This window comes from Triticum aestivum, chromosome 4A (genome assembly GCF_018294505.1).
Source record: "Triticum aestivum cultivar Chinese Spring chromosome 4A, IWGSC CS RefSeq v2.1, whole genome shotgun sequence".
Classification (NCBI taxonomy): domain Eukaryota; kingdom Viridiplantae; phylum Streptophyta; class Magnoliopsida; order Poales; family Poaceae; genus Triticum; species Triticum aestivum.
In genome coordinates, this window is record NC_057803.1 from 502,474,478 (window position 1) to 502,546,566 (window position 72,089).

Genomic DNA, 72,089 nt, shown 5'->3' on the forward strand with positions numbered 1-72,089 from the left:
GTGCCATGGGCATCCCCAAGCTTAGGCGCTTGCCACTCCTTGTTCCATAATCCATCAAAAGAATTCACCCAAAACTTGAAAACTTCACAACACAAAACTTAAAGTAGAAAACTCGTGAGCTCCGTTAGCGAAAGAAAACAAAAGACCACTTCAAAGTACTGTAATGAACTCATTCTTTATTTATATTGGTGTTAAAACTACTGTATTCCAACTTCTCTATGGATTATAAACTATTTTACTAACCATAGATTCATCAAAATAAGCAAACAACACACGAAAAACAGAATCTGTCAAAAACTGAACAGTCTGTAGTAATCTGTAGCTAGCGCAAGATCTGGAACCTCAAAAATTCTAAAATAAATTGGTGGACGTGAGGAATTTATCTATTAATCATCTGAAAAAAGAATTAACTAAATAGCACTCTTCAGATAAAAATGACAGCAGTTCTCGTGAGCGCTAAAGTTTCTGTTTTTTACAGCAAGTTCAACAAGACTTTCCCCAAGTCTTCCCAATGGTTCTACTTGGAACAAACACTAATTAAACACAAAAAACACAACAAAAACAGAGGCTAAATAATTTATTTATTACTAAACAGGAGCAAAAAGCAAGGAATAAAAATAAAATTGGGTTGCCTCCCAACAAGCGCTATCGTTTAACGCCCCTAGCTAGGCATAAAAGCGAGGATAGATCTAGGTATTGCCATATTTGGTAGGCAATCCTTCGATGAGGCATCTATTTACCTTAGGAATTTCTTTCTTTCTAGTGATTATCAAACTTTTAGGCACAAGATCGAAAAACTCATTTGTAACAATTGTTTCCTTAATGATAGCAAAAAGATTGGGATGAATACTTATAGATTTAAGATCCGCAGTTTCCTTACTAGATGATTCACCCTTATTTTTAGGAACATACATAAGCTTGGAAATTTTAGTAGGAGGACTTGGAGTGTTCTTTACGGAAGAAAAAGCGGTTCCCAAGTTTGTAATGATACCCTCAAGTTTATCAATTCTAGTAGAATCTAAGTTTATCCTCTCATTAACTATGGGTTCCTTTTCCTTAATATTTTTCAAAGTCATTCCTACCTTAGATCCATATTGAGTGATTTGATTGTGGATCTTTTATCTAGATTTTCAATTAATTCAATAGTAGCAACTTTATTTTCAATAATTTCAAGTCTTTGCATAACATGCTCCAAAGTTAACGTGGTTCCATTAACCAAAAGAGGTGGTTAGCCAAATAAATCTAACATAGCATTATAAGAATCAAAAGTATGGCTACCCAAGAAGTTCCCTCCGGTAATGGTATCGAGGATATATCTATACCAAGGATTAAGACCTACATAAAAATTGTGGAGAAGAACTAAGCTAGATTGCTTCCTGGTAGATCTATTTTGAGCATTGCAAATTCTATACCAAGCATCTTTTAGATTTTCTCCCTCCCTTTGTTTAAAATTTAGAACTTCTATCTCGGGAGACAACGGAGAAGATATGAGACTAGCCATGACGACAAGCAAACAAACTAGCACACGAGCAAACAAGAGCAAACGGGCAAAAAGAGGCAAATAGAGAGGGAGGATAGAGAGAGAGAGAGAGAGCGAATAAAACAGCAAGGGTGAAGTGGGGGAGACGGAAACGAGAGGCAAATGGCAAATAATGTAATGCGAGAGATAGGGATTGTGATGGGTACTTGGTATGTTGACTTTTTGCGTAGACTCCCCGGCAACGGCGCCAGAAATGGCTCGTTGTCGGGAGTCAAATCTGACTTGCGCGAACCTCCCCGGCAACGGCGCCAGAAATCCTTCTTGCTACCTCTTGAGCTTGCGTTGGATTTCCCCGAAGAGGAAGGGATGATGCAGCAGAGTAGCGTAAGTATTTCCCTCAGTTTTTGAGAACCAAGGTATCAATCCAGTAGGAGGCCATGCTCAAGTCCCTCGTACCTTCACAAAACGATAGCTACTCGCAACCAACGCGATTAGGGGTTGTCAATCCCTTCACGGTCACTTACGAGAGTGAGATCTGATAGATATAATATTTTTGGTATTTTTGGTATAGAGATGCAAAGTAAAAAGTAAAGGCAAAGTAAAAAAGCAAAGCAAGATTAAAGTGATGGAGATTAATATGATGAGAATAGACCCTGGGGCCATCGGTTTCACTAGTGGCTTCTCTCAAGAGCATAAGTATTCTACGGTGGGTGAACAAATTATTGTTGAGCAATTGACAGAATTGAGCATAGTTATGAGAATATCTAGGCATGATCATGTATATAGGCATCACGTCCGTGACAAGTAGACTGAAACGATTCTGCATCTACTACTATTACTCCACTCATCGACCGCTATCCAGCATGCATCTAGAGTATTAAGTTAAAACAGAGTAATGCTTTAAGCAAGATGACATGATGTAGAGAGATAAATTCATGCAATATGAAATAAACCCCATCTTGTTAACCTCGATGGCAACGGTGCAATACGTGCCTTGCTGCCCCTTCTGTCACTGGGAAAGGACACTGCAAGATCGAACACAAAGCTAGGCACTTCTCCCATGGCAAGAACTACCAATCTAGTTGGCCAAACCAAACGGATAATTCGAAGAGACTTGCAAAGATAACCAATCATACATAAAAGAATTCAGAGAAGATTCAAATATTATTCATAGATAGACTTGATCATAAACCCACAATTCATCGGTCTCAACAAACACACCGCAAAAAGAAGAAGGTTACATCGAATAGATCTCCACAAGAGAGGGGGAGAACTTTGTATTGAGATCCAAAAGGAGAGAAGAAGCCATATAGCTACTAACTATGGACCCGAAGGTCTGAGGTAAACTACTCACACTTCATCGGAGAGGCTATGGTGATGTAGAAGCCCTCCATGATGACGGCCCTCTCCGGCGGAGCTCCAGAACAGGCCCCAAGATGGGATCTCGTGGATACAGAAAGTTGCGGCGGTGGAATTAGGTTTTTGGCTCCTCTTCGGATCGTTTGGGGGTACGTAGGTATATATAGGAGGAAGGAGTACGTCGGTGGAGCACCGAGGGGCCCACGAGGCAGGGGGCGCGCCCGAGGGGGGTGCCCCCCACCCTCGTGACTGCCTCTCTGATGCCTTGGCATAGGGTCCAAGTCTCCTGGATCATGTTCGGTGAGAAAATCACGTTCCCGAAGGTTTCAATCTGTTTGGACTCTGTTTGATATTCTGTTTCTCCGGAATACTGAAATAGGCAAAAAACAGCAATTCTAGGTTGGGCCTCCGGTTAATAGGTTAGTCCCAAAAATAATATAAAAGTGGAAAATAAAGCCCAATATAGTCCAAAACAGTAGATAATATAGCATGGAGCAATCAAAAATTATAGATACGTTGGAGACGTATCAATATCCCGTTCCTCTCCTCTGACCAGGGTAACATCTAGAATATATGTTTTTGCAGCTCGGCACACAGTCTTTTTCAACAATCCTCTTCCTCGGGGGATCTCCTCCCGGAGATGATGGAAAGCTATACGCCTCCACCGGTCTCCTCGCCCAATAGGGCGGATGACTCCGAGGTGTCGTCCCAGAGTGTCTCTCCTGCTCAACAAGTGATGTGAGGGATGATGAAAACACTAACCGAAGGTGATACTTCGGTGGCCCAGGGTACGGGGGCCAACAATAAAGGCCCCACACTGTCCGGCTTACAGCCGGAGACAACTCTAGGGACGAATGAACGAATCCCTTCGAAGGGAGGCCATGCTGCTACAGCACCTTCCGGAGATCCAGAAGCACCGGATATATTGACAAACATGTTGCGACAGGCGTCCGTCTCCGAGGACCATCGTACCTTGATGGGTACGGTGGTTGAAAAGGTCCCGTCCGCCAAAAGCGGATTGAATTAGGCCTTCACGAGCCTGTTAAGAGGCTTCGAGGTTTGTACTGTAATGCTTTCAATTGTGTTTTATTCACAAAATACTCCTGTGTATAGATAGTAGCCCCTGAGACTCTGATTGGCTTCCCATGGGAGGCAATCAGAGGATCAAAAAGATATGTCCAGGAAATAATCTGACTACTTGGAACACAGGTTGTTACCTCCCCGGCTACTGCCCGATCCACAGAGGTTGCAGATCTGCAGCGGAAGATTATTGAGGTGGATGATGACATCATGCTTATCAACAGGCGGCTTGACGAGGTGCAAGGTATGTTTTTGGGGCAGTCAATATATGTATGTATGATAATATATGCATGAAGCTAGAATTGTATACTGAGACGCGCATAACTGTAGATGGTGCTGCCGCGGTGGAGGTCCTTCAGGCTGAACTTGCCCTTGCCAAGGAGCAAGCCCGGATGAGTAATTTGGCTGCCAATAAGGCAGTTGACGAGTTGAAAACCGAACAGTCTGCTCGGCGCCAGTGTGAGGAGAGAATTTCTATCATGGCGTGCGAGCTAGAGAAAACCACTGTCCAGTGTGAATTCCTCGAGAGGGATAACAAAGACAAAGCGGCCGATCTCGATAAGGCCTTACAAGAGGCGAGGGAAGCACGATCCGAGTCTAGAGCGGCTCGGGAAGAGATCCAGCAAGCCGGGGAGATAGCGGCTGGTAAGCATTTCTTGTTACAGACTAAATTCGGCGATCCAAATTATTCCCCGCTTAATCAGATGTGGAGCTCTCTAGACGCATTCTTGGACTTGCCGAAGAGCACCTCTGATGCGGCACAATTTTACCAAGCGTAGGAAGGGTGTGCCACGGAGAAGCTTTTTTGGTCACAATTCGGCGCGCCAAAGTGTCCGCTGTTATTGAACGAACAGATGGCCAGTGGGCTGAGCTCCACAGGATATCCGGTTCTGCCATGAAGGACATCATAGTCCAGCTGTGGCCTACTGAGCCAATTCCGAATTATTATTTCGGTTTGGTGCAGCGGCTTGTTGATGCGGTGCCGCGTATCGACACTGTTAAGCGTTCAACATGCATTGAAGGTGCACGGATGGCCTTTGCCCGTGTCAAGACATACTAGGCAAAGATAAAGGCCACCGACATTGCGGCGAGGAGTCCCCCCAAGGGCAAGGACCATCACGCACCAGAGCATTATTTTGAGGACGTCTTAGAGGGTGCCCGCTTGATAGAGGGTCGGTGCTTGAAAGACATGATATTCGAATGTAATGTATTGAAATTGTAAAAGACAATATTATGATATTTGCTTAAAAGCTTTGGTTCCTCCTGTGTGGCCATTTTTGTATAATCTGAAAGTTTTCCAGTCGTCGGCTTCAGCCCCCTCGTAGAAAATACAGGGGTGTTCAGAACAGCACTTGATCACTCTTAACCCAACGTCTTGGTCCATGAAGGAGGCGTCAATGCGGTGAACGAGGCAATCATACTATAGGGCGTTAACACTTTCACTTAGCCATACGAGTTTTATGGTGGGTCTACTACATAGACCCTGGTATGTACGCGGTTATCCCAATATGGTGCGTAACATGTATGACCTGAAGAAAGGTCCTTCATGTAATACGGAGGGAATCACGAAAGATTCTGATAAGTCATCTAGTGGTTGACCAGCTCTCGCCGCATCATGACAGTCAGTTTTCGGCTTTCTCTACTGAGGTGTTTGACCAGATGAACCGGAAACACAATCGCAGTAGTTCTCCCTTTACTACCTTAGTCGATAGAGCGGAAAGTAAGGTAACAAGCACATGAGCCAAGCAACCCAACTATTGACCCAAGACATGATTCGGAGCTGATGCATATAAGGCCAAACTCGCAACGCCGAAGTATGCTATAAAGCTGTTCGGACTTGTTGGCAATTTATTTTGTTCCCATATCGAGCCCCTGGCGAGTTTTGTCGTGGTGTGTGAAATAACACAAGGAGCAAAATTCAGTTCTTTAGAGAAAAGTGAATACTAGATATAGGTTATGTTCACTAGAACTTTGAGTGATATGCCAATCATTGTTTTGTATATAATAACGCCGTGACCCCAGCTATTTAACATGCCAGGGGTCGACGGCTGAGGAAGAAGGCACTTTACAGGCTCGCAAGATAGAGAGTGCGGTCTACAAAAAGTTGTTTCGGACCTCCTATCGCACGTATGCACCGCCTTTCCTCAGTGAAGCGGCTCCTTAACAGGAGTAGCCTTTGGGTGAATGTACAAACCTAAACTCTGATAGAGTCAATGAGATGATCAGCCGGCGAGTCACCTGTGGTAAAGGATAATGAAAAGGGAAAGAGTAGTTAGAAAAGAAAATAAGGAGGTTATGGAAGTACTTGTAGGCCCGTCTGTATTGTGCTTCCGCCGATGCCCATGGTATTTTGAGTGCATAGCTATGTATGCGCGGTACAGATTTTGCGGGTGTATGAGGTGGACGGCGGAAGCCGAACTGCTAGGCCTGCTCCAAAATTGGTCGGTCCTGCTGAATGGGGACCAGCGGCTTAATGGCTGACAAGGCATGCGGTTTAATAAGACCGCTTTGTTCTTCGGCTGGAGTAACCGTAGTATGATCCTCAGTCCGGAGGGAGTGCTTCTCATGCTCCCCTGTAGAGGTGTGTGTCACGTATACCATGTTCACTGTTTTTACTTTGGGGAGAAATTGCTTCTAACCTCCGGTATTTGGTTGGTGAGTCTCTTTGTCATCGCTATCATCGGGCGGCCTCTTCCCCTTGTGTTCGGCGTTGACCTTGCCGGCCTGCTTGAAGACCCAACAGCTTCTGTTGGTGTGATTGGCTGGTTTATCGGGGTTGCCATGAATCTGGCAGGGCTGGTCCAATATCTTGTCTAAATTGGATGGTTCGTCTCTGTTTGCCTTGAATGGCTTCTTCTGTTGACCGGGTTTGGGGCCGCTGAATCCGGCGTTAACCGCTGTGTCATGCGTTCTTTCATTATCGTTGTGACGTTTGTGTTTGCTGCGTCGTGGTTTGCCATTGCTGTCTCGGACTTCGGAAGTGCCCGGATCGCTGGCGCTATTGCTTCTACGAGCGAGCCAGCTGTCTTCTCCCGCGCAAAAGCAGGTCATCAGAGCGGTAAGGGCTGACATGGATTTTGGTTTTTCCTGACCGATGTGGCGGGCGAGCCACTCGCCCCGGACGCTGTGTTTGAAGGCCGCTAGGGCTTCCGCGTCCGGACAGTCGATGATTTGGTTCTTTTTAACTAAGAACCTAGTCCAGAGCTTCCGGGCTGACTCTCCGGGCTGCTGGACAATGTGACTCAAGTCATCGGCATCTGGTAGCCGGACATATGTACCTTGGAAGTTGTCGCGAAAGGCGTCTTCAAATCCTCCCAACTACCCATAGAGTTTTCAGGCAGACTGTTTAGCCAGTACCGAGCTGGCCCTTTTAGTTTTAGTGGGAGATATTTGATGGCATGAATGTCATCTCCGCGGGCAATGTGGATATGGAGAAGGAAATCCTCGATCCATACCGCGGGATCAGTTGTTCCATCATATGATTCAATATTCACGGGTTTAAACCCTTCTAGGAATTCGTGCTCCATTACTTCGTCTGTAAAGCAAAGAGGGTGTGTGGCGCCTCTATGTTGGGCCACATTGCGACATAGCTCCGATGGAGTCCGTCTGCGGTTTTCGGCTGATGTGTGACTAGGCTTGTTATGTCTGAATAGATAGTCGTCGTCATGTGTCGGGGCACGTCCTCGTGATCCGTAGATCGATCTGGTATGTCCTACTCTATTGTCCCGGTCCTGCCGAAGGTCATATGTGTGACCACAAGCTGTGTTGTCTCTGCCTTTATGGTGAGGTGGGGTGGGCTGGTGTTCAGCTTGAGTTGCCGCTTTGTCCCGACCGCGTGGTGGTCGGTTAGCCGCATTGTGCGGTGATGGTATGGGCTCCGGCGCCTTGTCATCGAACTGAGATAGCAATTTGTGCTTCGGGTAAATTTTGGCTGGGCGCTTGAGGCCGTATTCTTCGGCTACTAGGACATTAGTCCATCTATCGTTAACCAGATCTTGGTCAGCTTGAAGCTGCTGCTGCTTCTTTTTCAGGCTCCTTGCAGTGGCTATTAGCCGGCGCTTAAAGCGCTCCTGCTCCTGACGTTCCTCAGGCATGATAAAATCCTCGCTGCCGAGGCTCACCTCATCCTTGGAGAGTGGAAGATAATTACTGTCCTCCGAGTCATCGTTTATGGTCTGTTTGTCAGGGCTAACTTGTCCGTTTTCCCGATCGTCTTGTTTGGCAGTTCGTTCGTCGGGATCTTCTCTGTCTTTGGCACCGTCCGGAGTGTTATCATCTCCCGTGCCGGGGTTACTGTCTTTGTTGCGGCGTGATTTAGAGCGGCGCTGCTGCCAGCGCTTTGGTTGTATCTCGGGAGGTTTATCCCCAATCGGATCTTCGTTGTCATCGCCGCTATTCTCTTTTGGTGCATCCACCATGTATACGTCATGCGAGGAAGTGGCCATCCAGTGTCCGGTAAACGGAGGGTTTTGGGCCTCTTCTTCTCCGGCATCATCGTCCATACCGTCGATGTTGTCGGAGACGTAATCGATCCTGTAGGTTAAATCTTCGACAGTGGCTATGAAGTGGGCGGTGGGTGGGAAGAAAAATTCTCCGTCATCAGCCTCCAGTTCGAACCGGATATAATTCGGCTGTGAGCCCCCGCTAAGGATAGTGCTCTTAATGAGTTTAACACATCGCCCAAAGGCGAGTGCCGGAAGATGTCCGCAGAGCTGAATTCGACGATCGATGGTCGAGCTCGGCATATGTGGACGCACAAGGTTCGAAACCTGTAGTCGGGGACGAGTCCATGGTTCCAGTGACACAGATGTCACTTCAAGTTAGATTTGTGTGCGGATCCAACGCTGCTGAGTCTGCGGCTTCCGTAGCGGGGTTGAGCTTGTTGTCTTCGGATGGCGCGATCTGCTCCAGATCTAGGGCCAGAGCAGCTACAGGTACTATCTCCTGGGTATGGTTTGATGACAAATTTATGTCATGTTCATCGTGGTGGCAGGGAGCGGCTGCTGTGGTCTCAAATCCGTCGAAGATGAAGTTTCCATGGATATTCGCGACGTAGTTCAAGCTTCCAAATCTGACCTGATGGCCAGGGGCGTAGCTTTAGATCTGCTCCAGATGGCCAAGCGAGTTGGCTCGCAATGCGAAGCCGCCGAACACGAAGATCTGTCTGGGGAGGAAGACTTCCCCTTGGACAGCGTTGTTGTAGATGATTGAAAGAGCCATCAAACCTTTTGACGACGGCACAATGGAACTCTCAATGAAAGCACCAATGTCGGTGTCAAAACTGGCGGATCTCGGGTAGGGGGTCCCGAACTGTACGTCTAAGGTCGATGGTAACAGGAGACAAGGGACACAATGTTTACCCAGGTTCAGGCCCTCTCTATGGAGGTAATACCCTACTTCTTGCTTGATTGATCTTGATGAATATGAGTATTACAAGAGTTGATCTACCACGAGATCGTAATGGCTAAACCATAAAAGTCTAGCCTGTCTGACTATGATTATGAGGATATCTGTCTACGGACCTAGCCCTCCGGTTTATATAGATACCGGAGGGATCTAGGGTTACATAAGGTCGGTTATAGAGAAAGGAATCTTCATATTTGGATGCCAAGGAGAGTCCCATCCGGACACGGGTAAAGTCTTCGGTCCTCGTATCTTCACAGCCCATCAGCCCGACCCATGTCTAATAGGTTGGACGCCCGAGGACCCCTTAGTCCAGGACTCCCTCAGTAAGTACCAGTAGCTATGTGTTTGATCTCTCTCTCGTGTTCTCGATATGGAACGATCTTGATGTACCGTGAGCTTTGCTATTATAGTTGGATCTTATGATGTTTCTCCCCCTCTATCTCCTTGTGATGAATTGAGTTTTCCCTTTGAAGTTATCTTATCAGATCGAGTCTTTAAGGATTTGAGAACACTTGATGTATGTCTTGCATGTGCTTATCTGTGGTGACAATGGCATATTCACATGATCCACTTGATGTATGTTTTGGTGATCAACTTGCGAGTTCTGTGACCTTGTGAACTTATGCATAGGGGTTGGCACACGTTTTCGTCTTGACTCTCCGGTAGAAACTTTGGAGCACTCCTTGAAGTTCTTTGTGTTGGTTGAATAGATGAATCTGAGATTGTGTGATGCATATCATATAATCATACCCGCAGATACTTGAGGTGACATTGGAGTATCTAGGTGACATTAGGGTTTTGGTTGATTTGTGTCTTAAGGTGTTATTTTACTACAAACTCTAGGGCTGTTTGTGACACTTATAGGAATAACCCAATGGATTGATCGGAAGGAATAACTTTGAGGTGGTTTCGTACCCTACAATAATCTCTTCATTTGTTCTCCACTATTAGTGACTTTAGAGTGACTCTTTGTTGCATGTTGAGGGATTTTTATACGATCCAATTATGTTATTATTGTTGAGAGAACTTGCACTAGTGAAAGTATGAACCCTAGGCCTTGTTTCAACGCATGGCAATACCGTTCGTGCTCACTTTTATCATTAGTTACCTTGCTGTTTTTATATTTTCAGACTACAAAAACCTTTATCTACCATCCATATTGCACTTGTATCACCATCTCTTGGCCGAACTAGTGCACCTATACAATTTACCATTGTATTGGGTGTGTTGGGGACACAAGAGACTCTTTGTTATTTGGTTGCAGGGTTGTTTCAAAAAGACCATCGTCATCCTACACCTCCCACGGATTGGTAAACCTTAGGTTATCCACATGAGGGAAATTTGCTACTATCCTACAAACCACTGCACTTGGAGGCCCAACAACGTCTACAAGAAGGAGGTTGTGTAGTAGACATCATGTATTTCTATGGAGGGGGGCACCGCACACGGCTAAGAGAAACTTTGGTGTCCTTTGGGGTGCCCCCTCCCACATATATAAAGGGGGAGGGAGGAGGAGGCCGGCCAAGGGGAGGAGGCGCGCCAAGGGGGGGGGGCAATCCTACTCCAAGTAGGATTCGCCCCCCCCCCCTTCCTATTCCAACTAGGAGAAGGGGGAAGGAGAGGGAGGAGAGAAGGAAAGGGGGCTCGGCCCCCTAGTCCAATTCGGTTTAGGCTAGGGGGCGCCACCTCTTGGCCTTCCTCCTCTGTTCCACTACTAGGCCCATGAGGCCCAATAACCCCCCGGGGGGTTCCGGTAACCCCCCGGTACTCCGGTAAATACTCGATACACCTCGAAACCATTCCGGTGTCTGAATATAGTCATCCAATATATCAATCTTTATGTCTCAGCCATTTCGAGACTCCTTGTCATGTCCATGATCTCATCCAGGATTGTGAACTATCTTTGGTACATCAAAACACATAAACTCATAATACCGATCGTCATCGAACGTTAAGCGTGCGGACCCTATGGGTTCGAGAACTATGTAGACATGACCGAGACTCATCTCTAGTCGATAACCTATAGTGGAACCTGGATGCTCATATTGGTTCCTACATATTCTACGAAGATCTTTATCGGTCAAACTGCATAACAACATACGTTGTTCCCTTTGTCATCGGTATGTTACTTGCCCGAGATTCGATTGTCGGTATCATCATACGTAGTTCAATCTCGTTACCGGAAAGTCTCTTTACTCGTTCCGTAATTCATCATCCCGTGACTAACTCATTAGTCACATTGCTTGCAAGGCTTATAGTGATGTGCATTACCGAGAGAGCCCAGAGATACCTCTCTGACAATCAGAGTGACAAATACTAATCTCGATCTATGCCAATCAACAAACACCATCAGAGACACCTGTAGAGCATCTTTATAATCACCCAGTTATGTTGTGACGTTTGATAGCACACTAAGTGTCCCTCCGGTATTTGGGAGTTGCATAATCTCATAGTCATAGGAACATGTATAAGTTATGGAGAAAGCAATAGCAATAAACTAAACAATCATAGTGCTAAGCTAACGAATGGGTCACATGTCATTCACATCATTGTCTAATGATGTGATCCCGTTTATCAAATGACAAGTCATGTCTATGGTTAGGAAACTTAACCATCTTTGATTAATGAGCTAGTCAAGAAGAGGCATACTAGTGACACTGTTTGTTTATGTATTCACACATGTACTAAGTTTCCGGTTAATACAATTCTAGCATGAATAATAAACATTTATCATGATATAAGGAAATATAAATAACAACTTTATTATTTCCTCTAGGGCATATTTCCTTCATACTTCTCCTTCGGTCCCCTGCTACTTGTGAGATGCGTTGGGTTTTTGCCCCGAAAGGAAGGGGGAAGCAATATAGTAGCAGCTATTATTGACCTCACTAGAGAACCAAGGTTATCGAACCAATAGGAGATTCACACTGACAAAGGTTGACAGTACCTACACACAAACAAAATACTTGCTTCCAACGCGGGCAAGAGGGTTATCAATCCCTTTGTACTCGTTAATTGCAAGGATTAATTCTGATAGTGATAGATATATAAATTGCAAAAGGAAATAAATTGCAGCAAGCTTTTTAAGGTTTCAGTAAATATGGTGAATGGACACGGGGGGCATAGTTTTCGCTAGAGGCATCTCGCTCAAGAACATATCATACGGTGGGTAGACAAATTACTGTTGGAAAATTGATAGAAGAGTGCATATTATGATGTTATATATGGCATGATCAGTACATAGGCATTACGTCTGTGACAAGTAGACCTTAAACTTACTGCATCTATTACTATTACTCCACTTCGAGAGCGCTTCTATGCTTGCCTCTCTAGGTATTAAGTTCATGACAAACAGAGTAATGCATGAAGTATGATGATGTAATGTAGACAAAATGAGACCAATCAATACGATCGAACCCCTTCGTTTTATCCTTAGTAGCAACAATACAAATATGTGCCTCGCTGCCCCTTCTCAGGTGAGGACACCGCAAGATTGAACTTTACTATGCACCACTTCCATAGAAGATCTAATCATCAACTTGGCCAAAGAAAACTCATAGATCGGAAAGCATTACATAGCTATAACAATAAAAAATAATAAAGTTCAGAATATAACTCAATTACTTCCAATGAACAATCTAATCATAAACCCACAATTCATTGTATCCCAACAAACACACCACAAAAGAATATTACATCAGATAGAACTCTGAGGAGAATGTTGTATTGAAGACCAACAAGAGAGAGGGAGAGAGAGAGAGAGAGAAAGTCATCTAGCTAATCACTATGGACCCATAGGTCTGTGGGGAACTACTCACACATCATCAAAGGTGCAACAAGGTTGATGTAGAAGCCCTCTGTGATCAATTCCCCCTCCTACAGAGTACCGACGGAGGCCTCCAGATGGGATCGTGGAACAACAGAGGCTTGCGGCGGTGAAATAATTGTTTTGGGTCTCGCTCTGGTGGTTTCTAGATTTTAGGGAATTTATGGAGTTGGAATTAGGTCAATCGGAGCTACGAGGCCCCCACAAGCTCAGGTGGTACCCCCCTCGGGGCGCACCGTGTGAGCTTGTGGCCCACTCGTATATCTTCCGGCCTCCTCCTAAAGCTTCTAGGGTCCCTTCTGGTCCAAAAAATCACCATAAAGTTTCATTGTGTTTGGACTTCGTTTGGTATGGTTTTTCTGTGAAACAATAAAATAGGCAAAACAAAAACTAGCACTGGGCACTAGGTTAATAGGTTAGTTCTCAAAATGATATAAAATTGCATATGAAGCATACAAGATTGATAATATAATAGCATGAAACAATAAAAAATTGTAGATACATTGGAGGCATATTAGCATGCCCAAGCTTAATTCCTGCTCGTCCTCAAGTAGGTGAATGATAAAAACAAATTTTTTGATGTTGAATGCCACCTAGCATGTTTATCATGTAATCTTCTCACGGTATGAATATTAGGATACAAATGATTTAGGGCAATAGTCTATCATTTGAAATAAAGACAACAATACTCAGACATACTAGCAAACAATCATGCCCTTTTCAAAATAAAGAATGCTAAATAACACTATCCCTACAAAATCGTATAGCTTAGCAGGCTTAGTCTTCCTAACACAAATTATTGGTCATGAACTACCCCGATGACAAGCAGAGTAATCAAATCATACTTTTTCTCGCTTTAGCTTTATCAACTTTCACGCAATACTTGAGCATGAGTCGAGGACTTGGCACTTTGGATGGCAAAGAGAATGATGATGGGGGTTCATAAGGGAACACAAAAATAGAGAAAGTCTCACACCGACGCGGCTGTTCGTTAGGCAATGGATAGGCTTTACAATCAATGTCAGTGTGAGGAGTAGGGATTGCCATGCAATGGATGCACTAGATCTATAAGTGCATGAAAGCTTGCTACGGAAACTAAGTGGGTGTGCATCCAACTTGCTTGTTCATGAAGACCTCGGACATTTGAGGAAGCCCGTCATCGGCATATACAAGCCAAGTTATATAATGCAAAAGTTCCCACTAGTAAATGAAATTGATAAATCATGGAGACTCTCTATATGAAGAACGTGGTGCTACTTTGAAGCACAAGTGTGGTAAAAGGATAGTAGCATTGCCCCTTCTCTACTTTTCTCTCTTTTTTCTTTTTTCCCTTTTTTTCTTTTCTTTTTTAGAACAATATATTGAACCTCATCCCCACTTTTTTGAGGACTCATCAGTCTCCATCATTCTTTACCTCACTGGGACAATGATCTAATAATGATGATCATCACACTTTTATTTACTTACAACTCAATAAAACTGAAAAATAATATGAATCTATATGAATGCCTATGGTAGTGTACTAGGATGTCCAATGATCCAGTGTAACATGTATAACAATGATGAACGGTAGCTTTGCAAAAAATATCATGTCAGCTCTATGATCATGCCAAGCAATATGATCATGAACACACATGTTATGTGACTAGAAATGGTGGAAGTTGCATGGCAATATATCTCGGAATGAATATGGAAATGCCATGATAGGTGGGTATGATGGCTGTTTTGAGGAAGGATATATGAGGCTTATGTGTGATAGAGCGTCTCATATCACGAGATTTGGATACACCGGCGAAGTTTGGACCAACTCTCGAGGTGAGAAAGGGCAATGCACGGTACCGAAGAGGCTAGCAAAATATGGATAGGTGGAAGTGCTTCAGTCCAAGAACATCACATTAGTCGTAAAGAACTCAAGTACTTATTTGATCAACAAGCTAGTCTAGTAGAGGCTTACTATGGACACGGTGTTGTTTATGTATCCACACATATATTTAAGTTTCTAGTGAATACAATTCTAGCATGTATAATAAACATTTATCATGAACAAGGAAATACGACAATAAACAATTTATTATTGCCTCTAGGGCATATTTCCAATAGTCCCCCACTTGCACTAAAGTCGTGTAGCAACCAGACCTCAAACAGTCTGATCTCTGTGCTCCGGTGTCATCCCTGGATCAGTAATGCTGACACCACACAGTACTCGGAGGATTTATAGCAGAGTAGCAATCACACACTTATTACATCGAGTGTCTCATAAGAGAACTTATTACAATAAATATGGCTCAAGGCCATCTAATAACGATAACAACGGAAGGCTTGGAAGATAAGTGAGTCCATCAACTCCAATGGCATCACTGAGTATAGAACCACGACCTAAAAACTCCTTAATCGTCGTCTGAAAAGTCTGCAACATTAACGTTGCAGCCCGAAACGGGTCAGCACATGGAATATGCTGGCAATGTAACACATAGAGAGTAATGGAATGAAACAGCTATACTATATGCATATTTGGCTGGTGGAAAGCTCTATGGTTACAGTTTTGCGTAAAGCCAATTTTTCCCTACTTCAAAGGAATAATTTTATTTAACTATCATGGTAGTTGTTAAACATTGAGAATGGTTGACAGCATTCTCAATCCCAATTAATCATCATCATTAAACATAACCCAACAAAATTAATTTAGAATAACATGTTGAGATTCACATGAAAATCCAGATACTAGATACTCAAGATGTCCATAACCGGGGACACGGTTAACCATGATTAGTTTATTACACTCTACAGAGGTTTGCGCACTTTTCCCCAGAAGACTCGATCGCCTCCATTTGGTTTCTCGCACTACCGGGTGTTTGAGAAGACGGATGACCAAGACATAGTCTTTCAGAAGCGCTAGCACCTTACGATCGGGTAGACCGTACCACCTACATCCCCTACATCTGCTAGTCTACCACTGTAAGAGTTCGCACGACTTAGTCAACTATGCTAGAGCCCATAATAGCTTGTGGCTACACACGGAAGTTTCTAGTATGAATAGTCTCATGATCCTTTGAGCCTGGGTGGCCGTCCAAAAGAAAACAGGCTAGTCCTGGAATACCCAGGCGCCTCAATCCACCCAGATGTGTGTTTAAGTTGCCACCTTAGATAAACCATTAATTAACAATCTCACATCTGTCATGGATATCACTCACCCAATCCACGTCTACTAGCATAGCATGGCAAAATAAGCAAACGTAGAAGTAACTCCCAAAGGTTTGAAAATAACAGGTAATAGGTACTACTTCATCTACTTCCCATCCCACAATTTAATTAGATCCTAATCATGCAATGTGTGAGGATTGATCTAATGCAATAAAACTGGGTAGTAGAAAATGTATGATCAAAGTGTTACTTGCCTTGCTGATGATCCGCGTAACCTAACGATTCGAAGTAACAGGCGGCGCACTCCGGGTACTCTATCGCAAACAAACAAACAAGCATACAATAATTACTCATCTAATGCACGGGTAAAACGCAAATAAGAGACCTAACCAGAAGGTTCAACTTAAGAACTCCGGTTGGCAAAAAGAATCAAATCGAACGAAGCAACGAAAGTCAAACGGCGAAAGAAAACAACTTCGCTCTACTAATCTGGATCTAGGGCAAATTTTACAGTAGCAAAATCTTGTTTAAGTTGATTAAACGGATAGAGGGTTTCGAGACAAATCTCTAGGCGCTTGAATCGCCTGATTCCGATAAACGAGCAAAAAGTTATACCAAAACGAAAATTGGATCAGGAATCGCGATCAGAAAAATCGCTGATTTAATCCGAGAAAAAGAAAAAACGACAAACGCTCGCTAGAACGAACGAACGGACGAACGCTCGCTATTTAAATAAACCGGGAAAACCGATCTATTTAAAAAAACCAAAACCAAAAAAAAATGGCGAAAACCGATTTTTTTTAAAAAAACGTTGGCACGGAAGTCGAGGCGGCGGCGAACCTCGGCGGCGGCGGCGGCAGCGGCGGCGCGTGGCGCGTGGGGGCGAGCGAGGCGGCGGCTAGGGTTTCTCCCGGGGGGCTGGGCCGGCTTATAAAGGCCCCCCCTCGGGCCGGAGTCCTAGTCGGACACGGCCCGTTAGGTCGGTTCGTTTTTTTAAAATTATTACGCTCGGAAGAAAAATAAAAATAAATACTAAACTGACTCCAAAAATTCCGAAATAAATTTTCACGGGCTTCTAAAATCAAGCCGCACAAGGTGAACATTTATTTGGAACCTAAATGCAATTTTGAAAACGCACGTTCTTCCTAAATTCAAATAAAACACCGAAAAACTCCGAAATAAAATCTTATTTGATTTTATTATTAAATCCTCAATATTTCTTTATTTTGGGAAAGTCATTTTATTCCCTCTCTCATATTTTTGTAATAGAAATAATTGATGATAAAATAAATAAAATCAAATGATCCTATTCTCAAAATTTGAGAGAACTCAAATATGAAAATAACGAAATCCCCAACTCTCTCCGTGGGTCCTTGAGTTGCGTAGAATTTCTAGGATCAACCAAAATATAAAAAAATAAAATATGATATGCAATGATGATCTAATGTATAACATTCCAAATTGAAAATTTGGGATGTTACAAACCTACCCCCTTAAGATGAATCTCGCCCTCGAGATTCGGGTTGGCTAAAAAATAGGTGAGGGTGGTCCTTGAGAAAATCTTCCTCTCGTTCCCAGGTGGCTTCATCCTCTGTGTGGTGGCTCCACTGAACTTTGCAAAACTTGATAACCTTGCTACGAGTAACTTGGCTGGCAAATTCGAGGATCTTAACTGGTTTCTCCTCGTAGGTCAAATCGTTATCCAACTGAATAGTTTCCAACGGCACTGTGTCTCTCAACGGTATGTCAGCCATCTCCGCGTGACATTTCTTTAACTGAGAAACGTGGAACACATCACGAACTCCTGACAATTCTTCGGGCAATTCCAACTTGTAGGCCACTTCTCCCATACGCTCCAAAACTCGATATGGTCCTACAAATCGTGGCGCTAACTTTCCTTTAACTCCAAAACGCTTTGTTCCCCGAAGTGGAGATACTCGAAGATAAGCTCTATCTCTGACTTCGTAAACTGTCTCCTTGCGTTTAGAATCTGCATAACTTTTCTGCCTGGACTGGGCTACCTTGAGCCTATCGCGAATCAACTTCACCTTCTGTTCAGACTCTTTAATCAAGTCAGGTCCAAACAACTGGCGGTCTCCAACTTCGTCCCACGACAACGGTGTCCTGCACCTCCTTCCGTACAAAGCTTCGAAAGGGGCCATCTTTAAACTGGTTTGGTAACTGTTGTTGTAAGAGAACTCTGCATATGGCAAATTATCGTCCCAACTAGATCCATAATCTAGTGCACAAGCTCTCAGCATATCCTCCAAAATCTGATTGACTCTCTCGGTCTGTCCATCTGTCTGTGGATGAAAAGCTGTACTGGATTCTAGCCTGGTACCCAAAGTTTTGTGCAACTATTTCCAGAACTTTGAGGTAAACTGGGTTCCTCTATCTGATACGATACTCCTTGGAACTCCATGCAAACATACGATCCTGGTCATGTATATCTTTGCCAACTTAGCACTGGTGTAAGTGGTCTTTACTGGGATGAAATGAGCTACTTTCGTCAATCGATCGACTACAACCCAAATCGAGTCATAGCCTGAACGAGTCCTGGGCAATCCCGTGATAAAATCCATGCCTAACTTATCCCACTTCCATTCGGGTATCGGCAATGGTTGTAACAGTCCTGCTAGCTTCTGATGCTCTGCCTTTACTCTCTGACATACATCACAAACTGCTACATACTCCGCAATATCCTTCTTCATTCCGGTCCACCAGAAAATATCCTTCAAATCCAAATACATCTTAGTATTTCCTGGGTGAATTGAATACGGTGAGTTGTGTGCCTCTTGCAAAATCAACTTCCTGATTTCCGGGTCATTTGGGCACATAAACACGGTCTTCAAACCATAGGGTGTCGTGCTCATCCTCACGAAATCCTTTAGCTTTTTCTTTACTAAGTTTCTCCTTTATAGCGGCAATCTCTTTATCAGCTTTCTGAGCTTCTCTGATTCTATCCATCAAAGTTGACTGAATCTCCAATGCTGCTACATAGCCTCTCGGAACTATTTCCAAACATAGTTCACGAAGATTTTCTGCTAACTCCTTGGGTATTTCTCCCGTCATTAACGTATTGACATGGCTCTTACGGCTTAATGCGTCAGCTACTACATTAGCCTTTCCGGGGTGATAATGCAATTTCATATCATAATCCTTGATAAGCTCCAACCATCTCCTTTGTCTGAGATTCAACTCCTTCTGTGTGAAAATGTACTTCAAACTCTTATGATCCGTGTACACCTCACAATGATTTCCAATGAGGAAATGTCTCCATGTTTTCAAAGCATGCACTACGGCTGCTAACTCCAAATCATGCGTAGCATAATTCAACTCATGAGGCTTCAGTTGTCTTGAGGCATATGAAACAACTCTCCCTTCCTGCATAAGCACTGCTCCAAGTCCTCGACGTGAAGCGTCGCAATACACCTCATAATCTTTGGTCTGGTCTGGCAAAATCAACACTGGTGAGGTAACCAAACGTTTCTTCAACTCCTGGAAACTAGCCTCACATTCCTCTGTCCATATGAACTTGGTATCTTCTTCAACAACTCCGTCATAGGCTTCGCAATCTTTGAGAAATTCTCAATAAATCTCCGGTAGTATCCTGCGAGTCCAAGAAAACTCCGGATCTCTCCAACTGTTGTTGGGGCTTCCCACTTGGTCACGGTTTCAACTTTAGCGGGATCTACTGCTATACCTTCTCCAGATATAACGTGTCCGAGGAATCCTACTTCCTTCAACCAAAACTCACATTTGCTGAACTTGGCATATAATTGATGTTCTCTGAGCTTTCCAAGTACCAAACGCAAATGCTCCTTATGCTCCTCTTCATTCTTCGAATAAACCAGGATATCATCAATGAACACTACGACGAACTTATCCAAAAACTCCATAAACACTTTGTTCATCATGTTCATAAAATAGGCAGGTGCGTTAGTCAGACCAAATGACATAACGGTATACTCATACAGCCCATACCTGGTGGTAAAAGCTGTCTTCGGAATATCCTGTTCTCGAATCTTCAACTGGTGGTATCCTGATCGCAGATCGATCTTGGAAAATACCTTAGCTCCTTGCAATCGATCAAACAGATCGTTGATCATTGGTAGTGGGTACTTGTTCTTGATCGTTACTTCATTCAATCCTCGATAATCAACAACCATCCTTAACGATCCATCCTTCTTCTCCACTAGTAGTACTGGCGATCCCCAAGGCGAAGAACTTGGGCGAATATATCCCTTATCCAGTAACTCCTTAATCTGCTTCTTAATTTCCACCAAATCCTTTGCTGGCATCCTATATGGTCTCTTTGATATTGGCCCTGTGCCTGGCAATAGCTCAATCAAAAACTCAATATCTCTATCCGGTGGCATGCCTGGCAACTCCTCTGGAAATACATCAGGGAAATCCCTTACCACTGGTACTTCCTCCTGCACAACTCCTGTTAGGCAATTTACTTGAGTCCTCTTTGGCACATGCCGGGATACATACTTGATCCTTCTCCCTTCTGGGGTGGTAAGCAAAATTGACTTACTAGCACATTCAATATTCCCTTCATACTTTGATAACCAATCCATGCCTAATATCACATCCAATCCTTGAGATTCCAATACTATTAGGTCTGAGGGAAAAACATAGTTACCAATCCTTAATGGTAACCGATCACACCATAGACTAGCCACATACTCTGCTCCGGGCGAGGTTACTAACATGGGTGACCTAAGGGCTTGGGTTGGTAGGTTATACTTATCCACAAATCCCCTTGAGATGTATGAATGCGATGCACCAGTATCAAAAAGAACGAGTGCAGTAAATGACTTAACCAAAAACTTACCTATTACTGCATCGGGCTGAGCTTCAACCTCCTCCACGCTAACGTGGTTCACCTGTCCCCTGTTGAAAGGGTTCGGCTTCTTCCCAGAACTTCCATTGCCATTTTGGCCTTCAGGACATTCATTGGCATAATGTCCGGTCTTCTGACACTTAAAGCAAGTGACTTGGCTTAGGTCCTTCTTGGCTGGGGTTGATGGGTTGGTGCGGTTCTGGCCGTTGCTTCCTCCATTGCCATTACCATTCTTGGTGCCATTGTGATTGTGCGAGCTACCTCCTCCATGGGTATGTTGAAAATGTCCTCCCGGTCTAGGGGTAAAACATGGCTTCTGCTGAGCTCCTGAATTGTACTTTCCTTGTCCATACTTCCTCTTGCGATTCTCAATTTGCTGTTGCTTCCCTTCAATCATAAGAGCACGATCTACCAACTCCTGGTAGTTATTGAAGGTTGCTACCATCAACTGCATGCTCAGCTCATCATTCAGTCCTTCCAGAAACTTCTCTTGCTTAGCTGCATCCGTAGCAACGTCATCTGGGGCATAACGTGCTAGCTTACTAAATTCCTCCACATACTGGCCAACTGTCCTTCCTCCTTGGCGCAAGTTGCAAAACTCACGCTTCTTCATGGCCATAGCTCCTGCTGAAACATGTGCAGTACGAAAAGCCTACTGAAACTGGTCCCATGTGATAGTGTCAACTGGGAAAGTGGTTGTGAAATTCTCCCACCATGATGCTGCGGGTCCTTCTAGCTGATGTGCGGCAAACTTCACCTTCTTCGCATCTGTGCATCCTGCTGTGGTCAACTCCCTAGCTGTCTTGCAGAGCCAATCATCTGCTACTATCGGCTCGGTGCTACTAGAAAACACCGGCGGATTCAGCCTAAGAAAACGGGCTAAGTGGTCAACAGGTGGTGGTGGTGGTGGGTTGTTGTTGTTGTTGTTCCCTTGATTCTGATTCTGGACTAGCAACTGCATCAATGTGTTCTGCTGCTGGATCAACTGGGTGAGCTCCGGTGGAAAGGCAAATCCGGGGTCACGTCTCGGAGGCATCTGAGGGTTTAGAAAAGATGAGATATAAGAATAGAGGGGGTCTAAAGAGAAAACACTACCCATATGCACATGAGGCAAAAGCAAACAATTCACTTCAATCAATCAAACAAGGGCATACAATCGATCTAACTATCGCAAAAGTGCTCGGACTACTATATTTACATGGTGGACTACTACTACTGATGAGGTGGTCTACTAGAAATATTCTTCGGTCGTTGACTCCATAATATCTGCTCCAGCTTCATCAACATAGTCATCATCGCTACTATCTGGTTCCGAGTCGGTGCCGTCGATGATGATGTAGTCTTCTGGGCTAATCTCCTGGGGTTCTTCGTCTTCATCTACTGGCGTAGGGCCTCCCATAAATATTCCAATCTTCTTGATCAGGTCGTCATTCTTCTCCACCAATACTTCAATTTCCTCTTCATAATCTTCACGTGTAGCCTTGAGTTCTTCCTCCAGTTCCTTGATTCTAGTCTTAGCCTTCTTCAGATCTATCATGTCGGCGCACATTTGGTTCTCCTGTCGTCGAATGTGCTGGTTTAACTCCTGGATAAAAACTGCAATTGATCTATCCTTCCTAGTGCTGATCATCTCCCAGTGCTCATCTCGGCACCCACAAATCTGGTAGATAGTATCCTTGAGATCCTTGCGGTAGACTTCTCCAATGCGTCCCATGGCGATGTGAGCTGCCATGCTCTTTCCTAGACTCCAAGTTGGTGCATCAAAAGAAAACTCTATGGGCTCAGTGACTGGCATGAACGTCCTTCCTGGAACTTGAACTTGAATCATCCAGCGCTCTTCTTCAGGTAAAGTGGCGTTGTAGGTTCCCGTGAAGCTTGGTACTCCTATGTTCAGGTATCTAGTGACTTCCTTCAAGTGTCGTCCAAAGGGTGTATCTTCATCCGGTTGTGTGAACTTGTTCCTTGCATCCGCCATCCTAAAGAGTAGAAAAGATGAGAGGTCAGAAGAGAAGAGAGTGAATAGTGATCTAGGTCTTTAGCTTAGTGGTCGTGTCCTACAGTCAGCGTGTGCTCTGATACCATCTCTGTAGCGACCAGACCTCAAACAGTCTGATCTCTGTGCTCCGGTGTCATCCCTGGATCAGTAATGCTGACACCACACAGTACTCGGAGGATTTATAGCAGAGTAGCAATCACACACTTATTACATCGAGTGTCTCAAAGAGAACTTATTACAATAAATATGGCTTAAGGCCATCTAATAACGATAACAGCGGAAGGCTTGGAAGATAAGTGAGTCCATCAACTCCAACGGCATCACTGAGTATAGAACCACGACCTAAAAACTCCTTAATCGTCGTCTGAAAAGTCTGCAACATTAACGTTGCAGCCCGAAACGGGTCAGCACATGGAATATGCTGGCAATGTAACACATAGAGAGTAATGGAATGAAACAGCTATACTATATGCATATTTGGCTGGTGGAAAGCTCTATGGTTACAGTTTTGCGTAAAGCCAATTTTTCCCTACTTCAAAGGAATAAATTTATTTAACTATCATGGTAGTTGTTAAACATTGAGAATGGTTGACAGCATTCTCAATCCCAATTAAGCATCATCATTAAACATAACCCAACAAAATTAATTTAGAGTAACATGTTGAGATTCACATGAAATCCAAGTACTAGATACTCAAGATGTCCATAACCGGGGACACGGCTAACCATGATTAGTTTATTACACTCTGCAGAGGTTTGCGCACTTTTCCCCACAAGACTCGATCGCCTCCGTTTGGTTTCTCGCACTACATGGTGTTTGAGAAGACGGATGACCGAGACATAGTCTTTCAGAAGCGCTAGCACCTTACGATCGGGTAGACCGTACCACCTACATCCCCTACATCTGCTAGTCTACCACTGTAAGAGTTCGCACGACTTAGTCAACTATGCTAGAGCCCATAATAGCTTGTGGCTGCACACGGAAGTTTCTAGTATGAATAGTCTCATGATCCCTTTGAGCCTGGGTGGCGGTCCAAAAGAAAACAGGCAAGTCCTGGAATACCCAGGTGCCTCAATCCACCCAGATGTGTGTTTAAGTTGCCACCTTAGATAAACCATTAATTAACAATCTCACATCTGTCATGGATATCACTCACCCAATCCACGTCTACTAGCATAGCATGGCAAAATAAGCAAACGTAGAAGTAACTCCCAAAGGTTTGATAATAACAGGTAATAGGTACTACCTCATCTACTTCCCATCCCACAATTTAATTAGATCCTAATCATGCAATGTGTGAGGATTGATCTAATGCAATAAAACTGGGTAGTAGAAAAGGTATGATCAAAGTGTTACTTGCCTTGCTGATGATCCGCGAAACCTAACGATTCGAAGTAACAGGCGGCGCACTCCGGGTACTCTATCGCAAACAAACAAACAAGCATACAATAAGTACTCATCTAATGCACGGGTAAAACGCAAATAAGAGATCCAACCAGAAGGTTCAACTTAAGAACTCCGATTGGCAAAAAGAATCAAATCGAACGAAGCAACGAAAGTCAAACGGCGAAAGAAAACAACTTCGTTCTACTAATCTGGATCTAGGGCAAATTTTACAGTAGCAAAATCTTGTTTAAGTTGATTAAACGGATAGAGTGTTTCGAGACAAAATCTCTAGGCGCTTGAATCGCCTGATTCCGATAAACGAGCGAAAAGTTATACTAAAACGAAAAATTGGATCAGGAATCGCGATCAGAAAAATCGCGGATTTAATCCGAGAAAAAGAAAAAACGACGAACACTCGCTAGAACGAACGAACGGACGAACACTCGCTATTTAAATAAACCGGGAAAACCGATCTATTTAAAAAAAACCGATGAAAACCGATTTTTTTTTAAAAAAAATGTTGGCATGGAAGTTGAGGCGGCGGCGAACCTCGGCGGCGGCGGCGGCAGGCAGCGACGGCGGTGGCGGCGTGGCGCGTGGGGGCGAGCGAGGCAGCGGCTAGGGTTTCTCCCGGGGGGCTGGGCCGGCTTATAAAGGCCCCCCCTCGGGCCGGAATCCTAGTCGGACATGGCCCGTTAGGTCGGTTCGTTTTTTTTTAATTATTCCGCTCGGAAGAAAAATAAAAAGAAATAATATACGGACTCCAAAAATTCTGAAATAAATTTTCACGGGCTTCTAAAATCAAGCCGCACAAGGTTAACATTTATTTGGAACCTAAATGCAATTTTGAAAAACGCACATTTTTTCCTAAATTCAAATAAAACACCGAAAAACTCCGAAATAAAATCTTATTTGATTTTATTATTAAATCCTCAATATTTCTTTATTTTGGGAAAGTCATTTTATTCCCTCTCTCATATTTTTGTAATAAAAATAATTGATGATAAAATAAATAAAATCAAATGATCCTATTCTCAAAATTTGAGAGAACTCAAATATGAAAATAACGAAATTCCCAACTCTCTCCGTGGGTCCTTGAGTTGTGTAGAATTTCTAGGATCAACCAAAATGCAAAAAAATAAAATATGATATGCGATGATAATCTAATGTATAACATTCCAAATTGAAAATTTGGGATGTTACAAGTCAATAATCTAGTTTACATCGTAATGAATCTAACACCCATAGAGTTCTAGTGCTAATCATGTTTTGCTCGTGGAAGAGGTTTAGTCAACGGGTCTGCCACATTCAGATTCGTATGTACTTTGCAAATCTCTATGTCTCCATCCTTAATGTAATTATGAATGTAGTTGAAAAGGCGCTTGACATGCTTGGTCTTCTTGTGAAATCTTGGCTCCTTGGCAATGACAATGGTGTCAGTGTTGTCACAATAGAGAGTCATAGGATCCCATGCACTAGGTATCACTCCTAGATCAAACATGACCTCCTTCATCCAGACTCCTTCCCGTGCTGCTTCTGAATCAGCTATATATTTTGGTTCACATGTGGAGACCTATGAGTCCTCGAAAAATTGGGGATGAGGTCCATGATACTATTCTGAATAAAAACAAAAAAAAGAGAGAAAAAGAGAGAAGGGGCATTCTACTATCCTTTTACCACACTTGTGGTTCAGAGTAGCACCATGTACTTCATATAGAGAGTTTTCATATGCTTCACGACTATGTTAGTGGGATCTTTATATTATAGAACTTGGCTTGTATATTTCGATGACGAGCTAACTTCCTCAAATGCTCGAGGTCTTCATGAGCAAGCAAGTTGGATGCACAACCACTTAGCTGCATTAGGAGAGCTTTCAAACACTTATAGCTCTACTGCATCTATTGCATGGTGATCCCTACTCCATGTGTGGACATCGATCATAAGGCCTTCTCCATTGCATAATGGTCAGCTGCGTTGATGCAAGACTCTCTTTGTTTTTGACTTCTCAAACCCCAATCATTATTCCACTTTCCCTTTAAGTGTGAGGCATAGGCTTGTGCTCAGCTCTGCATAGGTAGTTGAGTGGTTCAATAGCGAAGACAGATGATCTTGCTATTGTACCTAGTATGCCTCGAGTTTGTGTTTTTGAAGTGATCACTGATACATGATTTCTTTGTCTGTGATAGTCATTGCTATGTTCCCGACATAATATTAACATTCTCTCTAAACCTCTGACAATGGGAATTTGGACTCCCCAAAAATATTCCCTCTTTCTTAACCTCCATGGCAATGGAAATAGGAGGATTTCAGGTATTACTCCCATGCTAGCTAACTTTTGCAAACTAGCAAGATGGACATGGATATCACATTTGGACTTTGGTTTTCAATATGTGCTTAGAGTTGGCAACAATGAGCTTAGATAGTCAACCTTCTTACTCCAGGACGAGCAAGGTTTAAGCTTGGGGAGGTTGATGGCTCCATATTTTATGCATCTTTAGAGCTCATTTGTTGCACATTATCTCTATATATCAAGTCATATCATGTTCCATTGAGTCAATTATATGTCCTTATGCATGATTTCCAGTTTTTGTACTTTTCACCATGAGCATTGCATAATCTTTATTCTTAGTTGGTTTTTATTATTTTTCTTTGTCTTTGTGTATTTTGTAGGTGTGATGGACTTCCCAAGTACTTAGCATGATGAAAGGAGCTCAAACGGTGGACACCCAGGGCCCAGACTTAGCCATTTCGAAGGTGGAAAAACTCATTTTTACAAAGTGCTCCAAATCAAGATCTAAAACCAGAAATGGATTAGCGTCATTCATATGAAGCCAATGATCCCAAGCACATCAAATTTTGAGTTTGTATGAAGAAATGGCGACCAATTTACTAGAGGAAGAGATAACACAAGACGGCCTTTCATGTGACCGCATTTAGTCATTTCGGCGGTCATTTGACATGCTGACAGCTTCGAAAGTTGCCCTTCCAGACATGATTCTTCACCAATTTCATCCCCAATTGTTCCCACGGGATCATTGGCTCTTAATGAAGGGATTGGGAGAGGATAAGGCTCACCTAGAACCCTTGGATCAAAGGAGAGAATCCACATCAAGGGAGGAGTCATAGGGAGAGCTCTTATATAATCACCATCAACCCTAGCCACTGCCTCCATTCATTCATTCATCATCATCGTTCGTCATTCATCATTATCGTCTCCAAGTCCAGCCGCCATCCACATGAAGAACACCAAGGGGACAACCAAGAGGGAGACCGAAAGGGAGCCGCCGTCGGTGGGGTGCGGCCATGGGCCACTGCCGTCGCACCACCGTCATCACCATCATCATCTGCATGGCCGCCATCATCACCCCTTCCTCCTCCTCCATCATGGTCCTCGTGATGGGTTGTAATAACTTTTGAACCCCTCTTTATGTGATGTTATTTGAGTAATTGTTGGATTTGGGTCGGTCGATTAGTAATTGGTTATTTGATATGTGTTGTCTAACTATGTGTGCTGCTTCGTGTTGCATATTTACCTGTGGTAACTTAGTGATGTGAGTGCCTTATCCATTGGCGTAGTTGGAGGCACCCAACTCCCCATGCCACACATGAAGTATATAGATGGTTGTGTAAACCGATTGACCTGTGATGTGACAGGTGCAGTTATCTAGAGGGGAACACAATTATTCTAGGAGCATGGTTGTCCATAGAACCTAATGCCTTTGTTTGGTTCTCAAACCCATGAGGACCTTAATGTCTTTGTGTTAGCCACCTATGGTATGGGACACGAAGTAGGATGAATGAGTTATCTCAATAAGCGCGTCTTGAGAGATAAATGTTATGTGAGGGACCGCCCACCAAAATTAGACCACCGTATCCTATGATGCAGTTACTGACTTAATCACAACGTGACATAGTAGTAATACCCTAACTCCATTATGTGCTTGTACCGAACGTAGCCATACCTAAATGTCACCAATCTCATCTAAAACACCACATACTTCTCTTAGTTTATTTCTTTCACTTAGTTTAGTATTTATTTTCCGTTGTCTTCAATCCAGCCCTCGTAACCTTAATGTCTTCTTGTTACTGCCGCTGTATGGAACAACAAGTAGGACGATTGAGTTGTCAGAATATGGCGCTACTTGAGAGACAATGTTATGTGAGGGACCACCCATCATCGATCGATTTCCATATCCTATAATGCACGACACTAACTCAGCCACGACGTGCTGATAGTCAAAAGGCTCAACTCTACTCCATGCCGCGAGCGGAACGATCTCATACCTAGACACCAATGTACTCATCCAAAACATCGCATTAATTCGCATGGTTTATTTATCGTCTTAGTTTATTTTTTATTTTGTGTTCCCTCTAGTACTTAGTTTAATTCTCCCTTTTATCATTTCCCCTAGCAACCGACTTTAGTGAACTATTTCCAAACTCTGGTTTGAGTGTGAGCGTAGTTGCGTAAGTGATGATGCAACTGTGGGGATAGTACTGTCTTCCTTTTCGCTCCCTGTGAGATTGACAAACCTTACTTATCATGAAGTTGCTACCAAAGCCCTATGCACTTGCATGTCATCACGTAGTAGCAACCATTTCTGATTTTTTTTGAACTTGAGATACGTCATATTCCCGAGAATTATAGCCATTCTAATTGAAGTTGTTTCTAATTTTGTTTTCTTTTTGTTCAAAAGTGGCTTGGATTTTTAATCATGTTTATTGGATTTGAACTTGGATTCACTTTTTTGAAAGTTCATAGTACATAGAATACAATTATATGCAATTGGACCTGCTATATAATTATATTATCTCAATTGTCTAATTTCTAGTGTTTTATCAAAGTTCATCTCGAAATACCTAATAGCTATGTTTGAATTCATTGAGGAATGATCATATGTCTTGCAAACTTTTCAGGACGGTTTTATTTAATATTTGGAAAAAAATAACTTAATGTAAATGAGTTCCATTTTATTTATTTAATAAATTATGGTTTGAATTAAATCAAATAGATTATACTTGATTTACCTCAAGTTTCATGGGCAAGAGAGCGATGATGCACAAATCACTGGCAGAGCTAGCAAATTGCCAAAGCCTGGGCACGGTCATAAGTTAAAATCCACTTTGGATTAACGTCATGTGTATACACACACTTCTGTTTCATATATCATAGAAGTAAAAAAATCAGATACAATACCAAATAATCCACTAAAAGTTTTCTCTCTTTTTGCAGGGTAATTCACTAAAAGTTTTTGACGTTCATACACGAGCAAGGTCCAATCTACGATGTTTATGTTTATGTTCAACCCTTTGTTGCAGGCTTTGCCACGATCAATGTAGAACTGCAAGACCTCAATCGATCGATTCTAAATCCTGGGTCCTTGCTTCTGGTTGCTTGTTTTTTTTGAAGCAATGGCTTCTCGTTGCTGAAAGCATGGCCTGTAGCCTATGTTACGAAACAAATGAATGGGCCTATGGCCTCTTGGTTGTAGCGAGAAAAGCCCAATAAGCAAGGAAATGGTCAAAGTGGCCCAGATAGTGCAGTTCGTTCGTTTCCAGCGTTAATTTCGCGATTTTCCAGCATATTTCAACAAGTTTAACGATTCTGATGGCTTGGCTAGCTCGTTGGAGTTCATATAAACGGCGCCGTCGAGCCTGTGCACGTGCCCAGGGTGCCCGTACGGTAAAATCGCCCCTGGCACAAATCAACGTTATAAAACTATCTTCCTTTATTTAGTAAACTACGGGTGCTTACACCTTGGACTCTTGGAGAGATTTACAAGCTTACTAGGTTGTTACCAATATTTGAAAAATCAAAAGTAGCCAAAATCACTTCTTAATAAATGTAGCAAGGCAAAACTTTTGCCTCCTTTTCAAAAAAAGAAGTAAAAAATACCAACTAAAATAAGTTGTCAAAAATATACAGCTTTTTGTAAGCTTGAAAAAAAAATACTGATAACCAACCAATCACTATGCAATATTTGATGTTTGCTAAAGTTTGGCATGTCAATTTTTGACGTCAAACGAATCATGCTCTTGAGCGCCGGTCAATTTGGTTTTGTATTGACTAGGGTATTGAGGTTTGAGTGGCCTATGCTCTAGTGGGCTTTTGGCCCACGGGTCACCATAATGTATGACAAAGGGCCTACTAATTAATGGGTACATTTTTGTCTAAAAAAAACTAACGGGTACATTTCACCTGTCGACGATGTTTGCTCACCCGAAGAAACCGCAACTCAACCCGTCACTGATGGCATGGCTATGAGCAACGAGTACAGTGAGAACCATCAATGTTGGCCTTTCCATGTTTCTATCGTTGTGTCCTAGTAGTTTCTTTTTTCTGCGAATCAATTGTCGTAGTAGTCGATTGTGATGGAAAACTGTTGTAGTGTCGATTGTGAAGGGAAAAGGAATACGGCCAACTTGCAAACCGACAGTCCTAATAAAGTAGTCGATCGTGACGTAGTAGAAGTACCGTAACTTTCCCGTAAAGTAGACAGGCCTCCGCACTTATACACCACGAGTAGAATCTTCTTCGCGATCTGTCGCCAACGACTTGTTTCTATCTGCAAGCCAGAAACAAGCCGAAGGGGAGCCCATGCCGACGCGGAAGCGCTTGCGGTCTTCGCCCACTTGGCCGGAGGAGTTCTGCACGTGGATCGGCGAGCTACGTAAGTGGATGAGTGTGCCTCCGGTCCACTACGCCACGACGTTGGAGAAGGAGATGGCCTACCTTAAACGCTGAAAGGCGCACTGGCTCGCCGAGGAGGGGTTGACAGCGAGCGGTAGATGCTTCGGGAGCAGCAGTTGCACCGTGACGAGGACACACTACGGCTTGAGGAGGAGGAGGCGGAGCACGCCCGGCGAGACGCAATGCCAGCGCCCCAGCAGACGCCGGAGGAGGCTGCCCTGGGCTGGCCCGGCTCCCACCTTCATCCACCTCACCGGCAGCAATGGCGACGACAAAGGCAAGGGCAAGGCAAATGTCTAGGATAGCGTGTGGGCGCAGATTTTTTTTTATGTTGTAAATAATGTTTAATTATGTTTTAAATGGACTTTGGTTGGCAGTTGACTGGCCATTAATGTTTTACTAGCAAAAGGGCCCGTGCATTGCAACGGGAAAAAAAATACCACACGCTCTTAATTTTCCAAAAGTTGTCTATAACCTGAGTATTTGTAGCTACGGACCGAACAAAGATGGTATTTGCCTACAAAAGCCCAAGTTCAAGATTTCACATGTCTTCTATTTAAACATGACTTGCATGTAGATTTAATATGTACAAGGAAACGGGCAAGTGATCTTTAATTTCGTCTCCAATCTTGATTTTGCTGAGATGTTCATCCACAATCCGGATCAGTACCGATTCCGGATCAGTACCGATATGAAAAAAAGACGGAAAATGCATTGTTGATTAAGGTTGCACCATAGATAGTATTTTTTAAATGGTTAACAGGTAAAATAACATCATATTTAGATTCTATATATTTTTCTAATCAAATTTTATATATAACATGTTAAATTTGAAGTTATGGTTTAGAAGATATGAGTATTTTAAAAAACTTTTAATATGTACTATGGGTTTAATGTCAGAAATATCAGGGGTTTTTCTATAAAATAGTATGACGGACTAAGAATACTTATTTCTTTTATTAGTAGGTATAAAATAGATTATGTTTATTTCTGGAGAAAAGTATACTTTTCATCCCTCAACTTTTGGTGAAGTCTAGATTTGGTCCCTCAACTCTGAAACCAGACAATTTGCACCCCCAACTAACGAAACCGGACAAGGTTTGTCACTGGTCTTGATTTTGACCGGTTTTGGTGCTGACTGACCCTGATTTTGATCGGTGCTGACTAAAATTCACGTAATTTTTTCATATTCGTGAACTTTTTGAAATTCACATACTCTTTTCAAATCCACATAGTTTTTTCAAGGTCGTGCAATTTTTTCAAAAATAAACATACCTTTTTCAAATCCGTGAACTATTTTGAAATTTGTGTACTTTATTCAAATCTATGATTTTTTTTAATTTGCGTAATTTTCTCAAATCGGTGTATTTTTTTTCAAGTTCGTGTAATTTTATCGAATCCAGGTATCGTTTTCCAAATCCATGAACTGTTTTTGAAATTCACGTACTTGTTTCAAACCCGCATACTTTTTAAAGCTCGTGTATTTTTTTTAAATCCGTGTTCCTTTTCCAGTCCATGAACATTGTTTGAAATTTACATACTCGTTTCAAGTTGACATAATTTTTCAAATCCACACATTTGTTTTCTAATTCGCGTAAAAGATATTCAATTCCGCATACGTTTTCAAGTTCGCATAAAATTTTCAAATCCAAAAAATATACGTGAATATGAATAAGTATGTCAATTTTTAAAAATTACATGAATTTGAAAAAAAACAACATGAACTTTAAAGAAGTACGCAGATTAAAAAAAAGTACGTGAACTTGAAAAAAGTACGCAGATTTGGAAAAGTACACAAATTCTTAAAAAGTTCACGTATTTAAAAAAAGTACCTGAATTTGAAAACATTAAGCGGGCTTGGAAAAGGTACGCGAATTTGAGTCGGCACGGTCAAAACCGGATTGGGACAGCACCAAAACCAGTCAAAACCGTGACCGGGGATGAATCTTGGCCGGTTTCAGTAGTTAAAGGCGCAAGTTGTTCGGTTTTAAAGTTGAGAGACCAAATCTAGACTTCGTCAAGAATTGAGGGATAAAAAGTATACTTTTCTCTTATTTCTGCGATGTGTTGTTTTTCTGGACGCGGGTAAATTTGGGTCGGCCTCTCGTTGGATGCACCAGTCGATCCAAATAAAAAAGTGAACACGTCCCTCACATTGCCGACTCAAACGAATAAAAAATGGATGAAACACGCGTTCATTTAAGTCGGCGCGTTGGAGTCAATTGCGAAGCTAGCGAATTTTCAAAACCAGGGCACGTCTTAAGCTAAAATTTACTTTGGTCTATCACCACATCATATATTTGGATAAATATCATGTGTAATATATTCAGTAATGTCAATAACTCACTGGGCCATCGCTTGCCGCTAGCAGCCCTCGTCGTTGAGAGTTTGCTGCTACTTGTTGCCACCCGACCGTGGCCTTGTGCAGGTGGACACTTGCCGTTGACGAGGACAAGCCACCATCCACCGGAACCAGAGTGAAATTCCCATCACAAGGGTTGCCGATTTAACTCCCGCTTCCGTTTCCAATCATGATCATCTGTTGAGGCCCGGCCGTGCACTATCTCTTGCGGTCTTGCCGGTCGTTGATGCTCCGCCAGTCCACGTAGCCGGCCGCCGCCTCCAACATTGGAGTTGCTAGGGGCTAGCGCCTAGGGCATGTGGTGGGTCGTGGGGTCGTGTGGCGCAGCGCACAAACAAACAGGCGACCAAGGAGGCAGCCGAACAGGCGAGGCGAGCGAGCTAACCTGATCGATGGATGGAGCCTATTCACATTGTACGAGTTGATTACCTGTTGTGGCGCATGTAAGAAAGTTAATTGATACCCTTCCAAAAAAAAAGTTAATTGATAGGCCTATGGTGTGTGACCACGTGAGGGGACAGGAACGTTCAACGCCTAAACATCGTACGTTTTCTTCAGCAATCGACTCCGGCTGCTCGTAAAATTCGCAGCGGTCGAGCCCGAGCACGTGCCCAGGTACCCGCACGGTGAAATCGCCGCTGGTTGGAGTTGCTCTATGGTCATCCGAAAAGGTGTCGGCCCGTTCGAGATCAACTCGCCCATCGCCACCGGAGATACAGGCGACGCGGAGCGACATATGTCGTCACCCCGCATAGGCAGAGCGACAAAGCCCTCCACGCCAGTATGCCACGATGGCCGTTGGTGTGGAGCATTGTTTGGTTGCCGTTCTATTTTTTGTCGCCCGTTCAAAATAGTCTGATAAAGCCTGCACGGATGTATGCAGACTCTGAATCAGCTTCTACATCCTGTTCAATTGCTTGCAAAGATTTTTTGTGCATGGAGGGGAAAACGGAAGTCCATTGTTTGGTTCGTTGTTTTGGGCGTGGCTAATGCAACCATTCGTGTCTGGTTGTGTGCAAGATCCATGTGTAAAAAGTAAATAGAGATGAATTGATGGAATCGTTGTTGTATTGCTTGCCTTGTTGCATTAGTTTTGACAAGACGAAGATAACTCTTTGCGAGCTGGTGCTGGACGAAGATGAAGAGGTAGAAGGCGATAACGGGGACGGCGGCTACGGGATGGCGGCGGCGGCCTGAGGAGATGGCGGCGGCGGCTAGGTTAAGAGCGTGCTGGCAGTGCTTGAAGTAGGCGAGAAGAACTCGACAGCGTGACGAAGACTGGCGCAGATAGTGATGTTCCCGCGCCTAAGGAGGCGGCGCGGCGCATACCACCGTAACATCCCAAAATTTCAAATTAGAATGTTATACATAGGTCATTCATGCATATCATATTTTATCGTCATTCGTTTCGCGATCCTCGAAATTCTAAGCAACTTAAGGACCCACGGAGAGAGTTGGGAATTTCACGTTTCTCATATTTGAAAATTGATCAAATATAGAAACAAGGATCACTTTGATTTTAATTGTTTTTCTCTCCGAAAATATTTCATATTAAAATATATGAGAGGAGATAATGTGACTTCTCCAAAATAAAAGGAATATTGGAGGGAAAATGTTAAAATCAAATAAACAATTTTATTAGGACTTTATTGCTATTTTACTTGAATTAGAAAAATATGCATTTTCCAAAAATTGTATTTTAGCACAAGAAAATGTTCACTTTGCTCTAAATATTCTATTTAGACGGTGAAAATTTGTTTCGGTATTTTCAGATTTTTATTTTATTTTCTAGCATTTTATTTCGGCGAAATTAGTTTAAAAAAACTTGCTTCGGACCGACTGGGCTGAAATCCCAGCCGGCCCACGCGCTGCATCACCCCGACCCCGAGCGGGAGTCCGTCAACCGTACGCCGCCGCGCCGTGGCCGACTCCGCCTTGCCCCCTCCGCCACGCCTCCCCCTCCCCTCCCCTCTTAAATACCACCGCGGCCCCCTTCCCCACATCGCCGCGCCGCCCCGCAGCCGAAGCAGCCGCGCCGCCCCGCCACCCCGCGCCGCCCCGCGCCACTCCGCCGCCGCCGCGCCACTCCGCCGCCTCCCCGCCGAAGCCGCCGCTCGCCGAATCCGCCATCGCCGATCTTTTCCGACTAAACGGTAGAACCGTCCGGTTTTTATAAAACCCTAGGTTCGTTTTTTTAGAATCGGTTCGGTTTTTCTCGGTTTAGTTGTTTAGCGGACGTTCGTCCGTACGTCCGATTTTAACGAACAATGTTCGTCTGTTAGCCGCAGACAACGAACTTTCGTGCGTTAGCCTGTTCGTTTCGTTTTTTCAGGGTTTTTACGCGATTATTTTCGATCGTGATTTCTGTCCTGATCTTCGTTTTAGTTTATCTTTTCGCTCGTTTATCCAAATCAGGTGAAACAAGCGCCTAGATCTTTGTCTCGAAGCCCTCTTTCTGTTTAACCAACTTGAACAAGATTTTGGTACTGTAAAATTTGACTTTAGTCCTGATTAGTAAACGTATCTTGTTTCTTTCGTAGTTTGAGTTTCGTTGCTCAGTTTGATTTGATTCTTTTTGAAAACCGGAGTTCTTAAGTTGAACTTTCTGGTTAGATCTTCTTATTTGAGTTTTACCCGTGCATCTTTGCTTGATTGCTTATGTATGCTAGTTTGTTTGCGATAGAATTCCCGGAGTGCGAAGCATGCTACTACGAGTCACTAGGTTTACGGATCATCAGCAAGGCAAGTAACACTTTGATCATACCTCTTTATTACCCAATTTTTATGCATTAGATACAACCCTCAAACATTGCATGAGTAGGATCTCTTAACATGTGGGTTTTGGGAAGTAGATGTTGAGGTAGAACCTATTGCCCCTTTATTATCAAACCCTGGGAGTTACTTCTACACTATGCTTATATTGCCATGCTATGCTCGTAGACGTGGATTGGGTTTGAGTGTATCCATGACATATGTGAGATTGTTAATTAATGGTTAACTTAAGGTGGCTAATTAAATAGACATATGGGTGGATTGGTTGCGGGCACCTGGAGAATCCAGTGTTGTCCTAGGATATCCCGGAGTACCTGTGTGATCATCCTACGGTCGCCACCCAGGCTCAAAGGGATCATAAGATTATTCATGCTAGAAACTTATGTGTGCAGCCACAAGCTATTATGGGCTCTAGCATAGTGGAGTATGTTTCCAGTGGTAGGCTAGCAGATGTAGGGGATGTAGGTTGGTACTGTCTACACAGGGTTAGAGCTAATGCTTCTGAAAGACTGTGTCTCGGTCATCCGTCTCTCAAACACCATGTAGTGCGAGAAATCCAACGGAGAAGATCGAGTCTTGTGGGGAAAAGTGTGCAAACCTGTGCAGAGTGTAAAAACTAATCATGGTTAGCCATGTCCCCGGTTATGGACATCTTGAGTATCTGGTACTTGAATTATTGATTTGATCTCATCACTCTAAATCAATTTGTTGAGCTAATAATGAATACTTTAATTGGGATTGAGTTGGAGGAACCTTCTCAATGATGTTTCAACCACCATGATAGTTAAATAAAATACATTCCTTTGTTGTAGGAAAAAATTGGCTTTTCGCAAAAACAATATAGCCTTAGAGCCTCCACCAGCCATATATGCATTTTAATGATAGCATTTATCTGTTCATTGCTCTATTGTGTTATATTGCCAGCATATTCCATGTGCTGACCCATTTTCGGGCTGCAACGTATCATGTTGCGGACTTTTCAGACGAGGAGTAAGGTGCGCTAAGTCGATTGTCATGCACTCAGCTATGTCGTTGGAGTTGGTGGACTCACTTTATCTTCCAAGCCTTCCGATGTTATTTATCTAGATGGCCTTAATCCATATTTATTGTAATAAGTTCTCTTTTGAGACATTCGATGTAATAAGTGTGTGATTGCTACTCTGTTATAAATCCTTCGAGTACTGTGTGTGTCAGCATTACCGATTCAGGGATAACACTGAAGCACAGAGACTTGACCGTCTGAGGTCGGGTCGCTACAACCACGTAGCAGTGGATGCGTGGGACGGCGTAGTGGACTGCGTGTTAGAAATATGCCCTAGAGGCAATAATATTCTATTATTATATTTCTATCCTCGTAATTAAGGGTTTATATTTGAGAGAATTCCTTATTTGGCCCTTTCTTAAAGTTTGCTTTTTTTTGGCCTTACAAAATTTGCTCTTCCCTTTTCGACACTACAATTTCATTTTGTTCCTTCCATGACACTTTTGTCAGTTTTGGCACATAACGACATTAAATCTAACATGAAAATACCATTGTACCCCTAATGCATTATGTGACCAAAAGAAACCAAATCTGCTGTTTTATCACATCCGCATAACACATCTGAATTCAAACATACTCAATATGAGTCGGCTTGGTTATGTGTGTGGCTATTGCCATGTGCTAGCCGGCTGGCTGTCATACGAGTCTTGTATGGTTTGGTCAAGTCGGTTTGGAAATGAATGACGACCTGACAAGGAAGCTAGGAGTTTTTATGGGAGACCCCGCGCCAGGAGGAGAAGACGACGAACCCAAGGAAATTCATTCTGAAGACTACATCATCATCGACGACACCGACTCCGACCCCGACGATAGTGATGATGATTATGAAGACGAAGTTGGAGCGGATATCATGGAGTCATCCACTGATCAAAATTTCTAGAACGACCACCATATGTTTAGTAGTATTTCCCCATGTATATAGTAGTAGTCCGAGCACTTTTGCAACGATAGTTCTAGACCGATTGTATGCCCTTGCTTGAATTGATTTGGTGTGATATGATTGTGTTTGTCTCATGTGCATATGGATAGTGCTTTCTCACCATACCTCATTTCTATTCTAATCTCTCCCCTCTAAACCCATCAGATGCCTCCGAGACGTGACACTGGATTATTCTTCCCACCTAAGATCACCCAGTTGATTCAGTAGCAGAATGCCTTGATGCAGATATTAGTCCAGAACCAAGGCAACAACAACAACAACCCTCCGCCACCACCACCAGTTGATAACTTAGCCCGTTTTCCGAGGTTGCAGCCGCCGGTGTTTTCTAGTAGCACCGAGCCCATAGTTGCTGCTGACTGGCTACGCAAGATTGGAATGGAGTTGACCACCGCAGGTTGCACAGATGCTGAGAAGGTGTGTTTTGCCGCACACCAATTGGATGGACCAGCAGCTTCATGGTGGGAGAATTACACAGCCACTTTCCCTATAGCCAATAACACTTGGGATCAGTTTCAGCAAGCATTCCACACAGCCCATGTCTCAACTGGAGCTATGAGCATGAAGAAGCGTGAGTTTCACAACTTGCGCCAGGGAAATCGTACGGTGGCTCGGTACGTAGATGAGTTTAGTAAGCTATCTTGTTATGCCCCTGATGATGTGGCCACAGACGCCGCGAAGCAGGAGAAGTTTATGGAAGGGCTGAATGATGAGATGAGCATGCAGTTGATGGTGGCAACATTTAACAACTATCAGGAGCTGGTAGACAAGGCTCTTATGATTGAAGGGAAGCAGCAGCAGATTGAGAGCCGCAAGAGGAAGTATGTACAAGGAAAGTACAATTCTGGAGCTCAGCAGAAGCCTCGTTTTACCCCAAACTCGGGAGGATTTACTCATAACCATGGAGGCCATACCCACAATGGAGGCAGTTCGCATAACCACAGTGGCCCCAAGAATGGAAACGGGAATGGAGCAGGCAACAATCAGAACCGCTCTAACCCAGCAACGCCCGCCAAGAAGGACCTGAGTCACATTACTTGTTTCAAGTGCGGGAAGACTGGACACTATGCCACTGAGTGCTCTGAAGCAAAGAATGGTAATGGCAATGGAAGCTCTGGGAAGAAGCCCAACCCTTTCAACAGGGGACAAGTGAACCACGTGAGCGTAGAGGAGGTTGAGGAGCAGCCAGATGCAGTTATCGGTAAGTTTTTGGTTAAGTCATTTACCGCTCTCATTCTTTTTTATACTGGTGGATCACATTCATACATTTCAAGGGTATTTGTGGACAAGTTTAAGTTACCCACCCTAGCCCTTAGGACACCTTTGCTAGTGAGATCACCCGGTGCAGAGTATATGGCCAGCCGATGGTGTGATCGGTTACCCATAACCATTGGTAGCCATGTTTCCCCTCAGACCTTATAATTCTGGAGTCACAAGGATTGGATGTGATACTAGGAATGGATTGGTTATCGAAGTATGGAGGAAACATTGACTGTGCTAGTAGGTCAATTCTACTCACCACCCCGGAGGGAAAAAGGATTAAGTATGTATCCAGGCATACTCCTAAGAGTACACACGTAAATTCCCTCACGAGAGTTGTTCAGGAAGAAGTGCCTGTAGTAAAGGATAACCCAGATGTATTTCCAGAGGAATTACCAGGCATGCCGCCAGATCGTGATATTGAGTTTTTGATAGAGTTGTTGCCAGGCACCGGACCGATATCGAAGAGACCATACCGGATGCCCGCGAATGATCTAGAGGAGATTAAGAAGCAGATCAAGGAGTTATTGGAGAAATGTTACATTCGACGAAGTTCATCACCATGGGGAGCCCCAGTGCTCTTGGTTGAGAAGAAGGATAAATCTTTGAGAATGGTTGTTGATTATCGCACATTGAATGAAGTGATGATCAAGAACAAGTACCCACAGCCGATGATCAATGATTTGTTTGATCAGTTGCAAGGAGCTAAAGTATTTTCCGAGATCGATCTGCGATCAGGATACCACCAGCTGAAGATTCGAGAACAGGATATACCTAAGACAACTTTCACCACACGGTACAGGTTAAATGAGTATACAGTTATGTCATTTGGACTGACTAATGCCCCTGCCTATTTCATGTGCATGATGAACAAAGTATTTATGGAGTTCTTGGATAAGTTTGTCGTGGTGTTCATTGATGATATCTTGGTATACTCGAAGAATGAAGAGGATCATAAGGAGCATTTGCGTTTAGTTCTCAAGAAGCTCAGGGAACATCAGTTATACGCCAAGTTCAGCAAATGTGAGTTTTGGTTGAAGGAAGTTGGATTCCTTGGACATGTTATATCAGGAGAAGGTATAGCAATATACCCTACTAAGGTTCAGTCAGTCACTGAGTGGTTGGCACCCACCTCAGTTGGAGAGATCCGAAGTTTTCTAGGACTCGCGGGATACTATCGGAGATTTATTGAGAATTTCTCCAAGATTGCGAAGCCTATGATGACATTGTTGAAGAAGGACACCAAGTTCCACTGGACTGAAGAATTTGAGGCAAGTTTTCAGGAGTTGAAGAAACGTTTGACTACAGCTCCAGTGCTGATTCTGCCAAATATACGTAAGGATTTCCAAGTGTATTGCGACACGTCTCACTTAGGACTTGGAAGTGTACTTATGCAAGACGGAAGAGTTGTTTCGTATGCCTCACGACAGCTTCGACCGCATGAATTAAATTATGCCACGCATGATTTGGAGTTAGTAGCCGTAGTGCATGCACTCAAAACCTGGAGACATTTTCTTATTGGGAACCATTGTGATGTGCACACGGATCATAAGAGTTTGAAGTACATGTTCACACAGAAGGAACTGAATCTCAGGCAGAGGAGATGGTTGGAGCTTATAAAGGATTATGATATGAAGCTGCACTATCATCCAGGAAAGGCCAATGTCGTAGCAGACGCTTTGAGCCGGAAGAGTAATGCTAATACCTTAGTAACAGGAGGTTTGCCAAAGGAGTTAGCCGACGATCTTAGGGAACTCTATTTGGAGATTGTTCCTAGAGGTTTTGTTGCAGCGATGGAAGTTCAATCTACATTGTTGGGAAAGATTCGTGAAGCTCAGAAGGATGACAAGGCAATTGTTTAAATAAAGGAGAAGATGCGTGAAGGAAAAGACAAAGGTTTTCGTGAGGACGAGCACGACACCTTGTGGTTTGAGGACCGTGTTTACGTGCCCAATAATGCGGAGATCATGAAGTTGATACTTCAGGAGGCTCACGACTCGCCATACTCGATACACCTCGGAAACACCAAGATGTATTTGGATTTGAAGGAGCATTTCTGGTGGACGGGTATGAAGAAGGACATTGCCGACTATGTAGCCGTATGTGATGTATGTCAGAGAGTGAAGGAAGAACATCAGAAGCCAGCAGGATTACTGCAGCCTATGTCGATACCCGAATGGAAGTGGGATAAGCTTGGCATGGATTTTATCACCGGATTACCCAGGACCCGATCGGATACGATTCTATCTGGGTAGTAGTGGATCGCTTGACCAAAGTGCCTCACTTTATCCCAGTGAAAACCACCTATACCAGTGCGAAGTTGGCCAAGATATACATGACCAGGATCGTATGTCTGCATGGAGTTCCGAGGACTATTGTATCAGATAGAGGAACATAGTTTACTTCAAAGTTTACGCACTAGCTTCACCAGACTTTGGGTAGCAGGCTAGAGTTCAGTACAACTTTTCATCCGCAGACAGATGGACTGACCGAGAGAGTTATTCAGATTCTGGAGGACATGTTGAGAGCTTGTGCGCTAGATTATGGATCTAGTTGGGATGACAATTTGCCCTACGCGGAGTTCTCATACAACAATAGCTACCAAGCCAGTTTGAAGATGGCACCTTTCGAAGCCTTGTATGGAAGTAGGTGCAGAACGCCGTTGATGTGGGATGAAGTTGGAGACCATCAGTTGTTTGGACCGGATTTGATTAAAGAGTCAGAAGAGAAGGTTAAGCTGATTCGAGATAGACTGAAGGTAGCTCAGTCCAAGCAAAAGAGTTATGCAGATTCAAAATGTAAGGAGGTAGTCTATGAAATCGGAGACAGAGCATATCTCTGTGTGTCACCACTACGAGGAGTTAAACGTCTTGGAGTTAAGGGAAAGTTAGCCCCGAGATTTGTAGGACCATACAGTATTTTGGAACGCATGGGAGAGGTTGCCTACAAGTTGGAGTTACCCGAAGGACTGTCAGGAGTTCATGATGTGTTTCACGTTTCCCAGTTGAAGAAGTGCCATGCAGAGATGGCCGATATACCCCTGAGAGATACAATACCCCTGGAAGCAATTCAGTTGGATAGTGAATTGACATATGAGGAGAAACCTATTAAGATTCTCGAGGTTGCCAGCCGAGTTACTGGCAGCAAGGTTATCAAGTTTTGCAAAGTTCAGTGGAGCCATGATACCGAGGATGAAGCCACCTGGGAACGAGAGGATGATCTACGCAAAGACCACCCACAACTATTTTCTAGCCAACCCGAATCTCGATGACGAGATTCATCTTAAGGGGGGTAGGTTTGTAACATCCTAAATTTTCAATTTGGAATGTTATACATAGGTCATTCATGCATATCATATTTTATTGCCCTTCATTTCGCGACCCTCGAAATTGTAAGCAACTCAGGGACCCACGGAGAGAGTTGGGGATTTCACATTTCTCATATTTGAAAATTTATCAAATATCGAAACAAGGATCACTTTCGATTTAATTGTTTCTCTCTCCGAAAATATTCATATTAAAATATATGAGAGGAGATAATATGACTTCTCCAAAATAAAAGGAATATTGGAGGGAAAATATTAAAATCAAATAAACAATTTTATTTGGACTTTATTGCTATTTTATTTGAATTAGAAAAATATGCATTTTCCAAAAATTGCATTTTAGGCCAAGAAAATGTTCACTTTGTTCTAACTATTCTATTTAGACGGTGAAAATTTGTTTTGGTATTTTTAGATTTTTATTTTATTTTCTAGGATTTTATTCCGGTGAAATCGGTTTTTCTTTTAAAAAAAGTTGCTTCGGACCGACTGGGCTGAAAGCCCAGCCGGCCCACGCGCTACGTCACCCCGACCCCGAGCGGGAGTCCGCTGCCCGTACGCCGCCGCGCCGTGACCGACTCCGCCTCGCCCACCGCCTTGCCCCTCCCCTATGCCACCACCTCCCCTCTTAAATACCACAGCCGCCGCCCCCTTGCCCCACATCGCCGTGCCGCCCCGCAGTGGCCGCCTTCTGCCGCCACCGCAGCGCTACTACACCGCCTCCGCGTCGCCCCGCGCCACTCCGCCGCCGCCGCACCGCTTCACCACCGCCCCGCCCCGCCGGAGCCGTCGCTCGCCGGATCCGCCGCCGCCGGTCTTTTCCGGCTAAACGGTAGAACCATTTAGTTTTTTATAAAACCCTAGATTCATTTTTTTAGAATCGATTCAGTTTTTCTCGGTTTAGTTGTTTAGCAGATGTTCGTCCGTATGTTCGATTTTAATGAACGATGTTCGTCAGTTAGCCACACATAGCGAACGTTCGTTCGTTAGCCTGTTCGTTTCGTTTTTTCCCAGTGTTTTTACACAATTATATTCCATCGCGATTTCTGCTCTGATCTTCGTTTTAGTTTATCTTTTCGCTCGTTTATCCAAATCAGGTGAAACAAGCGCCTAGATCTTCGTCTCGAAGCCCTCTTTCTGTTTAACCAATTTTAACAAGATTTTGGTACTGTAAAATTTGACTTTAGTCCAGATTAGTAAACAGATCTTATTTCTTTCGTAGTTTGAGTTTCGTTGCTCCGTTTGATTTGATTCTTTTTGCAAACTGGAGTTCTTCAGTTGAGCTTTCTGGTTAGATCTTCTTATTTGAGTTTTACCCGTGCATCTTTGCTTGATTGCTTATGTATGTTATTTTTTGTTTGCGATAGAATTTCCGGAGTGCGAAGCGTGCTACTACGAGTCACTAGGTTTTACGGATCATCAGCAAGGCAAGTAACACTTTGATCATACCCATTTATTACCCAATTTTTATGCATTAGATACAACCCTCAAACATTGCATGAGTAGGATCTCTTAACATGTGGGTTTTGGGAAGTAGATGTTGAGGTAGAACCTATTGCCCTTTTATTATCAAACCCTGGGAGTTACTTCTATGCTATGCTTATATTGCCATGCTATGCTCGTAGACGTGGATTGGGTTTGAGTGTATCCATGACAAATGTGAGATTGTTAATTAATGGTTAACTTAAGGTGGCTACTTAAATACACATATGGGTGGATTGGTTGCGGGCACCTGGAGAATCCAGTGTTGTCCTAGGATATACCGGAGTACCCGTGTGATCATCCTATGGTTCGCCACCTAGGCTCAAAGGGATCATAAGATTATTCGTGCTAGAAACTTCCGTGTGCAGCCAAAAGCTATTATGTCTCGATCATCTGTCTCTCAAACACCATGTAGTGCGAGAAATCCAACGGAGGAGATCGAGTCTTGTGGGGAAAAGTGCGCAAACCTCTACAGAGTGTAAAAACTAATCATGGTTAGCCGTGTCCCCGGTTATGGACATCTTGAGTATCTGGTACTTGAATTATTGATTTGATCTCATCACTCTAAATTAATTTATTGGGTGATAATGAATACTTTAATTGGGATTGAGTTGGAGGAACCTTCTCAATGATGTTTCAACCACCATGATAGTTAAATAAAATATATTCCTTTGTTGTAGGAAAAAATTGGCTTTTCGCAAAAACAATATAGCCTTAGAGCCTCCATCGGCCATATATGCATTGTAGTAATAGCATTTATCTGTTCATTGCTCTATTGTGTTATATTGCCAGCATATTCCATGTGCTGACCCGTTTTCGGGCTGCAACGTATCATGTTGCAGACTTTTCAGACGAGGAGTAAGGTGCGCTAAGTCGATTGTCATGCACTCAGCTATGTCGTTGGAGTTGGTGGACTCACTTTATCTTCCAAGCCTTCCGATGTTATTTATCTAGATGGCCTTAAGCCATATTTATTGTAATAAGTTCTCTTTTGAGACATTCGATGTAATAAGTGTGTGATTGCTACTCTATTATAAATCCTTCGAGTACTGTGTGTGTCAGCATTACCGATTCAGGGATGACACTGAAGCACAGAGACTTGACCGTCTGAGGTCGGGTCGCTACAACCACGTAGCAGTGGATGCGTGGGACGGCGTAGTGGACTGCGTGTTAGAAATATGCCCTAGAGGCAATAATATTCTATTATTATATTTCTATCCTCGTAATTATGGGTTTATATTTGAGTGAATTCCTTATTTGGCCCTTTCTTAAAGTTTGCTTCCTTCTTTGGCCCTACAAAATTTGTTCTTCCCTTTTCGACACTACAATTTCATTTTGTTCCTTCCATGACACTTCTGTCAGTTTTGGCACATGACAACATTAAATCTAACATGAAAATACCATTGTACCCCTGATGCATTATGTGACCAAAAGAAACCAAATCTGCTATTTTATCACATCCGCATAACACATTTGAATTCAAACATACTCAATATGAGTTGGCTTGGTTACGTGTGTGGCTATTGCCATGTGCTAGCCGGCTGGCTGTCGTATGAGTCTTGTACGGTTTGGTCAAGTCGGTTTGGAAATGAATGACGACCTGAGAAGGAAGCTAGGATTTTTTATAGGAGACCCCGCGCCAGGAGGAGAAGACGACGAACCCCAGAAAATTCATTCTGAAGACTATATCATCATCGACGACACCAGCTCCGACCCTGACGATAGTGATGATGATTATGAAGACAAAGCTAGAGCGGATATCATGGAGTCTTCCACCGATCAAAATTTCTAGAATGACCACCATATGTTTAGTAGTATTTCCCCATGTATATAGTAGTAGTCCGAGCACTTTTGTAACGATAGTTCTAGACCGATTGTATGCCCTTGCTTGAATTGATTTGGTGTGATATGATTGTGTTTGTCTCATGTGCATATGGATAGTGCTTTCTCACCATACCTCATTTCTATTCTAATCTCTCCCCTCTAAACCCATCATATGCCTCCGAGACGTGACACTGGATTATTCTTCCCACTTAAGATCACCCAGTTGATTCAGTAGCAGAATGCCTTGATGCAGATATTAGTCCAGAACCAAGGCAACAACAACAACAACCCTCCGCCACCACCACCAATTGATAACTTAGCCCGTTTTCTGAGGTTGCATCCGCCGGTGTTTTCTAGTAGCACTGAGCCCATAGTTGCTGCTGACTGGCTACGCAAGATTGGAAGGGAGTTGACCACCGTAGGTTGCACAGATGCTGAGAAGGTGCATTTTGCTGCACACCAATTGGATGGACCAACAGCTTCATGGTGGGAGAATTACACAGCCACTTTCCCTATAGCCAATATCACTTGGGATCAGTTTCAGTAAGTATTCCGCACATCCCATGTCTCAACTGGAGCTATGAGCATGAAGAAGCGTGAGTTTCACAACTTGCGCCAAGGAAATCATACGGTGGCTCAGTACATAGATGAGTTTAGTAAGCTATCTTGTTATGCCCCTGATGATGTGGCCACAGACGCCGCGAAGCAGGAGAAGTTTATGAAAGGGCTAAATGATGAGATGAGTGATGACCCACAAGTATAGGGGATCTACCGTAGTCCTTTCGGTATGTTAGAGTGTCGAACCCAACGAGGAGCAGAAGGAAATGATAAACGGTTTTCAGCAAGGTATTCTCTGCAAGTACTGAAATAAGTGGTAATAGATAGTTTTGTGATAAGATAATTTGTAACGAGCAACAAGTAACAAAAGTAAATAAAGTGCAGCAAGGTGGCCCAATCCTTTTTGTAGCAAAGGACAAGCCTGGACAAACTCTTATATAAGGAAAAGCGCTCCCGAGGACACATGGGAATATCATCAAGCTAGTTTTCATCACGTTCATATGATTCGTGTTCGGTACTTTGATAATTTGACATGTGGGTGGACCGGTGCTTGGGTGCTGTTCTTACTTGAACAAGCATCCCACTTATGATTAACCTCTATTGCAAGCATCTGCAACTACAACAAAAGTATTAAGGTAAACCTAACCATAGCATGAAACATATGGATCCAAATCAGCCCCTTACGAAGCAACGCATAAACTAGGGTTTAAGCTTCTGTCACTCTAGCAACCCATCATCTACTTATTACTTCCCAATGCCTTCCTCTAGGCCCAAATAATGGTGAAGTGTTATGTAGTCGACGTTCACATAACACCACTAGAGGCTAGACAACATACATCTCATCAAAATATCGAACGAATACCAAATTCACATGACTACTAATAGCAAGACTTCTCCCTTGTCCTCAGGAACAAACGTAACTACTCACAAAGCATAATCATGTTCATAATCAGAGGGGTATTAATATGCATAAAGGATCTGAACATATGATCTTCCACCAATTAAACCAACTAGCATCAACTACAAGGAGTAATTAACACTACTAGCAACCTACTAGCACCAATCCCGGACTTGGAGACAAGAATTGGATACAAGAGATGAACTAGGGTTTTGAGATGAGATGGTGCTGATGAAGATGTTGATGGAGATTGCCCTCTCCCGATGAGAGGAGCGTTGGTGATGACGATGGCGATGATTTCCCCCTCCGGGAGGGAAGTTTCCCCGGCAGAACAGCTCTGCCGGAGCTCTAGATTGGATCCGCCAAGGTTCCGCCTCGTGGCGGCGGAGTTTCGTCCGAAAGGTTGCTTCTTATTTTTTTCTCGACGAAAGACTTCATATAGGAGAAGATGGTCATCGGAGAGCCACTAGGGGGCCCACGAGGTAGGGGGCGCGCCCTAGGGGGGGCGCCCCCACCCTCGTGAGCAGGGTGTGGGCCCCCTGGTCTTCATCTTTGGCGAGGATTTTTCATTATTTATTATAAGGTATTCCGTGGAGTTTCAGGACTTTTGGAGTTGTGCAGAATAGGTCTCTAATATTTGCTCCTTTTCCAGCCCAGAATTCCAGCTGCCGGCATTCTCCCTCCTTATGTAAACCTTGTAAAATAAGAGAGAATAGCCATAAGTATTGTGACATAATGTGAAATAACAGCCCATAATGCAATAAATATCGATATAAAAGCATGATGCAAAATGGACGTATCAACTCCCCCAAGCTTAGACCTCGCTTGTCCTCAAGCGAAAGCCGATAACAATAAATATGTCCCCATGTTTAGAGGTAGAGGCATCGATAAAAATAAAATACGGACATGAGGGCATCATGATTATTCTCATAACAGCAACATATATAGATATTGTCATATGATTACTTATGTTCAAGTGATGATCTATTCACAATGCAAAAGTATGAATCAGAAACCTTATTGAGAACCAACAAACTATAACCTCAATCATTGAAGCAATTGCAATTTATCATAACATCAGAAAGAGTCTATGTCAGAGCTAAAAAGCAAGTCCACATACTCAACTATCATCTAGTCCTTCATAATTGCTAACACTCGCGCAATACTTGTGGTTACGGAGTTTTAATCGGACACAGAGAAAGATAGGGGCTTATAGTTTCGCCCCACAACCTTTTACCTCGAGGGTAATGTCAACAATAATAACTCATGCCCCCTACATCCAATTATATATATATATATATATATATATATATATATATATCAGGTTCTTTCCAACATGCTGGGCTTGCCAAAGGATAAAATGAAAAAGGAAAGGTGAAGATCACCATGACTCTTGCATAAGGTAGAAGATAATAATAAAAGATAGGCCCTTCGCAGAGGGAAGCAGAGGTTGCCATGCGCTTTTATGGTTGGATGCACAAAATCTTAATGCGAAAGAACGTCACTTTATATTGCCCCTTGTGATATGAACCTTTATTATGCAGTCCGTCGCTTTTATTACTTCCACATCACAAGATCGTATAAAGCTTATTTCTCCCACACCAATCAATCATACATATTTAGAGAGCAATTTTTATTGCTTTGCACCGATGACAACTTACTTGAAGGATCTTATTCAATCCATAGGTAGATATGGTGGACTCTCATGGCAAAACTGGTTTAAGGGTATTTGGAAGCACAAGTAGTATCTCTACTTGGTGCTGAGAATTTGGCTAGCATGAGGGGGAAAGGCAAGCTCAACATGTTGGATGATCCATGATAACATACTTTATCTCAGATATAAGAAAACATAACCCATTACGTTGTCTTCCTTGTCCAACATCAACTCTTTAGCATGTCATATTTTGATGAGTGCTCCCAATCATAAAAGATGTCAATAATAGTATATTTATATGTGAAACCTCTCTTTCCTTATTACTTCCTATTAATTGCAACGATGACCAAAGCTATGTCTGCCAACTCCCAACAACTTTTAATCATCACACTCTTTCTATGTGAAGTCATTACTATCAATAAGATCAATATGAACTTTTGTTTCTTCTTATTCTTTTTCTCTTTTTTCTTTTATTTGCCAGATCATGGCAAAAATAACAAGCCCTTGACTCAACACTAATCTTTATTATATAGCTCACGGACTCGATTACATAGAGAGATCATAAAGCAAAACTCAAACTAGATCATGCCATAAACTTTATTCTACTAGATCAAAATACTACTAATAGGATCGAACTAAGGAAAACGGTAAAGATAGGAGTTGTGATTGTGATACGATACCGGGGCACCTCCCCCAAGCTTGGCAGTTGCCAAGGGGAGTGCCCATACCCAGGTGATTATGTCTCCTTTGTTGGTGAAGAAGGTGGAGTTGTTGATGACGGATAGTCGCACATCGAGCGTAGGAGGTCTTCTAACTTGCGGATAATGCCCTTGAGTGCGATGATATGCTCCTTCAACAAAGTATTTTCATGTGTGAGATACTTATTTTGTACATGAGCCAACTCAATCATCTTGAAAGCTTCGATTTCTGTAGGGGTAAGAAGATTATGATCCAGTTGAAGGGTGTCTTCTGTTGCTGGAACTTGGTCCTCCATGGCCTTCTTGATCCCTTCATCCTTGTTGATCTCCATAGGTTCTTCTCTCTTCAACTCTATCTTCATTAGCCAAGCCTCGTTGCCCTCATGGTTGGAGGAGGAGGGAGACGACATAGTGCCTGGCCTTGCCCTAACAGAAAACAGCTCGAAACAAGGACATGAGATTTTTGCGTGATACGGGAGTCAAAACCCCCGGGAGATTATATAGTGAATTTTTACCGACCAAAATACGTATCATGCAAGAAAACGGAGTCTGGAAGGCACACGAGGAGCTCACGAGGTAGGGGGGCACGCCCTCCACCCTCGTGGGGCCCTCGTGTCCTTCCCGTACTACTACTTAATTTTCTATTTTTCTAAATATTCCAAAACGGAGAAATATTGCGTTAAAAATTGTTTTGGAGTCGGTTTACTTACCATACCACATACCTATTCCTTTTCGGAGTCTGAAACGTTCTGGAAAGTGTCCCTTATGTATTCCTCCGGGGTTACGGTTTCAATAATATTGGTTTCAACATTTATGGGATTACCTGAGATATAATGTTTAATTCTCTGACCGTTTACCACCTTCGGATTTGTGCCTTCGAAGTTGTTGATTTTTATGGCACCGGAACGATAGACCTCCTCGATAACATAGGGGCCTTCCCATTTAGAGAGAAGTTTTCCTGCAAAAAATCTTAAACGAGAGTTGTATAGCAATACATAATCACCTACATTAAACTCACGCTTTTGTATCCTTTTGTCATGCCATCTTTTAACCTTTTCTTTAAACAACTTGGCATTTTCATAAGCTTGGGTTCTCCATTCATCAAGTGAGCTAATATCAAATAACCTCTTTTCACCGGCAAGTTTGAAATCATAGTTGAGCTCTTTAATAGCCCAATATGCCTTATGTTCTAGTTCGAGAGGTAAGTGACATGCTTTTCCATATACCATTTTATACGGAGACATACCCATAGGATTTTTATATGCAGTTCTATAGGCCCATAATGCATCATCAAGTTTCTTGGACCAATTCTTTCTAGACCTATTGACAGTCTTTTGCAAAATTAATTTGAGTTCTCTATTACTCAATTCTACTTGACCACTAGACTGTGGGTGATACGGAGATGCAATTCTATGATTGACGTCATATTTAGCAAGCATTTTACGGAAAGCACCATGAATAAAATGTGAACCACCATCAGTCATTAAATATCTAGGGACTCCAAACCTCGGAAAAATAACTTCTTTAAGCATTTTAATAGAAGTGTTATGATCAGCACTACTAGTTGGAATAGCTTCTACCCACTTAGTAACGTAATCAACAGCAACTAAAATATGTGTATATCCATTAGAGGCAGGAAAAGGTCCCATATAATCAAAGCCCCAAACATCAAATGGTTCAATAACAAGTGAATAATTCATAGGCATTTCTTGACGTCTACTAATATTACCAATTCTTTGACATTCATCACAAGATAGGACAAACTTACGGGCATCCTTGAAGAGAGTAGGCCAATAAAAACCGGATTGCAATACCTTATGTGCAGTTCTATCTCCCGCGTGGTGTCCTCCATAAGTTTCGGAGTGGCACTTGCGTAGGATCTGTTCCTGTTCATGCTCAGGTACACAACGTCTAATAACACCATCTACTCCTTCTTTATAAAGATGTGGGTCATCCCAAAAGTAATGTCTCAAATCATAGAAGAACTTTTTCTTTTGTTGGTATGTGAAGCTAGGTGGTATAAATTTAGCAACTATGTAATTAGCATAATCAGCATACCAAGGGGTACTACGAGAAGTACTTATGACATTTAATTGTTCATCAGGAAAGCTATCATCAATAGGTAGTGGGTCATCAAGAACATTCTCTAACCTAGATAAGTTGTCTGCAACGGGGTTCTCAGCTCCTTTTCTATCAACAATATGCAAATCAAATTCTTGTAGCAAGAGAACCCATCTAATAAGTCTAGGTTTAGCATCTTTCTTCTCCATAAGATATTTAATAGCAGCATGATCAGTGTGGATAGTTACTTTAGAATCAACAATATAAGGTCTGAACTTATCACAAGCAAATACAACTGCTAAAAGTTCTTTTTCAGTAGTAGCATAATTTCTTTGAGCATTGTCTAGAGTCTTACTAGCATAATGGATAACATTTAATTTCTTATCAACTCTTTGCCCTAGAACAGCACCTACAGCATAATCGCTAGCATCACACATAATTTCAAAGGGTAAATTCCAATCAGGTGGCTGAACAATAGGTGCAGAGACTAATGCTTTCTTAAGTATTTCAAATGCTTCTACACAATCATCATCAAAGACAAATGGTATATCTTTTTGTAATAAATTAGTCAGAGGCCGAGAAATTTTTGAGAAGTCCTTAATGAACCTCCTATAAAATCCGGCGTGACCAAGGAAACTTCTTATACCTTTGATGTCCTTGGGACATGGCATCTTTTCAATAGCATCAACCTTGGCTTTATCAACTTCAATACCTCTTTCAGAAACTTTATGCCCCAAGACAATACCTTCATTAACCATAAAGTGGCACTTTTCCCAATTCAAGACAAGATTAGTTTCTTCACATCTCTGCAAAACTCGATCAAGATTGCTCAAGCAATCATCAAAAGAAGATCCATAGACGGAAAAGTCGTCCATGAAAACCTCACAAATCTTTTCACAAAAGTCAGAGAATATAGCCATCATGCATCTTTGAAAGGTAGCAGGTGCATTACATAAACCAAAAGGCATACGTCTATAAGCAAAAGTACCAAAAGGGCATGTAAAAGTAGTCTTTGATTGATCTTTAGCCGACACAGGTATTTGAGAGAAACCAGAATAACCATCTAGAAAGCAGTAATGTGTATGTTTGCATAATCTTTCTAGCATTTGATCGATAAAAGGTAAGGGGTAATGATCTTTCTTAGTAGCCTTATTTAATTTGCGGAAATCAATTACCATCCTATAACCTGTAATAATTCTTTGTGGAATCAATTCATCTTTATCATTAGGAACAACAGTAATACCTCCCTTCTTAGGGACACAATGAACAGGACTTACCCACTGACTATCAGCAACGGGATAAATTATACCTGCCTCCAGAAGCTTTAGTATTTCTTTTCTTACCACTTCTTTTATTTTAGGATTCATACATCATTGAGGATCACGAACTGGTTTGGCATCTGCTTCCAAATTTATTTTATGTTGACATAGAGTGGGACTAATGCCCTTAAGATCATCAAGAGTATATCCAATAGCAGCACGGTGCTTCTTCAGAGTTTTCAATAATCTTTATTCTTCATGCTCTGAAAGGTTAGCACTAATAATAACAGGATATATCTTCTTTTCATCAAGATAAGCATATTTAAGATTATCAGGCAACGGTTTAAGCTCAAACACGGGATCACCCTTAGGTGGAGGGGGATCCCCTAGGATTTCAACAGGCAAATTTTGTTTCAGCATAGGTTCTTGTTTAAAGAATACTTCATCTATTTCCCTTCTTTCATTCATAAACATATCATTCTCATTGTCTAGCAAATATTGTTCTAAAGGATCACTAGGAGGTACGGCAATAGAAGCAAGACCAATAATTTCATCCTTACTAGGCAATTCTTCTTCACGGTGTTGTTTACTAAATTTAGAGAAATTAAATTCATGAGTCATATCATCCAAGCCAATAGTAACAACATTCTTTTCGCAGTCTATCTAGCATTAACAGTGTTTAAGAAGGGTCTACCAAATATAATGGGACAAAAGCTATCTTGTGGGGAACTAAGAACAAGAAAATCAGCAGGATATTTAGTTTTCCCGCACAAGACTTCAACATCTCTAACAATTCCCATTGCTGAAATAGTATCTCTATTAGCAAGTTTAATTGTGACATCAATATCTTCTAACTCAGCAGGTGCAATTTCATGCTTGATTTCTTTATACAAGTCATAAGGTATAACACTAGCACTAGCACCCATATCACATAAGCCATGATAACAATGATCTCCTATTTTAACAGAAATAACAGGCACGCCTACCACAGATCTACGTTTATCTTTAGCACAAGGTTTAGCAATTCTAGCAGTTTCACCACAAAACTGAATAACATGCCCATCAATATTATCAGACAAGAGCTCTTTAACAATAGCAATATTAGGTTCAACTTTAACTTGCTCAGGAGGTGTATATGTTTTAATATTGCTTTTATGAACCACAGTTGAAGCTTTAGCATGATCCTTTATTCTAACAGGGAAAGGTGGTTTCTCAACATAAGAAGTAGGAACAATAGGATCATTATAAGTGATAGTCTTTTCTTCAACTTTAATAGGTGCAACTACTTTTACTTCTATGGGAGGATGATATTTAAACCATTTCTCCTTAGGGAGATCAACATAAGTAGCAAAAGATTCACAGAAAGAAGCTACTATCTCAGAATCAAGTCCATATTTAGTGCTAAACTTACGGAAAATATCGGTATCCATAAAAGATTTAACACAATCAAACTTAGGTGTCATACCTGACTCCTTACCATTGTCGAGGTCCCAATCTTCAGAGTTGCGTTTAATTCTATCCAATAAATCCCATTTGAATTCAATAGTCTTCATCATAAAAGAGCCAGCACAAGAAGTATCGAGCATGGTGCGATTATTTTCAGAAAGCCGAGCATAAAAAATTTGAATAGTCATTTCTCTTGAGAGCTCATGATTGGGGCATGAATATAACATTGATTTAAGCCTCCCCCAAGCTTGAGCGATGCGTTCTCCTTCGCGAGGCCAAAAATTATATATATAATTACGATCATGATGAACAAGATGCATAGGGTAATACTTTTGATGAAATTCCAATTTCAATCTTCTATAATTCCATGATCTCGTATCATCACATAGCCTATACCATACAAATGCGTCTCCCTTCAAAGAAAAAGGGAAGAGCTTCTTCTTAGCAACATCATCGGGTATACCTGCAAGCTTAAATAATCCACAAACTTCATCAACATATATTAGGTGTTCATCAGGATGCTTTATTCCATCTCCTGTAAAAGGATTAGCTAGCAGTTTTTCTATCATACCCGAAGGATACTCATAAGGAATTTCATTTTCATATTCATTTTCAATAGGTTCAGTAGGTTGAGGAGCAACTCTTTGCTCTACTGGTCAGGGTGAAGATACCCCGAACAAGCCCCTTAGATGATTACTTTCCATAGTAACAAGTGACAGTAAATTTCAGCACACTATATAAATTTTTCCTTACCAAATTCCACCTACCAAAGGCGCTTCACTCCCCGGCAACGGCGCCAGAAAAGAGTCTTGATGACCCACAAGTATAGGGGATCTATCGTAGTCCTTTCGATAAGTAAGAGTGTCGAACCCAACGAGGAGCAGAAGGAAATGATAAACGGTTTTCAGCAAGGTATTCTCTGCAAGTACTGAAATAAGTGGTAACAGATAGTTTTGTGATAAGATAATTTGTAACGAGCAACAAGTAACAAAAGTAAATAAAGTGCAGCAAGGTGGCCCAATCCTTTTTGTAGCAAAGGACAAGCCTGGACAAACTCTTATATAAGGAAAAGCGCTCCCGAGGACACATGGGAATATCGTCAAGCTAGTTTTCATCACGTTCATATGATTCGCGTTCGGTACTTTGATAATTTGACATGTGGGTGGACCGGTGCTTGGGTGCTGTTCTTACTTGAACAAGCATCCCACTTATGATTAACCTCTATTGCAAGCATCCGCAACTACAACAAAAGTATTAAGGTAAACCTAACCATAGCATGAAACATATGGATCCAAATCAGCCCCTTACGAAGCAACGCATAAACTAGGGTTTAAGCTTCTGTCACTCTAGCAACCCATCATCTACTTATTACTTCCCAATGCCTTCCTCTAGGCCCAAATAATGGTGAAGTGTTATGTAGTCGACGTTCACATAACACCACTAGAGGCTAGACAACATACATCTCATCAAAATATCGAACGAATACCAAATTCACATGACTACTAATAGCAAGACTTCTCCCTTGTCCTCAGGAACAAACGTAACTACTCACAAAGCATAAACATGTTCATAATCAGAGGGGTATTAATATGCATAAAGGATCTGAACATATGATCTTCCACCAATTAAACCAACTAGCATCAACTACAAGGAGTAATTAACACTACTAGCAACCTACTAGCACCAATCCCGGACTTGGAGACAAGAATTGGATACAAGAGATGAACTAGGGTTTTGAGATGAGATGGTGCTGATGAAGATGTTGATGGAGATTGCCCTCTCCCGATGAGAGGAGCGTTGGTGATGACGATGGCGATGATTTCCCCCTCCGGGAGGGAAGTTTCCCCGGCAGAACAGCTCTGCCGGAGCTCTAGATTGGATCCGCCAAGGTTCCGCCTCGTGGCGGCGGAGTTTCGTCCCGAAAGGTTGCTTCTTATTTTTTTTCTCGACGAAAGACTTCATATAGGAGAAGATGGTCGTCGTAGAGCCACCAGGGGGCCCACGAGGAAGGGGGGCGCGCCCTAGGGGGGGGCGCCCCCCACCCTTGTGGACAGGGTGTGGGCCCCCTGGTCTTCATCTTTGGCGAGGATTTTTCATTATTTATTATAAGGTATTCCGTGGAGTTTCAGGACTTTTGGAGTTGTGCAGAATAGGTCTCTAATATTTGCTCCTTTTCCAGCCCAGAATTCCAGATGCCGGAATTCTCCCTCCTTATGTAAACCTTGTAAAATAAGAGAGAATAGCCATAAGTATTGTGACATAATGTGAAATAATAGCCCATAATGCAATAAATATCGATATAAAGGCATGATGCAAAATGGACGTATCAATGAGAATGCAGTTGATGGTGGTAACATTTAACAACTATCAGGAGCTGGTATACAAGGCTCTTATGATTGGAGGGAAGCAGCAGCAGATTGAGAGCCGCAAGAGGAAGTATGGACAAGGAAAGTACAATTCTGGAGCTCAGCAGAAGCCTCGTTTCACCTCAAACTCGGGAGGATTTATTCATAACCATGGAGGCCATACCCACAATGTAGGTAGTTCGCATAACCACAGTGGCCCCAAGAATGGAAACGGGAATGGAGCAGGCAGCAATCAGAACCGCTCTAACCCATCAATGCCTGCCAAGAAGGACCTGAGTCACATTACTTGTTTCATGTGCGGGTAGACTGGACACTATGCCAATGAGTGCTCTGAAGCAAAGAATGGTAATGGCAATGGAAGCTCTGGGAAGAAGCCCAGCCCTTTCAGCAGGGGACAAGTGAACCACGTGAGCGTAGAGGAGGTTGAGGAGCAGCCAGATGCAGTTATCGGTAAGTTTTTGGTTAAGTCATTTACCACTCTCGTTCCCTTTGATACTTGTGCATCACATTCATACATTTCAAGGGGATTTGTGAATAAGTTTAGGTTACCCACCCTAGCCCTTAGGACACCTTTGCTAGTGAGCTCACCCGGTGCAGAGTATATGGCCAGCCGATGGTGCGATCGGTTACCCTTAACCATTGGTAGCCATGTTTTCCCCTCAGACCTTATAATTCTGGAGTCACAAGGATTGGATGTGATACTAGGAATGGATTGGTTATCAAAGTATGGAGGAAACATTGCCTGTGCTAGTAGGTCAATTCTACTCACCACCCCGGAGGGGAAAACGATTAAGTATGTATCCAGGCATACTCCTAAGAGTATGATAACCCACAAGTATAGGGGATCACAATAGTTTTCGAGGGTAGAGTATTCAACCCAAATTTATTGATTTGACACAAGGGGAGCCAAAGAATATTCTCAAATATTAGGAGTTGAGTTGTCAAGTCAACCACACCGGAAACTTAATATCTACAGCAAAGTGTTTAGTAGCAAAGTAATATGATAGTAGTGCTAACGGTTGTAAAAGGTAACGGTAGCAAAATTAATATTTTTGGTATTTTGTAGTGATGATAACAATAGCAATGGAAAAGTAATTAAGCGACGAACAATATATGGAAAGCTCATAGGCAATGGATCGGTGATGGATAATTATGTCGGATGCGGTTCATCATGTAACAGTCATAACCTAGGGTGACACAGAACTAGCTCCAGTTCATCAATGTAATGTAGGCATGTATTCCGAATATAGTCATACGTGCTTATGGAAAAGAACTTGCATCCCATATTTTGTCCTACCCTCCCGTGGCAGCGGGGTCCTATTGGAAACTAAGGGATATTAAGGCCTCCTTTTAATAGAGTACCGGGACAAAGCATTAACACATAGTGAATACATGAACTCCTCAAACTACGATCATCACCAGTAAGTATCCCGATTATTGTCACTTCGGGGTTAACGGATCATAACACATAATAGGTGAATATAGACTTGCAAGATAGGATCAAGAACTCTGATATATTGATGAAAACATAATAGGTTTAGATCTGAAATCATGGCACTCAGGCCCTAGTGACAAGCATTACGCATAGCAAAGTCATAGCAACATCAATCTCAGAACATAGTGGATACTAGGGATCAAACCCTAACAAAATTAACTCGATTACATGATAAATCTCATCCAACCCATCACCGTCCAGCAAGCCTACGATGGAATTACTCATGCACGACGGTGAGCATCATGAAATTGGTGATGGAGGATGGTTGATGATGACGATGGCGACGGATTCCCCTCTCTGGAGCCCCGAACGGACTCTAGATCAGCCCTCCCGAGAGAGTTTAGGGCTTGGCGGCGGCTCTGTATCGTAAAATGCGATGAATCCTTCTCCCTGGTTTTTTTCTCCCCGAAAGTGAATATATGGAGTTCAGGTTGAGGTCGGTGGAGCGTCAGGGGGCGCGCCCAGGGGGGCAGGCGCGCCCCCCCACCCTCGTGGACAGGTGGGTCACCCCCTGACATGGATCTTCCTTTCAATATTTATTATATATTCCAAAATAATTCTCCGTTGAATTAAAGGTCATTCCGAGAACTTTTATTTCTGCACAAAAATAACACCATGGCAATTCTGCTGAAAACATCATCAGTCCGGGTTAGTTCCATTCAAATCATGCAAGTTAGAGTCCAAAATAAGGGCAAAAGTGTTTGGAAAAGTAGATACGACGGAGATGTATCAACTCCCCCAAGCTTAAACCTTTGCTTGTCCTCAAGCAATTCAGTTGATAAACTAAAAGTGATAAAGAAAAACTTTTAGAAACTCTGTTCGCTCTTGTTGTTGTAAATATGTAAAGCCAGCATTCAAGTTTTCAGCAAAGATTATGAACTAACCATATTCACAATAACATTTAGGTCTCACGTTTACTCATATCAATGGCATAATCAACTAGCAAGCAATAATAATAAATCTCAGATGACAACACTTTCTTAAAACAATCATGATATGATATAACAAGATGGTATCTCGCTAGCCCTTTCTGAGGCCGCAAAACATAAATGCAGAGCACTTTTAAAGATCAAGGACTGACTAGACATTGTAATTCATGGTAAAAGAGATCCAGTCAAGTCATACTCAATGTAAACTAACAGTAATGGATGCAAATGACAACGGTGCTCTCCAACTGGTGCTTTTTAATAAGAGGATGATGACTCAACATAAAAGTAAATAGATAGGCCCTTCGCAGAGGGAAGCACGGATTTGTAGAGGTGCCAGAGCTCGGTTTTGAAATAGATATGAATAATATTTTGAGCGGTATACTTTCATTGTCAACATAACAACCAAGAGATGGCGATATCTTTCGTGCTACACACATTATAGGCGGTTCCCAAACAGAATGGTAAAGTTTATACTCCCCTCCACCAACAAGCATCAATCCATGGCTTGCTCGAAACAACGAGTGCCTCCAACTAACAAGAGTCCCGGGGGAGTTTCAGTTGCAATTATTTTGAATTGATTTGCATAAAGCATGGGACTGAGCATCCCGGTGACCAGCCATTTTCTCGTGAGTGAGGAGCGGAGTCCACTCCTCTTGAGAATAACCCGCCTAACATGGAAGATACGGACATCCCTAGTTGATACATGAGCTATTCGAGCATACAAAACAGGATATTTTTTGAAGGTTTAGAGTTTGGCACATACAAATTTACTTGGAACGGCAGGTAGATACCGTATATAGGTAGGTATGGTGGACTCATATGAAATAACTTTGGGGTTTATGGAATTGAATGCACAACTAGTATTACCACTTAGTACAGGTGAAGGCTAGCAAAAGACTGGGAAGCGACCAGCTAGAGAGCGACAACAGTCATGCACATGCATTAAAAATAATCAACACCGAATGCAAGCATGAGTAGGATATAATACACCATGAACATAAATATCGTAGAGGCTATGTTGTCATATTTACAAAAACAAGAGAGGTCGAGTTCATACCAGCTTTTCTCATCTCAATAAGTTCATCATATAAACATCATTATTGCCTTTCACTTGCACAACTGAATAGTGTGGATAGTAATAATAGTGCACGTGCATTGGACTAAGCTGGAATCTGCAAGCATTCAATTCAAGAGAGAAGACAAGGTAATATGGGCTCTTTGTCAGATCAACGATAATGCATATAAGAGCCACTTAACATTTTCATTATGGTCTTCTCCTATCGACCCCCAAAGAACAATAAAAGAAATAAAACTATTTACATGGGAAAGCTCCCAACAAGCAAAAGAAGAACGAGAAATCTTTTTGGGTTTTCTTTTTAATTACTACTACAAGCATGGAAAGTAAACTGATTAAAAGTTACAACTAATTTTTTTCTTAAGGTTTATTAAACACACAAGAAGAAAGCATAAAAAGTAAAATAAACTAGCATGGATGATACAATGAAAAAGTATGAGCACCGACAACTAGCAATGAGTGTGTGAACATGAATGTAATGTCGGTGAGAAATACGTACTCCCCCAAGATTAGGCTTTTGGCCTAAGTTGGTCTATGGCCACGGCTGGCCTAGCGGATATCCAAAGTAATAGTTGGGGTTGTACTGTGAAGAAGCCTCGGATTGCCACTGGTTGGCAATCACCACCGGATCCCACTGATAATCAAACTGTCGTGGAGGATCAAATTGTGATTCCAGCTCTGGCTCTGTAGGGTTCCGGTAGGCAAGAATGGCCTCCAAAGGAACAAGGTACTTGCCTGCAGATAAATCAAACAAGGAAGTACCAGGCAAGGTAATAGTCTCAGGATGATTTTTACCAAATATTAATTTGTACTTAAGCTCCTTTTCCCTATTCTTAACAATAAAATCATGTGCTACCATACTCTTATAATCTAAATAAACAGGAGGCAGCAACTTTTCTTCCTTCTCATAATGCCTAATAGGTATGTTAAAATGTGCAGCGAGGCGCGAGGCGAAGATGCCTCCAAGGACGAGGCCCTTAGTACGGTTAAGATTTAACCGCTTTGCAATAATAGCGCCCATGCTGAATGTGTCATCACGAAATAAGGCATGGCACAAAATAACAATATCAGGGGCACTTAGGTTTCCACAGTTTCCGCGCCCAATTAAGCATCTACTAACAAATATAGCGAAGTAACGTAGAACAGGAAAGTGTACGCTAGTAATTCGTGCATCGGAAACCTTCCTCGTTTCCCCTACAGTAATGGTATCAATAAACCCATCCACATCGTCATGATGTGGTTCCTCTACGCTTCCCTCGAAAGGGATCAAACAAACCCGACAAAAATCATGAAGTGACATCTCCTTATGCTCATCATATAAATAAAATTCCACCGTAGGTGGTGAGCTACTAGCATGGAAATGAAAGTTTTGCACAAAGATATTGGTGAGTAAGAGATATTGTTCACGTTGGTCATGGAGGAAGGCGTCGAGGCCTGCATTCTCAGCCAATTCATAGAAATCATCATAAATCTCGGCTGCTCTCAAGAAATTATCACAAGGCCATTCACACGGCCGAACTTCCGCGGTGCGAGGGAGATTATATTTGGGCCTCTTATCCTCCTCACTTTGCTTATCCTTTGAGCTTCGGCTCGATGAGCCCCTCAAAAATCTCTTCATCTTTTTCTGAAAATTTCTGAAAATTTAGTAACTTCAAAGTAAAAGTGAACCAAACTCAACAAAATTGGTTGCAACTACTCCTACAAGTGCCTAGAGGCAATATCATGCATCAAAACTACTTTTGACCACATAAATTTGACATGCAAGCTCAAGAACGGGGTCACCTAAGCAGCAAAAATATGCAATGTATAAAGCACTAGAACAAAAACTAATTGGACCATTGGAGGAGTCACATACCAAGGAACAATCCCCCAAAGCAGTTTTGTGAGAGGTGCTTTGAGCAAGGAGATCGAAAATGGCAGCAAAATGAGCTTGGACTCGGGTTTGAGCTGGTTAGTGGTGTTTGTGGGAGGAAGAAGGAGTGTGTGGTAGTTGGAATGAGTGGAGGAGAGCCACCATGGGCCCACGAGGCAGGGGGCGCACCTAGGGGGTAGGGCGCACCCTCCACCCTCGTGGCCAGGTGCTTGCTCCCCTGTTGTGTTCTCAGTGCCATATATTCTAAAATATTCTAGAAAAAAACATATTTAATTTTCAGGGCATTTGGAGAACTTTTATTTTCAGGGTATTTTTCATTGCATTGATAATTCAGAAAACAGACAGAAATTACTATTTTGCTTTATTTAATATAAATATCAGAAAGTAAAAATAGGATACAAAGAGTTGTGTTTTCTAAATCCATCCATCTCATGCTCATCAAAAGGAATCCACCAACAAGGTTGATCAGGTGTTGTTAACAAACTCATTCCGAATAACATCGAAGCGGAGAATTTTCGAATAACACTAGGTTACGTCAACGGGGATATGCATGTCCCCAATAATAAGAATATCATATTTCTTCTTGACAGTAGGAATAGGAAATTCAAAACCTCCAATAGTAATAGTTGAAATTTTTCCAATAGAATTGATACTATGGACTTGAGGTTGTTTCCTCGGAAAATGTACCATATGCTCATTACCATTAACATGAAAAGTGACATTGCCTTTGGTGCAATCAATAACAGCCCCTACAGTATTCAAAAAGGGTCTTCCAAGAATAATAGACATACTATCGTCCTCGGGAATATCAAGAATAACAAAGTCCGTTAAAATAGTAACGTTTGCAACCAGAACAGGCACATCCTCACAAATACCGATAGGTATAGTAGTTGATTTATCAGCCATTTGCAAAGATATTTCTGTAGGTGTCAACTTATTCAAATCAAGTCTACGATATAAAGAGAGTGGCATAACACTAACACCGGCTCCAAGATCACATAAAGCAGTTTTAACATAGTTTCTTTTAATGGAGCATGGTATAGTTGGTATTCCTGGATCTCCTAGTTTCTTTGGTATTCCACCCTTAAAAGTATAATTAGCAAGCATGGTGGAAATTTCAGCTTCCGGTATCTTTCTTTTATTTGTAACAATTTCTTTCATATACTTAGCATAAGGATTCATTTTGAGCATATCAGTCAAATGCATACGCAAGAAAATAGGTCTAATCATTTCAGCAAAGCGCTCAAAATCCTCATCATCCTTTTTCTTGGATGGTCTAGGAGGAAAAGGCATGGTTTTCTGAACCCACGGTTCTCTTTCCTTACCGTGCTTCCTAGCAACAAAGTCTTTCTTATCATAACGTTGATTCTTTGATTGTGGGTTATCAAGATCAACAGCAGGTTCAATCTCTACTTCATTGTCATTACTAGGTTGAGCATCAATATGAACATCATCATTAACATTATTACTAGGTTCATGTTCATTACCAGATTGTGTTTCAGCATCAGAAATAGAAATATCATTAGGATTCTCAGGTGTGTCAATAAAAGGTTCACTAGAAGCATGCAAAGTCCTATCACTTTTCTTTTTCTTCCTCTTAGAAGGCCTAGGTGCATCAATAATATTTCTGTGAGAATCTTGCTCAATTCTCTTAGGATGGCCCTCAGGATACAAAGGTTCTGAGTCATTTTACCACCTCTCGTCATAACCCTAACAGCATTATCATTTTTCTTACTATTTAATTCATTGAGGAAATCATTCTGAGCTTTAAGTACTTGTTCTACTTGAGTGGTAACCATAGAAGCATGTTTACTAATAAGTTTAAGTTCACCTTTAACATTAGCCATATAATCACCCAAGTGTTCAAGCATATCAGCATTGTGTTTTAATTCTCTACCAAAATAAGCATTGAAGTTTTCTTGTTTAACCATAAAGTCATCAAACTCATCCAAGCATGGGCTAGCAAACTTAGTAAATGGGATTTCAGCTTTATCATATCTATAGAGAGAATGTACGTTTACTACCTGTGTCGGGTTACCAAGACCATGTATTTCTTCAACAAGCGGTAAATTAAGACCATGTATTTCTTTAATAGGAGGTAAATTCTTAACATATTCAGCTTTAATACCTTTTTACTTCATAGATTTCTTTGCCTCTTGCATATCTTCAGGATTGAGAAATAGAATACCCCTTTTCTTCGGAGTTGGCTTAGGAGTTGGTTCAGGAATTGAATCAGGAAGTGTCCAATTATTTTCATTAGTCAACATATTATTCAATAAAATTTCAGCTTCATCTGGTGTCCTTTCCCTGAAAACACAACCAGCATAACTATCCAGGTGGTCTCTGGAAGCACCGCTTAGTCCATTATAAAAGATATCAAGTATTTCATTTTTCTTAAGAGGATGATCAGGCAAAGCATTAAGTAATTGGAGAATCCCCCCAAGCTTGTGGGCGACTCTCTTCTTCAATTTGCACAAAATTATATATTTCCCTTAAAGCAGCTTGTTTCTTATGAGCGGGGAAATATTTAGTAGAGAAGTAATAAATCATATCCTGGGGACTACGCACACAACCAGGATCAAGAGAATTAAACCATATCTTAACATCACCCTTTAATGAGAACGGAAATATCTTAAGGATAAAAATAATAGCGAGTTTTCACATCATTAGTGAACAGGGTGGCTATACCATTTAATTTAGTAAGATGTGCCACAACAGTTTCAGATTCATAGCCATAGAAAGGATCAGATTCAACTAAAGTAATTATATTAGGATCAACAGACAAATCATAATCCTTATCAGTAACAAAGATAGGTGAAGTAGCATAAGCAGGATCATATTTTATTCTAGAATTTAGAGTTTTTTTTGTTTTAGCTTAGCTAATAATTTTTTAAGATCACTCCTATCATTGCAAGCAAGAAAGTCTCTAGCAGTTTCTTCTTCCATAACATAGCCCTCGGGCAAAACAAGTAATTCATATCTAGGGGGAGAGTCTTCATCATCACTTTCATCAATATTATCAGTTTCAATAATTTCATTCTCTCTAGCCCTAGCAAGTTGTTCATCAAGAAATTCACCAAGTGACATAGTAGTATCAAGCATAGAAGTAGTTTCATCATAAGTATCATGCATAGCAGAAGTGGCATCATCAATAACATGCGACATATTAGAATTAATAGCAGAAGCAGGTATAGGTGTCGCAAGCTTACTCAAAACAGAAGGTGAATCAAGTGCAGAGCTAGATGGCAGTTCCTTACCTCCCCTCGTAGTTGAGGTATAAATTTTTGTCTTAGCGTCTTTCAAGTTCTTCATGGTGATAAGCAGATATAAATCGCAAGTGACTCAAAGAATAGAGCTATGCTCCGCAGCAACGGCGCCAGAAAATAGTCTTGATAACCCATAAGTATAGGGGATCGCAACAGTTTTCGAGGGTAGAGTATTCAGCCCAAATTTATTCATTCGACACAAGGGGAGCCAAAGAATATTCTCAAGTATTAGCAGCTGAGTTGTCAATTCAACCACACCTGAAACTTAATATATGCAGCAAAGTGTTTAGTAGCAAAGTAACATGATAGTAGTGGTAGAGGTGGTAAAAGGTAACGGTAGCAAAAGTAATATTTTTGGTATTTTGTAGTGATGATTACAATAGCAACGGAAAAGTAGATAAGCGAAGAACAATATATGGAAAGCTCGTAGGCAATGGATCGGTGATGGAGAATTATGCCGGATGCGGTTCATCATGTAACAGTCATAACCTAGGGTGACATAGAACTAGCTCCAGTTCATCAATGTAATGTAATCATGTATTCCGAATATAGTCATACGTGCTTATGGAAAAGAACATGCATGATATCTTTTGTCCTACCCTCCCTTGGCAGCGGGGTCTTATTGGAAACTAAGGGATATTAAGGCCTCCTTTTAATAGAGTACCGGAACAAAGCATTAACACATAGTGAATACATGAACTCCTCAAACTACGGTCATCACCGGTAAGTATCCTGATTATTGTCACTTCGGGGTTAACGGATCATAACACATAATAGGTGACTATTGACTTGCAAGATAGGATCAAGAACTCTCATATATTGATGAAAACATAATAGGTTCAGATATGAAATAATGGCACTCGGGCCCTAGTGACAAGCATTAAGCATAGCAAAGTCATAGCAACATCAATCTCAGAACATAGTGGATACTAGGGATCAAACCGTAACAAAACTAACTCGATTACATGATAAATCTCATCCAACCCATCACCGTCCAGCAAGACTATGATGGAATTACTCACGCACGGCAGTGAGCATCATGAAATTGATGATGGAGGATGGTTGATGATGGCGATGGCGACGGATTCGCCTCTCTGGAGCCCCGAATGGACTCCAGATCAGCCCTCCCAAGAGGGTTTAGGGCTTGGCGGCGGCTCCGCATCGTAAAATGCGATGAATCCTTCTCCCTGATTTTTCTTTCCCCGAAAGTGAATATATGGAGTCCAGGTTGAGGTCGGTGGAGCGTCAGGGGGCCCACGAGGCAGGGGGCGCGCCCAGGGGGCAGGCATGCCCCCACCCTCGTGGATAGGTGGGGCACCCCCTGACATGGATCTTCCTTCCAATATTTATTATATATTCCAAAATAATTCTTCGTTGATTTTCAGGTCATTCCGAGAACTTTTATTTCTGCACAAAAATAACACCATGGCAATTCTGCTGAAAATAGCGTCACTCCGGGTTAGTTCCATTCAAATCATGCAAGTTAGAGTCCAAAACAAGGGCAAAAGTGTTTGGAGAAGTAGATACGACGAAGACGTATCAACTCCCCCAAGCTTAAACCTTTGCTTGTCCTCAAGAAATTCAGTTGATAAGCTGAAAGTGATAAAGAAAAACTTTTAGAAACTCTGTTTGCTCTTGTTGTTGTAAATATGTAAAGCCAGCATTCAAGTTTTCAGCAAAGATTATGAACTAACCATATTCACAATAACATTTAGGTCTCACGTTTACTCATATCAATGGCATAATCAACTAGCAAGCAATAATAATAAATCTCGGATGACAACACTTTCTTAAAACAATCATGATATGATATAACAAGATGGTATCTCGCTAGCCCTTTCCGAGACCACAAAACATAAATGCAGAGCACTTTTAAAGATCAAGGACTGACTAGCCATTGTAATTCATGGTAAAAGAGATCCAGTCAAGTCATAGTCAATGTAAACTAACAGTAATGGATGCAAATGACAGCGGTGCTCACCAACTAGTGCTTTTTAATAAGAGGATAATGACTCAACATAAAAGTAAATAGATAGGCCCTTCACAGAGGGAAGCAGGGATTTGTAGAGGTGCCAGAGCTCGGTTTTGAAATAGAGGTGAATAATGTTTTGAGCGGTATACTTTCATTGTCAACATAACAACCAAGAGATGGCGATATCTTCCATGCTACACACATTATAGGCGGTTCCCAAACAGAATGGTAAAGTTTATACTCCCCCTCCACCAACAAGCATCATTCATGGCTTGCTCGAAACAACGAGTGCCTCCAACTAACAAGAGTTCCGGGGGAGTTTTGTTTGCAATTATTTTGATTTGATTTGCATAAAGCATGGGACTAGGCATCCCGGTGACCAGCCATTTTCTCGTGAGTGAGGAGCGGAGTCCACTCCCCTTGAGAATAACCCGCCTAACAGGGAAGATACGGACATCCCTAGTTGATACATGAGCTATTCGAGCATACAAAACAGGATATTGATTTGAAGCTTTAGATTTTGGCACATACAAATTTACTTGGAACGACAGGTAGTTACCGTATATAGGTAGGTATGGTGGACTCATATGAAATAACTTTGGGTTTTATGGAATTGGATGCACAACCAGTATTCCCGCTTAGTACAGGTGAAGGATAGCAGAAGACTGGGAAGCGACCAGCTAGAGAGCGACAACAGTCATGAACATGCATTAAAATTAATCAACACTAAATGCAAGCATGAGTAGGATATAATACACCATGAACATAAATATCATAGAGGCTATGTTGATTTTGTTTCAACTACATGCATGAACATGTGCCAAGTCAAGCCACTCGAATCATTCAAAAGAGGATACCACCCTATCATACCACATCACAACCATTTTAATAGCATGTTGGCACGCAAGGTAAACCATTATAAGCTCCTAGCTAATGAAGCATGGCATAAGCAGCTATAATCTCTAATTGTCATTGCAAGCATGTTTATTCATAATAGGCTGAATCAAAAACGATGAACTAATCATATTTACAAAAACAAGAGAGGTCGAGTTCATACCAGCTTTTCTCATCTCAATAAGTTCATCATATAAACATCATTATTGCCTTTCACTTGCACGACCGAATAGTGTTGATAATTATAATAGTGCATGTGCATTGGACTAAGCTGGAATCTGCAAGCATTCAATTCAAGAGAGAAGACAAGGTAATATGGGCTCTTTGTCAGATCAACGATAATGCATATAAGACCCACTTAACATTTTCATTATGGTCTTCTCCTATCGACCCCCAAAGAACAAGAAAAGAAATAAAACTATTTACACGGGAAAGCTCCCAACAAGCAAAAGAAGAACGAGAAATCTTTTTGGGTTTTCTTTTTAATTACTACCACAAGCATGGAAAGTAAACTGATTAAAAGTTACAACTATTTTTTTGTTTTTCTTAAGGTTTATTAAACACACAAGAAGAAAGCATAAAAAGGAAAATAAACTAGCATGGATGATACAATGAAAAAGTATGAGCACCAACAACTAGCAATGAGTGTGTGAATGTGAATGTAATGTCGGTGAGAAATACGTACTCCCCTAAGCTTAGGCTTTTGGCCTAAGTTGGTCTATGGCCACGGCTGGCCTGGCGGATATCCAAAGTAATAGTTGGGGTCGTACTTTGAAGAAGCCTCGGATTGCCACTGGTTGGCAATCACCTCCGGATCCCACTGATGATCAGACTGTCTTGGAGGATCAAATTGTGATTCCGGCTCTGGTTCTGTAGGGTTCCGGTAGGCATGAATGGCCTCCAAAGGAACAAGGTACTTGCCTGCAGATAAATCAAACAAGGAAGTACCAGGCAAGGTAATAGTCTCAGGATGATTTTAACCACATATTAATTTGTACTTAAGCTCCTTTTCCCTATTCTTAACAAAAAAATCATGTGCTACCATACTCTTATAATCTAAATAAACAGGAGGCAACAACTTTTCTTCCTTCTCATAATGCCTAATAGGTATGTTAAAATGTGCAGCGAGGCGCGAGGCGAAGGTGCCTCCAAGGACGAGGCCCTTAATATGGTTAAGATTTAACCACTTTGCAATAATAGCGCCCATGTTGAATGTGTCATCACGAAATAAGGCATGGCACAAAATAACAATATCAGGGGCACTTAGGTTTCCATAGTTTCTGCGCCCAATTAAGCATCTACTAGCAAATATAGCAAAGTAACGTAGAACAGGAAAGTGTACGCTAGTAATTCATGCGTCGAAAACCTTCCTCGTTTCCCCTACAGTAATGGTATCAATACACCCATCCACATCATCATGATGTGCTTCCTCTACGCTTCCCTCAAAAGGGATCAAACAAACCCGACAAAAATCATGAAGTGACATCTCCTTATGCTCATCATATAAATAAAATTCCATCATAGGTGGTGAGCTACTAGCATGGAAATGAAAGTTTTGCACAAAGATATTGGTGAGTAAGAGATATTGTTCGCGTTGGTCGTGGAGGAAGGCGTCGAGGCCTGCATTCTCAGCCAATTCATAGAAATCATCATAAATCCCGGCTGCTCTCAAGAAATTATCACAAGGCCATTCACACGGCCGAACTTCCATGGTGCGAGGGAGATTATATTTCGGCCTCTTACCCTCCTCACTTTGCTTATCCTTCGAGCTTCGGCTCGATGAGCCCCTCAAAAATCTCTTCATCTTTTTCTGAAAATTTCTGAAATTTTTAGTAACTTCAAAATAAAAGTGAACCAAACTCAACAAAATTGATAGCAACTACTCTTACAAGTGCCTAGAGGCAATATCATGCATCAAAACTACTTTTGACCACATAAATTTGACATGCAAGCTCAAGAACAGGGTCACCTAAGCAGCAAAAATATGCAATGAATAAAGCACTAGAACAAAAACTAATTGGACCATTGGAGGAGTCACATACCAAGGAACAATCCCCCAAAGCAGTTTTGTGAGAGAGTAAGGAGATCAAAAATGGCAGCAAAATGAGCTTGGACTCGGGTTTGAGCTGGTTAGTGGTGTTTGTGGGAGGGAGAAGGAGTGTGTGGTAGCTGGAATGAGTGGAGGGGAGCCACCGCGGGCCCACGAGGCAGGGGGCACGCCCAGGGGGTAGGGCGCGCCCTCCACCCTCGTGTCCAGGTGCTTTCTCCCCCTGCTGTGTTCTCAGTGCCAGATATTCTAAAATATTCTAGAAAAAACATATTTAATTTTCAGGGCACTTGGAGAACTTTTATTTTCAGGGTATTTTTTATTGCATTGATAATTCAGACAACAGACAGAAATTACTATTTTTGCTTTATTTAATATAAATAACAGAAAGTAAAAAGAGGGTACAGCGAGTTGTGTTTTCTAAATTCATCCATCTCATGGTCATCAAAAGGAATCCACTAACAAGGTTGATCAGGTCTTGTTAACAAACTCATTCCGAATAACATCGAACCGGAGAATTTTCGAATAATACTAGGTTACCTCAACGGGGATATGCATGTCCCCAACAATAAGAATATCATATTTCTTCTTGACAGTAGGAAGAGGAAATTCAAAACCTCCCATAGTAATAGTTGAAATTTTTCCAATAGAACTGATACTATGGACTTGAGGTTGTTTCCTCGAAAAGTGTACCGTATGCTCATTACCATTAACATGAAAAGTGACATTGCCTTTGGTGCAATCCATAACAGCCCCTGCAGTATTCAAAAAGTATCTTCCAAGAATAATAGACATACTATCATCCTCGGGAATATCAAGAATAACAAAGTCCGTTAAAATAGTAACATTTGCAACCACAACAGGCACATCCTCACAAATACCGACAGGTATAGCAGTTGATTTATCAGCCATTTGCAAAGATATTTCAGTAGGTGTCAACTTATTCAAATCAAGTCTACGATATAAAGAGAGTGGCATAACACTAACACCGGCTCCAAGATCACATAAAGCAGTTTTAACATAGTTTCTTTTAATGGAGCATGGTATAGTTGGTACTCCTGGATCTCCTAGTTTCTTTGGTATTCCACCCTTAAAAGTATAATTAGCAAGCATGGTGGAAATTTCAGCTTCCGGTATCTTTCTTTTATTTGTAACAATTTCTTTCATATACTTAGCATAAAGATTCATTTTGAGCATATTAGTCAAACGCATACGCAAGAAAATAGGTCTAATCATTTCAGCAAAGCGCAGAAAATCCTCATCATCCTTTGTCTTGGATGGTTTAGGAGGAACATGCATGGGTTTATGAACTCATGGTTCTCTTTCCTTACCGTGCTTCCAAGCAACAAAGTCTTTCTTATCATAACGTTGATTCTTTGATT